We start from the raw sequence: 71,260 nt of genomic DNA, 5'->3' as shown, positions 1-71,260 counted from the left end.
ATAGTGGCTCCTTCCTCAGATCACATCTCCAGCTGACTGTAAAGTGACACCTCCCTGCATACATGCATACGTGTGCTGTGCTCATTCCGTGAGCTAGAAATAGACTTTGCGTTAAGCCATTATGATTTACAGTTAATGTGTTTCCGCAGCACAGCCTAGAGTCAGCCTGACTAAAATAGATAGAATGGTAAAGGGACAGATGGACGTGAGAGTCAACACACTTCAGGTGAAGGGAAAGTAGCGTGAGAACACATCTGGATTCTGGGTCACAAGCCACAGTGCAGACATTGCCAGGGCTTCTGGTCTCATGTCTGATGCACAAAGGGCTTGGTCCTTGGCTGCTCATTTGTTGAACCTGTTCTGAGCTCAACCACGCAGAGGGGGATGTGGAGAAGGAACAACATAGAGCCCCCGCCCTTGAGATCCCCACATCCCAGATGGAGAGCAGACAAACGTCCTGGAAAGAGAACAAGGCCGAGGGCATATCCAGACAGTCTGGCAACAGGTGCAAGGAAAATCAGCACTCAGAGGTGAGCTGGCCTGGAGACGGCAGGCTGCAATGGGGCACCTACCTCATACAGGCCTGGGGAGCTGGGCAGAGCAGAGGATTCCCAGGGACCTGTTATGCCCAAGTAATGGGTTTCTAGCCTCGGAGAGAGGATTCTTTCCATTTTATAAAGTTACTCTGGCTTTTCCGACTGCAGCCTTTTATGGAGTCTTTGCACCCAGCGCTTAGCTCTTCACTGGGGTGACATCTCCCTCCGTTGTTGTTCATCTCTATTTGTACGTGTCTCCCGGAGGCAGCCTTCCCGGGGCTCGGGTCTTCTTTCTGCCCCCTCCCAGAGTCCCCTGGAGTGGGCACACCGTGGCAGTGGCACACCACATGGTTCTCGGTCTGCCCTCCCTCCCCTACAGGTAAGCTCCCTGGGCCAAGGTCCCTGCGCCCACACAGAAGGTCCCGCAGGAGGGAGGGAGGAGGAAGTGAGGAAGACAATCTAACAGAGGAGGAGCTAATGGACTGACTGGACTTGCCGGGCCTCTTGGCCGAATCCTGCTCTGCCTTCTGGAGCATCCGCGTCTCTTGCCAGGTGACCCTCACGCACTCTGCTCTCCTAGCGCCGCGTGCAGGATGCAGTGCAGGTTTGTGCTGGCTCCATGTGTTTGCACTTAGGATCACAGAGTTTATTCAATTAGGAAACAGACCCTCTATCTGGCCCACAAAACAAAGCGAGGAGAGGGAGGAGGCCCAGGGCAGCCTACCTCACTCTAGTCTTAAAGAAACCCCAGCTCCCAGGACAGCTGCACCCCCCAGCCTCGTCCTGCACACCCGTGACAGTCTGACCTCGAGCAGTGAGTTTCCCACCAGGTCCCTGTTGCTGCAGGAATAGCCCATGTGGGTCTGTGTGGACACGTCTGCAGCTCACCTTGAACGGTAGGGGAGTGTTTATTTAATCCTTACAACAGGCCGGGTAGTAGGAAGAGCTACTGTCTGCGTTAGGTGCCCGCAGAGGCTGAGTCCCAGGGAGGCCGCGCCTCTTGCTTAGGGTCACGCAGCTGCGGGGGGCGGGGGGGGAGCCTGGCCTTAACCCTGCTGCCAAACTCCGTGGCCCACCCCCCCCCCATCACCAGCGGGTCCTCAAGCCCCAACAGGCTGATTTCTAAAGAAATTCCAGCACATTCCTGCCATTTTTAATCCGCCCACTGTGGATTAAATTCCTGCATATTTAATCCCAGGGACTGTATGGGCTGTGAGTTTATTTAATGAAAACTATTATTGGAAAAGATTCGTCACGATAATTTGTTCTTCAAACAGTGAGGAGGAGGCTGCAGTCGCATGATGCTGTTGCGAATCAGGGGTGCTCTGGAAGAGGGAGTGCCCGTGAGGGGAGGACCCTGAGAATTTGCTAAGGGGCACAGCAGTTTGGAGGCTGCTTTGGGCCTTGGGGTGTAGGAGGGGTGCTGGGGGTGGGTGTCAGACCTGGAGGGGTTCCAAGACCACCCGGGCGGAGGGCCGGGGGAGCTGGGCTGGAACTCCGAGTCCCACCCTGCTCGGAGAGGATAAGCCCAACCCAGGGTCTCTCTCCGGAGCCCGTGGCCGAGGGACAGCAAGGGCGAGCCCCCGACACCCTGGTCAGGCCATGACTTCTGGCACCGCTGCGGGACGGACGGCAGCCCTGCTGGCCTGGAGCTGGCCCAGCACAGGTGCCGTAGGTGCCCCCTGCTAGTATGGGCCTCTCTGTATTGGATGACAGCAGCCCCTTCTACTAGGGGGGGTCCCACTGAGGCCATCCAAACAAGGAGCCCACCTTGCCCAGGGGTGGCCTGTGACCTCAACAGGCCCACCAGCCCCTTTAGGTCCCGGTCTCCACCCTGGAGCACACAGACCACAGGATGGAAGAAAGGGCCAGGTGCCATTCACGCTGGTGGCCGTGCTCCCAGGCCTCCCGACACCACGGCTCCTGCATTCTGGTTCTCTGGGGTCCCTGTCCCTGTCAGGCCACGCCCCCAGGAACGCGCTTGCTGCTGCACCAGTCACAGCGCTGTCTGCTGCTTGCCACTCAAGGACCCCAGCCAAGCAGCGTCTACACGGCTGATCGCTGGAACTGTGGATGAATGACATTTGGGAGTGGTTCATGATGTGTGTGGGGGACACCAGGTGCCCTTGGCCAGTCTCGGGCTCCATGGGCCTCGGGGCCTCCCCTCAGTGTGCTGTAAGCCCGTGACACTCCAGGACGAAGTCTCTGCTCTGAACGTCCTTGCCAGGCAAACTTTAAGGTGCATTTCTTCAAGTCTGAGATGGGCACAGAGCCCAGCTTGAGGGGTTAGACCCAAAGCAAGTGAGATGCATCTGCACCCCCGATGCATGGGACACAAGATCTGAGCCCTGAAGAGGAGTTTTTGAGGTGCAGCAGCAGCAACATGGAAAGAAGCAACTTTGTTTTCTCGAGGCCTTCCTCTCTGCCTCTGGTGACATGAACCAAGAACGTTTCATGTCAGTACTTGCAGGTCCTTACACACCCCAACACCTGCTAGGTCTCCTTGTAATAAGGAGAATGCAGGGCCTGGCTTGGAGCCCTGGGCAGCAACGCTATCAACCATAATTCAGCGTTGAACCATCATTCAACCATAAATTCAGTTTTTTATTCAACCATAAATAAATCTTAGTATATATATTTGTTTATTTGAGAGAGAAAGAATGCAAGTGGAAGGAGGGGCAGAGGCAGAGGGGGAATGAGAGAAGCAGACTCTCTGCTGAGCACGGAGCCTGACTTGGGGCCCCATCTCACAACCCCAAGATCATGACCTGAGCTCAAATCAAGAGTTGAACGCTTCACTGTGAGCCATTCAGGCGCTCCCTATGTATTTTTTAAGCAGACTTTATTTCTTAGAGCAGTTTTAGGTTCACAGCAAAATGGAGTGGAAGGTAGGGTTGAGCAGATTTCCCACGTACCTGCCGCCTACACACACACAGCCTCCCTGTTACCAGCTTCCCCACCGCCAGGTCCCCTTGTTAGGATTGTCGAACCTATACTGAATCGTCATCACCACCCGAAGGCCGTAGTTCGCATTAGGGTCACTGTAGGCGTCGTACATTCTATGGGCTTGGACACGTCTATAATGACCTGTATCCACAATTACAGTATCATACAGAGTAGTGCCACGGCCCTAAAAATCCTCTGTGCCCCACCTGTTCATCTCTCCCTCCCTCTAATTTCTGGTAACTGCTGATCTTTTTACTGTGTCCATAGCTTTGCCTCTTCTGGAGGCCACGTAGTCATCATACACACAGTCTTACAATACGTAGACCTTTCAGACTGGCGTCTTTCAGTCCTTTCACATAGTAATATGCATCTCAGATTCCTTGCATGTCGTTCCACGGTTTGATAGCTCGTTTCTTTTCAGCCCCAAATACCATCCCATTGTCTGGAGGGACCACAGTTTAGCCATCACCCGCTGGAGGACACCTTGGTTGCTTCCAAGCTTTGGCAACTATGAATAAAGCCGCTATAAGCATCCCGGGCAGGTTTTGTGTGAACATAAGTGTTCGACTCCTTTGGATAAATCCCAAGGCGAGTGGTTGCTGGATCATATGGTAAGAGTATGTTTAGTTTCAAAAGAAACTGCCAAACTGTCTTCCGAAGCGGCTGGGCCATTTTGCATTCCCACCAGCAGTGAATGAGCTCCTGCTGCTCCGCATCCCAGCCGGCATCTGGCGTTGACGGTGCTCCAGATTCTGGCCCTTGTCACAGGTGTGCGGTGCTGTGTCATTGTCATAGAGTTGGGTCATGTTTCTTGATCCGCTCTGATAAGCTCTCCCTTATAACTGGCATAGTTAGACCACTGATATTTAAAGCGATTATTGCTAGAGTTGGAGTAATGTCTACCGTATTTGTCACTTTTCTATTTGTCCCCCTTGTTCATTGTGCCTGGTTTTGTCTCCCACTCTTTCTGCCTTTTGTGCCTTTAACTGAACATGTTGGATGATTCCATTTCCCTCTCTTCCTAACCTATCAGTTATACTTCTCTGTTTTACCTTTTTTTAGTAGCCGCCCTACAATTTGCAGGATGCGTTTACACCTAACACAAGTTCACTTTCCGTGGGTAGTGCAATACCTCATAGCTACGGAATCACCTCACCCATGGGGAGATGGATGTGCGTAGACACGTAATTGAACATAGCTGCTGTTGTTATTTTTGAAGACACTATTATCCATTAGATCCATTAAGAATAAGAAAAATGAAGGTTTTTATTTTGTTTTCACGTGTTCCTTCTTCAATGCTCTTCCTTTCTTTCTGCACATCCGAGCTTCTGACCTACGTTATTTCCCTTCTCTCCAAAGAACTTCTTCTAACATCTCATGCAAGGCAGGTCTACTGGCAACCAATCCCTTCAATTTTCATTTGACCTTCACTTTTGAAAGGTATTTTCACAGGGTACAGAATTCTACGTTGGGGTGTTTTTTTTTTTTTTTCTTTTCTCAACACTTCAAATGCTCCACTCTGCAGTTTGTGTAGTTTTTGAGAAGACGTAATTCCATTCTTTGCTTCTCTATAAGCATTGTGTTTTTCCCCTTTAGCTTCTTTTTACTTTATCTTTGATTTTCTGTAATCTGAAAATGATATGCCTACACATTGTTTGGAGTTTTTTTTTTTTTTTTTAAGGCAGCTTATTGTGTTCCGTATTCTTTCAGCTTCCTGGATCTGTGGTTCCCTCTCTGACATGAATTGAGGGGAAACTCTGAGTCATTATTGTTTCAGATAGTGCTTCTGTTCCTTTCTCTTCTCTTTCTGGAATTCCCATTCTGTGTACGTTATATCTTTTGCAATTGTCTCTTATTCTTGGGTATTCTGTTTTATGATTTTTTTTTTTTTGCTTTGCTTTACTTTTAATTTTGGTGTTTCTGTGGAGATGTCCTCTACCTCAGAGATTCTTTCCTTACCTGTGTCCACTCTACATACAAGCTCATCAAAGGCATCCATCATTTCTGTTTCAGTGTTTTTTATGTCTAACACTTCTTTGTGGTTCTTTCTTAGGATTTCCGTCTCTGCTTGCGTTGCCCATCTGTTCTTGCGTACTGTCTGCTTTATCCTTTAGCGCTCTTAGCATGTTAACCATAGTTGTTTTAAATTCCTAGTTTCATAATTCCAACATCCCTGCCGTGTCTGAGTTTTGTTCTGATATTTTCTGTCTTTTCTAATCGTGGGGATTTTTTTTTTTTTTTTTTGCCTTCAAATATGTCTTACGATCTTTTCTTGATAACCAGACGTGATGTAATGGATGAAAGGCACTGCAGCGAACAGGCCTTTAGCAATGCTGCAGTCAGGTGTGGGGAAGGGAAGTGCTCTGTAGTCCCCAGGTGGTCTCAGCCGCCAGGTGAGCCTGTGCCTCTGGACCCTGAGCTTCGCAAATGTTTCTCAGGTGTTTTCTCTCCCTTTCGAAGGAACAGGATGCCTACTGTGGCCTGGAGTTGGGTGTCTCCCTTCCCACAGGTCAGTTAGGCTCTGATGAAACCCCAGCAGGTGAGGCTCTGGTCCATGAGTTTCTCCCAAGGGCGGACCTTGTCAAGAACAGAATGCTTTGATGTATTTCAGAATGGTTCCCCTTCCTCCTCTGTCAGAAACAAGGGGCTATTTCTGATATTTGCTCTGAAAATCTGGTTAAGCTCCTGGTGGTAAAATTCACAAAAGCATCAGTGCCTTGATGACTGGGTCGTTTTTATCTCTCGGACTTTTCCACACTGAGCCTCCAGAAATTTCTCAAAGTTCATGTTTCCCTACACTGGCTCCGGCGGCTGCACAGGGGTGCTTGTGGGTTTCTGCTTGGGTGAGCTGTGTTTCTCTGTGTTTGCCTGTCAGTGTCTCCAATTTTGGGGGCAGGAGTTTGCCCTGTAACTTCACTTCTCTGATGGATCTGAGAAGGGCTATTGATTTTCCAGTTTGTTCGGTGTTTTACTTGTTAGGATAGAGTGCCGTCTTCCAGCTGCTTATGTGCCAGACCAGAAACGACAGGTCTCTACATTTTTTTACATCATATTTTTTATGATTTCCTCCCATTCATAGCAAGTGTTACTAGTTTTCCATTTAGAAGAGATTTGGGAGGTATACTCTTCAAGTACATTTATTTTAGGGGAAAAAATTAGTTGGGTTTTTTTTTAAATGTGTTGCACAAACATGGCAAAGATCTTAAAGGTGGTATTTGAACCAGAGAATCTAGGGAGGCCAGAGGTAACGGATGTAGCACAGCAGGACCACAGTGAGTGTGCTATTATAATTATTAGGCCAGTTCACCGTCCCAGGGTGAGCAGAGGCCGGCTGTGCTGACCAACCTCCAGCACCACCGTTTGGAAGAGAGATCGGCTCTGAGGGCAGTGGGGATAATTGCACAGGGGACCCCATGCTTCTGTGCCTGGTGACTAACTGCTCTCCCTGAAGCTTGCAAACAACCCTGCTGCTGGTCGTAATCAAACCCCTCGACTTGGGTCTTCCCTCCAGCCATGAAAAGTGCCCCTTCTGGCTCCAACAGATGCTCCTTGTGGTGACCATGAGAAAATTAATGGACTAATTCATCCTCGCTCCTCTGATGAACAATACTTCAGCCCTGTCAATACCCACAAGCTCCCCACTGGCTGATAAGATGCCCACCCACCCTCAGGAGACACCGGGAGGCACACAGCACCCTCTGCCTGTGCTTGTTCAGTGGAGCCCTGGGGCACCAGACCCAGAGACAGGGCAGCAGGCCGCGCTAATTCTCAGCCCCATCTCCACGGTGGCACTTCTCATGGGACAGGCTCACCCCCGCCGGGGAAGCCCTGGGCAGCCCTCAGCCACGTGGGCCACGAGCAGGAGCTGGAGACAGCATTCACGACACACCTAGATTGGGGAATCCACACGGGCTGGTCCTCGAGACACCTGAATACAAGGCGGTTTCATTTACATAAAAACAAAACTGAGGCAGAAGCCGATGGAGTCCAGTGTGGCTTGGACTGAACTCAAGGATATGGGCCTCCTGACCCGAGGTCGACGGCGCTGCCCAACAGTCTCCTAAGAAAGCTGTGTGCCTGGGAGTCCTGAAAGGGGCTGCTGAGTATAATTTTTAAATGCCCGGGAGCATCTCAGTCATATGAGGATGCCATCGAAGCAGTGAATGGACAGGATTGGTGAGGACAAATGTGGGTTCCAGGCAAGGAAGTGAGAGACGTGGGCACTCCACTGGGAGAGAGGGAAGCATGGCAAGACGAGAAGGAAGGGAGTTGGACGGGGAGGACGGAGAGGACAGGGAAGACAGGGAGGAGAAAGAGAGAGAAACAATGACCTAGGCCGCTTCCGATTGGAGGTGGCAACCACCAAAACGAACTGGATGAACAAGAATTACAGGAGTCTTGTCTAGTGAAATGGGAGAATCAAAAGGTGTGTGGGCTTCAGGCAAAGCTAGATGCGGGAGTCTGAGCAGCGTGATGGGCACCCGCCGCCCCGGGTCCCGGGGCCAGCCTCGTCCCACCCACCCCACGGTCCCATCACTCTGCAGTGTGGGAGCCCGGGAAGGGGAGGCACCGCATCCCTATGGACCCTCTCAGAGACTCCCACTGGCTCACTTGGATCACGAGCCCTCCCCTGGCCCAAGCCTGAGGTTGGAGAACCGAGGGGTACTCTGGCCAGTTTGGGGCCAATCCGACCAACAGCTCCACCAGAAACACAGACAGACGACGAGGAAAGTCCAGAAAATGAACAATAGGGCTTGGAAGTATTTTTGTCACCAAGTTCACCCTCATCTCAATCCCACCAGGCGGGCATTTATCCCCGTGTACTGATGAGCAAGTTACAGCAACACCCAACCTCTCCACCATCAGGCATGCAGACACGGCAGCCCCTACATGGACAGTGGTGGGTGGGCTCCTGAAGCCCCGCCCCCCAGCCCACCACCCAGGAATCGGTCCCCTGCAGGAGCCCCCGTGACACCCCAGTGCCTGCCTGGCCTGGTGGGTCAGGAGAGACCCGGGCTCAGATGCAGCCCTTGGACTCTTTACGGGGACTTCGTGCCCAGGCAGCTGCCCTCCCCGTCTCCACTCACATGCAGAAATCCCTTCTGAGCCCTACCAAGTGGGGTGTCCTGTGCCCGGCGCTGGGGACATGCAGTGAGTGGAGGCAGTCCCAGTCCTCGGGGAAAGCCAGGCAGTGCAGAAAGTTGGAAACACACATTTGTGAACTATTCCAGAGAGGCCAATCTGGGAAGGCCTCAGCGGTGAGGAGGCCGCCATATATTTAGCAAAGCCAGACTTTCTGAATAGCTAAGGTCTTACCTCTTTAAGAATAAAATAAGGCAGGGAGGAGAGGAGGTGCTCTTCATCACGGCCTTAGCCTTCTGGGGAGGGGGGAATACCTCTTCACAGCATTGCATACACTCCACGATGACCTGAGCAACGTCTGCTGCTCACGGGTCATCATGATCAACGTGAGTGACATAATGAATCAAATGGCTTCACAGTTGACCTGGCAGCTCAGGAGCAAGCACTGCAAATCCTGAAAGTTCTCACCATGTAGGTGAGATCTTATAGGTGGATTGAAAAGTCTAGTGGATTCTGCAGGGATCTCAACAGGGGGTGATTCTAGCCCCCAGGGGACATTGGGCAATGTCAACAGACATCTTGGTTGTTACATTGAGGGACTAGGGGGCTGCTACTGGCATCTAGCAGGGGGAGGCCGGGGCTGCTGCTAACACCCTGCAGTGCACAGCACAGCCCCCACAACAGGAAATTATTCTGTATGCCTTCACTGTCATATGCCAACAGTATCTCAATAAAACCAGAAAAAAATGTAAGATAAAGATGTCAGATGGTAAAGTTTTCGTGGAGATGTTGAATGTGCAGTTGGGTAATAAGTAATAATCGGTGAGATAAACCAGCTTCGTAGCTTTGCACTTGCACATAGTGTGCAGTAAGAGTGGTCATTGAACAATTTAGGACGATTTTATTTGTCTGGACAAAACAATGAATCACATGTAAAATCAAAATAGGCCATTTCGTGGCTCGGTGGTTGAGCGTCTGTCTCTTGCTGAGGGCGTGATCCTGGATTCCTGGGATCGAGTCCCAAATTGGGCTCCTCACATGGAGCCTACTTCTCCCTCTGCCTGTGTCTCTGCCTCTCTTTCTGTGTCTCTCACGAATAAATAAACAAAATCTTTTTTAAAAAAAATAGGCCATTTTTCCTTAAAAAAAAAAAAAAAAAAAAAAGAATTACTCTCCTCCAAATGTCAATAGAGCCAAGACTGGAAAACCCTGGGCAGATGGCACTTGGTTTGTGGACAGTGCAAACTGGTAATCCACATAGACCACTGCAGGCGCAGGGCACAGAAGGGGCTGTTAGATGTATTCAGTGTATGTGGTGCTGTCATCACCGTCATTATCATGACACCATCCTCATCACAACCTCCATCACCACCATGACCTCCTTCATCACCACGACCTCCATCACCACCATGACCTCCATCACCACCGTGACCTCCATCACCACCACGACCTCCTTCATCACCACGACCTCCATCACCACCGTGACCTCCATCATCACCGTGACCTCCATCACCACCAAGACCTCCTTCATCACCATGACCTCTGTCATCACCATGACCTCCATCACCACCAAGACCTCCTTCATCACCATGACCTCTGTCATCACCGTGACCTCCATCACCACCAAGACCTCCATCATCACCAGGACCTCTGTCATCACCATGACCTCCATCACCACCATGACCTCCATCATCACCAGGACCTCTATCATCACCAGGACCTCCATCCTCACCAGGACCTCCATTATCACCACAAACTCCATCATCACCACGACCTCCATCATCACTACTTCTAGGTCCATCATCATAGTTGTTTACAAGTTTTACTTTTAAGGACACTTTCAACTTTCAAATCCTATGATTTCCTATTTCCTATCTCTGTGTCCCCTCGGGCATTCTGACCTGCTAGTTGACCTGGGTCAGACCTCTATTGTCACAGCATCTCTGACTCCTAAGATCTTCAGAAGCTGGAGATTCCCACCTGTAAAATGGGCACCCAAATATCTGTGCTTTCATGATGTCCTTTCATGATGGGGGCAGGGCTGTGTGCACAACAAGTGTTTTGCTCCGAATTGCTTTTACCTTCACAGTGAAAAACCAGGATACACATTCAAATAATTGAATCCCCATGTTCCTCTGTGGTCATTAGTTTCGCCAACCTTCAGCTGCAGTCCTCCCCTGTGATGCTCCAGCCCCCAGAGGCACCCCGTCCTTTCAGCGCCCCGGCAAAATAACCCACACCTGCACATCACACATTTCCCTGGTGCATTCAGTTCTCTCCAGAATATCTCTGAGGATTCTAAAAAACAAGGAAAGGGAGGCAGGGAGGAGGGCTCATATTTTCCAACAGTGGTCTGTCCCCTTGTCCTGCTTCTCTCCATGACCCCTACTATCTTGTCTTTGCTGTGGCTGGAGTCCATGCATGACTCCATTTTGCCCCAAACATGAACATGGCCTCTTTCCTTCTTCCCCAGTCCACCACTGGACTAAGGTTCAATGTGTCTAAAACAGCACGATGGTTTTAGAGTGGGAGGGGAATGATGAAAGCACTTTACAGCCCAGAGCTGAAAACAAAACCAGGCATCAGACGATGTCCACACGGTGCATCAGCTCCCACCCAGCGCGGGAGCCCCCACCAGCTCTGCCACCCACACCCACGCAGGGGCCCACCCTCCTAGAGCCCCCACCCTGCTTCCCTGGAGCCTCATGGCCTGCTTTAGACCTCTTATCCCTGGGGCCTACCCAAAAGAATTGAATTCAGGAGCCACTGCTCGGAGGCCTGGCGAGTGTAAATTGCAGTGAGGACCATGTTCATCCCAGAGAGCGGGAACCATTTCGCAGCGGAACACGGAGGACTCGCATTTATCTCATTACACAGACTAATGTGACTTTCTTTGCCGAGATGTCCCCACTGCAGGCAACGCCCTGTACTTTGCCTGTCATGACAAATAGGCCCAACAAAGGGTTCTTGTAGACAGAACACCCATTACATCAGGCGGGGAACTTTCCGTGCACTCTCTGATGCAACCTGATGCGTGGGTTCTGTGCCCTTCTGGGCGGGACGCTCTCAGAGCAGACGGCCGTGGCTGCCCACGTCCAGGTTGGGAGCGGTTCAGATGACCTCGGGCTGGCCTTTCTTCTGGGAGGCTGCCCAAGAAGCTGCTAATCCCCTTGATCTTGGTCACAAATCCGTCATCCGCCAACCAGATTGTCCCTGGCAGATGTTCAAAATGTGCTAAATTTTAAAACCACTTTCCCTTTCGCGTCAACCTCGCGGGGTGGAGAGGGCCTCTTCAGAAATCAGCAGGGGTAGTTTGTTCCCCTTCTCTTCTGCTCTTCAAATCCGACTTTGAAGTCTGTCCCTCAAGTAGACACATGTGATGTGTCTGGGTGGTTGTCCTAACACTCGCCGTGGCCTCAAAATTAAGCAGATCGCCGCTGCAGGCAGAGGAAGCTCAAAAGCCAATACTCAGGATGAAGCGCAGGGAGCCTGGGCCCGCTCGCGGGGTGGAGGAGCGCGGGCTTCCCAGGGCGGAGGTCACATCCTCACCTCCCTGCAAAGGCCATGTCCAGGGGGCACAGGCCTTGCACTGGAGGGCGAAGAAGAGAAAGAGAGTGAGACGCTGCTTCCATCTGGGCTCTGGATGGAAGAACCAGTCGCTGAGGGGGTTTCATGAATTTAGTCACAAAAATATAAAATGGTTTTGTTTTCCAGCAGCTGCTACTGTGCTGCCCAAACCCTTTTGCAGGAGGAACAGATCAATCGTTTGCTTTTCAGTCACTTCCAGCAATTCCGGAAACTTCACTTTGCTTCTGAAAACTCCTTCCTCCTCCTTTTTTTTTTTTTTTTTAAGATTTTATTTATTTATTTTAGAGAGGTCAGGAGATGGCAGGAGCAAGGGGAGCAGCAGAGGTAGAGGGAGAAGAAGCAGGCTCCCCGCTGAGCAGGGACAGGAGACTCAATCCCAGGACCCTGAGATCATGATCTGAGACGAAGACAGACCCTCAATCCCTGAGCCACGCAGTCGCTCACATCCTCCTTTTAAACATTCTCTTTCCTTAAGCAAATCCAAGCTCCCCACCCTCCCAGGCGCGGGGTGGCAGGGTGCTGGGACCCCTGCTAAGTGCATTTTCCAGGGACTGCTGCTCCTCCCTGCCTGCCTAGACCAGGGGTGCAGCCCACTTGACCAGGGTAGACCAGCGGCTCCCCGCTCTCAACAGGCTCGGATGACCGGGTGGAATGGATGAAATACTGACCACTGGGCCCCAGTCCCGGAATCCCTGCCTCAGGGGATCTGGGGATGGGGCCTGAGAATTGGCATTCATAACAGTTTCCCAGGTGATGCCGATGCTGCTTGTTGGTCCAGGGACCACAGACAACAAGCTAGGTCCATAGTTTTCAGGTAGCTCAGTGGTTTTTAGACTTTAGAACATATAAGAATCACCAGGGAGGACTTCTGAGTAGTGAAGATTCTAGAGAATAGCCATCCAAGGAAAATATAATGTGAGCCCTGTGGTTTTACTGAATTCATTTATCAGTTCTAGCGGGTATTTTGGTGGCGTCCTTAGGGTGTTCTCCATGTAGTATCCTGTCATCTGCAATTAGTGAAAGTTTTACTTCTTCCTTACCAACCTGGGTGCCTTTTATTTCTTTCTCTTGTCTGATTGCCTTGGCTTGGGCTTCCAGTACGGTGTCGGATAAACGTGGTGAGAGTGAGAGTCTTTGTCTTGTTCCTGATCTTAGGGGGAAAGCTTGAAGTTCTTCCCCACTGGGCATGATGGTGGCCGTGCGTTTTTCATACACAATCTTTATTGTTCCCCATAAACCTACTTTGCTGAGGGTTTTCATCATGAATGCATGCTGTACTTTGTCAAGTGCTTCTTCTGCATCTGTTAAGATGATCATATGGCCTTTATCTATAATTTTAAATTTTCCAGTAACTGCACAAGGATAATAGCCACATTTTAAAAAGTAAAGGGAAATAGGGAAATTAATTTTTTAAAGTTGACTTTATCCCGATATATCCAACAATATGTCCCACATATATCATTCCAACATGAGGCCAGGATACAAACGACTAATGAAATCCTTTGCTTTCTTTTGCTGATACCAAGTCTTCAAAATCAACTGTGTACATTACACTGCAACACAGCCAGTGCAGCTCCTCACATTTCAGGGGCTCAGCGCCCATCTAGTGGGAGCTAGCGGCTCCCATCCTGTAGTTCTGGAGCCTTCCCCTTGAAAATTCAGACGTTCCCTCCCTGCCCCCTCCTGCCTTGAGCCACTTCCCTCCTGAAGTATGTCCCTACTTCCTCTAGTCCAGGGCTGGCTACACATTGGAATCAATTGAGAGGCTTTAAAACATCCCAAGACTGGGATTCCCCCCACTGTGTTCTAATTCCCAGGGTCTGTGTGCAGCATGGGCGAGAAGCTGGGAGATTCAAATCTCTCTGGGTGCTCCAATGTCTGGCTCCAACCCTCCGGCCGCTCCCGGTCCCCTGCAGGAGTGCTCTCACCGAAAGACCACAGCTCAGCACCTGCTCTGGAACCCGCATCGGCCCCCACCACCTGGGATCTGCTTAGGAATTCAGAATCTCAGAACCGCGCCCGCACCTGCTGAATTAGAACCTGCGATTTAATGGGATCACCAGGGGGTCCTAAGGATAGTGAAGTTTGAGAAGCAGTCTCTGAAGGGAAGCAACTTCTTACACCTCTTCTGTTCCCTCTGGCCTGGGGTAGACCCAGCGCAGCTCCTCGAGAAGGAAGTGGAGGCTGTGCAGGGCTACCTCACTAGAGGCCGTGCGGCTCCTTGCAGTGACTATTACACCTGCTGCCCTGTGCTGGGGGAGCTCCCCAACCCCTCCACTGAGCCACAGTTCCCACAGCCAAAAAATGAGGGATATCGGCATGGTCAGAAAGGTAAGTGTCTGCAAAAGCATTTTGTTTGGTTAACAGTTTTCAAATCTTGGATTTGTTCCTAATACGTAAAAAAAAGGGAATTTGACCTAAAATCCCCCAAATTCTAGTTTCTCCTAAGAAATGAGGAGATCTGGCTTTTCTGTGCCGTGCAAGGGGCTGGCATGAGGAGCCGTGGGTTGGAGAGGAAGTGCGCCCAGGACGTTGGCCGAGACCATCCCCAGCAGCACCAGCAGGCTGAGAAGGACGCAGCCAAGAAAAGCGCAGGGTGGCCAGGACCTGGGGTCCCCGGTAGTGTGTGGGAGACATGGGCTGAGCCGGGAATCTGCCCTTCCAGCCAGAAACGTGGCATGTGCCATCCACGCTTGGCAGCTGGACTCTGATGCAGCAGGTGCGAACTGCCCGCATTCTGAGAATACAGGGTAGGGCGCCCTGGGAGCTGGGGAACGTCACCTGCTCTTCAGAACCTAAATGAACACAGTCCATCTGAAGACAGTTTGCAATAAAACAGTCTTTACAGCTATCGAGGGTTTGCAGTGATCCTGCCAACCCCCGTGCTTGATTTAAAATCCTTCCATCCAGAATTATTAGTCAAGGGCAGTTTATCAAAGTAGAGATGGATGGCGTAGGCAGATTTTGCTGCTGGCATTCAGGAAAACGTGTTATCCCCTCTGCTGTTCAGCAAAAGTTCTTTAATCACGGTTGATTGAAGGTTACCAGCCTTGAATTATTAGTTAATGGCATCGCTGCAAAGGAGTGATGCATTGGGCAAGAAAACTTTGCAAACGAACGCAGATCCTGAGCCGCTGGGTATTTCATCCAAAGCTGAAATGCGCTTTATTTCTGTCTTCACAGTGCAAACAAAATCCAGAGCCGAGGCTAACATTTAGCCGCGGTCCCAGCTCTCTCTGCGCACTCGAGGTGTTGAAAGCCTGAACCCAAGGCCCAGCAGGGTCCCCAGTGTTGCGGCGCACCTGTGCCTGCAGGCCCCCGCGTAACCGGCCTTGCCAGCGGAGCAGCCTCTGCTGGGGTGGAAGGAAGCCTGCTTTCGGGGGCCCTGCCCTCGGACCCCATCCCAAAACACCAGCCCAGCCCGGGCAGCACCACTCACCGCCCCCCGGGATCCCGGCTGCCACTTCCTGGGTTCCTTCGCTTGAGAGCAAATCCTGTTGGTTCCAAAGGAAAAGACTGCTGGTCTCCTCACCTGCTACACTGGGGGACTGGGAGTCTGGTTCCGCCCAGATCCTCTGAGAGGCCAGGCCAGGGGAGGCAGGATCACCGTGGAGCTCCTCAGCCCTCCCCCCGCCTCATGGACCCTCCTGCCACGGGCGCTTCCCTGGCCTGTGGCGCAGCCAGCCTCAACCCCCCCCCCCCCCCACTCCTGGTCGCTGCTCAGCGCAGCAGCACCTCCTGGGGTCAAAGCCCTGTCATCACCACCTCCCTTCTGTAGCAAGGACCACAGCCGTGGGGCAGCCCAGGAGGGGGTCTGATTAATCTCACCTTTTCCTCAGGTTGTTCAGTTCCACCAGAACAGCGATCATGTTCCGGTTCCCCTTGACATCTCGGGGACCTGGGTTGGGATGTTAGGGGGTAACTAACAGCCACCGGTGATTAGAATCAGCTCAGGGAGAGAGAGGCTGGGGGAGGTGGGCAGGTGGGAGCCATGTGTCACCTTTATGTCATGAGGACAGAGGCTGCCAGCCTGCTCTGTGCACCATGCAGCCTGCAGGCTAGACCCTGGGCTGCCCACCCGGGGCAAAGTGTCCCCCTGAGGCCCAGCACAGGGCTGGCACAGAGCAAGAGGTGAGCAGACAGACAGATGGATGGATGGACAGACAGGTGGGTAGAGGGGTAGGTGGGTGGATGAACAGGTAGATAGAGAAATGGACAGATAGGTGGGAAAATGGCTGGGGGGATGGATGGATGGATGGATGGATGGATGGATGGATGGATGGATGGATAGATGGATGGACAGACAGGTGGGTGGATAAGTAGATATGTGGGTGGGTGGGTGGGTGGATGGACAGGTGGACAGGTGCATGAGTGAGAGTGTGGCTGGATGGGTAGGTCAGTGAGTGAGTGTATTGACAGGTGAGTGGATAGATGGATAGATAGACGGATGGACAAGTGAGCGAGTGAGTAGCCTAGGAAAGGACAGAAGGAAAAGGTGTGGTACTCGGTAGACACAGCACAAAGTCGAGGAGTGGGGACAGCCCCTTCCTACGCTGGGAATTACGAGCAGTGAGACAGTGACCTTCAAATAAGTTCTGAGGAAGCAGCTAGGGAGGGATCACTCAGGGCCCTATAGGTCAAGTCTGAAACTCTGGGCCGATGAAACCTAAATCATACTGTCACTTCTCTACCTAAAATCTCCAGGTAGTTTTCCATGTGCCCAGAGAAATCAGCCTCCACCGGCCTCTCCTCCCCCTCTGCCCTTCCATCTGTTCCCTGAGCCAGTGTAGGCCTTTCAGCCGAGCCTCACTGCTGCCTCTCTGCCCAGGGGACCCCTGCCCCCGCTGGCTCCCACGGACCCCTCAGCCCCACGCAGCAGCACCTCATCCTGCACAGAGAGCTCCTACACACAAGTGGCTCATGCCTCTGTGCGTGTCGCTGTCCCTGGCCTTGGACCTTGGCCCCTGAGCACAAGAATGTTCTGCTCTCGCCAGGGAGCCAGACGGAGCCCCGCATCCAGGACACTTGTCATTGCTGGGTCAACACATAGGAAGCCCAGAGACAAGAGCGTACCACCGGCCATTAGAGAGCTACGACCAAGTGTCTGCCATGAGGAGAGGGTGCGTACTGAGGGGCTGGGGGATAAGAGCCCACGGGTGACCTGGGAGGAGGAGAGGGCTTCATGCACAAAGACCACTGGGTGGCCACGGAGGTCCACAGTTCCACAGGGTGGCCACGGAGACCGATGGTTCCATGGGGTGGCCACGGAGGCCCACAGTACAATGGGGTGGCCACGGAGGCCAATGTCCGCAGGAGGATGGGTGACAGGACTCCAGAAGGAAGGAACAGCACAAACAGAGGCCTGGAGGGGTCCAGGGAGGTGTTTGGGGTAATGACCCCTCACTGGGAGCTGCTGGAGTTTCCGGCTGGAGGGAGAGACCTGGGTCAGGATCGAAGGCCACGGAATGGAAATCCACAGGCCCTGGGCAGCCACTGAAGGTTTTCGATCTGGAGAGAGTGTGATGGGGACGTTCGTACCCGATGGACCCGAGGTCCTGGAAGCAGGGAGATATTTCCGGGAGGAACATGGCAGAGGGGATAGGCTCCGTGATGCTGACACTCGTCACACGTGGCAGCTCAACATCTGCAGACTGAGGGAGGAAGTGGCAGCGACGGTGACCGCGGCTCAGCGGCGGCCTGTCTTCGTCGTCCGGCGCTCTAATGAAACGCTGCAGACGGGGTGGCCCTGGAGGCGGGAGGGTAAGGCCAGGGCCTGCTTCCCTGGCCAGCCTCTCCGTGTGTCCTCCATGTCCCCCCTGTGGGGAAGGGGCCACAGTCCCACCCAGATGGCTCCACCCCCGTAACCTCGAGCCTCTCCAGGGCCCTGCCCACAACTACCACATCAGGAATTAGGATTGATTTCACATCTGAATTTGGGGGAAACACATTCGGCCTATAGCATGGACATCAGCCACGTGCACGTGAACCCCAAGGCCAGTCGGGGGATGTCTTCTGAGGCCAAGTTCAGGTTGCCCAAGAGCAGGAAGCTGGACGGGTTTCTCTTGGTCCCTTCCAGGCCTCACTCAGAAATCCATGTCCTCCTAAAGCCATAAAGGAGAAGACTGATCTATTTGGCTACATGATGCTCTCAATTACCACGTGGAAAAAGATACCAACACATGACACATTGGGAAAGTACTTGTAACACTACGAGTGACAGAGATAATACCCTCACATATAAAAAGTTCTTACAAATAAATAAAAAGGACTTCCAACTCATTAGAAAAATGGGCAAAGAGAAAAAACCAGGAAGTTCATAGGAAAATCAATGGCTCATAAACATTCTCATGTGCACAACTCATTTCTATTTATAATGAAACACATGGGAATTAAAAATACAAACTTTTTTTCAAATTTTACTTAGACTAGTAAAGATTAAAAATTAATGATAAACACTATTGGTGGGAGTGTTGGAGGACAATCTGCCAATAGGTATTAAAATCTAAAGTGTACATCCCGTGGACCTAGGAATTTCACTTTGAGGATTTTACCTGAGTGATATATTTGTACATGTGTATAAAGAAATGTAAGAGTGCTCTCTGCCGTCTAGTTTGTTGTAGCAGAAGGCTGGAAATCACCTGAATATTCTCAGCAGGGAAGTGCTTCTATAAATTACAATGTGATCGTCTGAAAGGATGGTATGAAACCTCTAAAAAGTTAGTAAAAACTAAAAAGTTAGCCCCATGCATGTGCCGGGGCGCCTGGGGGCTCAGGTCGTGATTCCAGGGTCCTGAGATCGAGTTGCGCGTCGTTGGGCCGCGCCCGAGAAGCGGCCTTCCGACAGGCCCCCGGGACGCTGCGGCTGCTGGCCCAGGCCCCGCTCTGAGAAGCGCTGCAGAGGTCGGTGAGGGAGGCTTCTGCTCGGGGACACAGGTCACCAGGAGCCCCGGACGGCACCCCGCGGGGATCAGAAGGGCGGCTTCTATTTCAGCCACAGGATCCCGGCCAAATCCTGCCCCAAAAATAACTGAACCCGGGATCATGTCGCAGCCCGGTTAGCTGGTGCCCTGAGCGAGGGCCCCCGCCTGCTCGGCCCTGGGCATGTGGATCCGGGGAGGCCAGTGCGGTGCCCCAGGGGCCCAGGGCCGGTGCCCGCCGTCCCCCGACCAGCGGGGTCAGCCCAGCCACCTGGCTGCCGTGGCCTGAGCTCGTGTCCTGGTGAGCGGAGCGGGGGCCCGGGTGGCCCTGCAGGGGCACTGGCTTCGGGGGTCCCTCCGGGAGGCCTGGACGAGCCGGGCCACACCTGCTTGGGCGCAGTCGGAGGAGCCACCCTGGAGCCTCCTGTCCCAGGCCCACCTGCCCATCCTGCCCTCGCCACCTGCTGTCGCTGCAGGAGACGGGCCTCCAGACCGCACCGGTCAGGGGACGGTCGTGTCTGCGCTGTCTCCGGGCCTCCTTGCTGGTGGCTCTGGCCCTGGGCAGCCCCGCCGCCAGGCCCCCGCCCCAGAAGCGGTGACTCCTGCCCACACGGGGCCCCCCAGAGGCCCAGTGGAGACCCCGAGGCCGCCCCTGGTGCCCCACCCGGCCCGGCCCTTCAGAAGGGGGGGCCAGGGGGTGCCCGGCTCAGGGAGTTTCGCCTGGGCCACAGCCGCAGACCTGTCCGGAGCCCCGATGTCCCCGTGTCCCCGGGGCTGGCTGACCTTTGCTGCCGGGCGGCCGGCCCGGAGCGCATGTCACCGTCGGCTCTCCCCCAGGGCTGCCTCTGGAAAGCAATCTTCTAAGTGTAATTTTCTGGGCCCACAACCAAGGTATTTTTAGCCACCGTCTGTGGCGGCCGCAGCTCTGAGCCTGTGAGCAGGGACTTCAGGGGCAGGGCCAGAGAACATTCTTGAACCATGAACACCCGCTCTGGGCTGAGCCGGTTCCCACGGCTAATTTAGAGCTGGCGTGGCTTCCCTCGTGACCCTTCCCCCAGAAAGCACAGCCCTGGCCGAGCAGGAGAGGGCGGGGACAGAAGGCCGCCCTGCAGGGGTGACACTTGCAGCCCCGGTCGAGGGGCAGCAGGGACGCCCTCGTCCCTCGGGAACGGCGCGGCCATAGGACACGGGGCCGTTCACACGCAGACAGACCAAGTGTAGAGCTCTCGCCTGCAACGGACAGACACATGCTGGGCCCAGGGTTCCCGCATCTCCAGCGCCCCCTCCCCGCTCCCTGCACCCCCCATCGTGCCCTGTGACATCACTGACACGGATGCGCTTTCCCGGCCTGTGCAGCCCCTTCAGGGGCATCATGAGCTCGACATACCCCTCACTCTTTTTCTAGAATCCCAAAGGAAGTTCTATTAAAACATGCAGAAGAGGGAGGCCCGGGGTGCTCAGCGGCTGAGCATCTGCCTTGGGCCCAGGTTGTGACCCCGGGGTCCTGGGATTGAGTCCCGCATTGGGCTCCCTGCAGGGAGCCTGCCTCTCCCTCTGCCTGTGTCCCTGCCTCTCTCTCTCTGTCTCTCATGAATAAATAAATTAAATCTTAAAAAAAAAAAAAATGTGCAGAAGAAAGAAGGAGAGAAAGAAGAAACTTCTGCATGCTTTTGATAAGCAGTGATGAAACCAGCTCGGGAGGCCTCACCTGTGTGGTGTGTCCCCCACACAGGTGCCTGCTGTCCCCGGCAGGTCCCAGCTGGCAGAGGGGCCACTCAGCACATGCCCTTCCTTCTGGCACGTTCTCTCCCTCCCTCCCTCTCTCCCTCTCTCACGGTTTGTCCTCCTGGAAGACTGACTTGACCTCCAGGGGGACCTCTCCCAGGCCCAAACCTCTGAGCCTCCAAGAGAAAGCACACGCCCCCCACTTCATGCCCCACAGCCCTGGGGTGGCACCACCGTTGTGACTGCCTGCCTGTTGTCCTCTGTCGGAGCCTGGAAAAGACCCCTGTTGGCAAAGGGGTATTAGGAATGTGAGCTGTGGACCCTCTTCCCAGCTGTGACCTTGTGCAGGTCACTGGTACCCTTTCCCCAGGCTCCATCCTCCTCCTCTATGGACTGGGGGTGATAATAGGAGGCCAGGGTCAGAAATGTGGCAAAGTACTTAACACGGCCTGGCCCCCCGGAAGTGCCCAGTGAATGCTCGGTGTGCACGTCAGCGGATGCAGTCTGTACACGACTCAGTTTACACAACAGCACACGGCTTGCTTAAGAGCCACCGGAAATCCTAGTAAAAGTGCAGGTCTCAGGCCCAGCACCCGTGTTCCCGCAGGCTCCCCAGGTGCTGGTTCAGGAAGCATCCCAAGGGGCAGTGCTCTGCCGCCGAACGACGGCCGCCGACGGCCCCCGATGGCCCCAGGTCCAGCCACGTCCCCATCCTCACGCCTTATGCACCCCTGCTTGACCACAGAGCCAGCTTCTCTCTGAAACCAGGGCCCTAGGAGGGCGCAGTCGGCTCTTCGGGACCGTGAAAGTCATGTGCAGACACCAGGTCCTCCCCTCAGGACGCTGAAAAAGTGTTGAGTGGACAGCAGAAATCCACCTGGGGCCGTGGATCTGGTGTCTACATGCCCGCCTGCCCCCGCCAGCCTCCCATGCAAACAGATCGCAGCCAGGGGGGCAACAGAACCCGGAGCCAGGGCGTCCTCCCCGTCCCTTCCCTGCGCAGGAGCCGCAGGGACCTGCCGTCGTCTGCACGAGACACAGGCCTTGACCGGGTGCAGGACTCTGTGGGCGCTTCCCGACTAACAGAGACGAGTTTTGGGGCGAATTTCTCCAACCTCCACTGTCCATTGCAAAGCTCAGACCTTCACGGTGGCGTTTTAATAATTATGAGTATTGAATTACAGTATCGTTATCAGTATTATTTTTGTCATTCTTATTCTCAGGCTGTTTTGCTCTGGAGGAACAACTCGGTCTCGTTCCATATTAAAAACTGACTTCTGCAAACAGGCAGGTCCGCCAGAAGCAGGCGGCCGCTGCTGGGGCCTCGATGGACAAGTCACGTGAGAGGTTAAGCCAATATCTTCCGGAGCAGGGGCGTAGAAGCTTCGAAAGTCAAACCCGGAACGTGGGAAGACAAAGGCGGTGGCGGCCAGCGGCCCCCCGACCCCGAGGAACACCCAGACGCCCAGAGCCTCTCCCGGGCCCCTCCCGCCCTCTCCGCCCGTCCTTCCAACAACCTTGCAGGCCCCATAAAGCGGCTCAACAAATAGGACAGAATTATGTCAACTACCGGAAACTACGAACAGAATCTCTCCAACGTTACGCTCCCTTCATCTAAAGAACCTGAAGAAGTTTTTCCAAGTAATTTAATTCCATTAATCCTCAGTATTGCATCTCAGATGTTCGGATGCACAATCGAATCTTCCTTAAGGACGAGAAATGTGTCACATGCACACGGACGCTCGCACCTTCGTGGCCTCAAGAGCCTCCTGAGAAGGGGGGAGCCTGGGTGGGAGGCTGGCTTCCCCCCCCTTTGGCCCGTGCGGCTCCGGGCATCAGCGCTTCCCTGGAGACGCTCCGCAGCCCACCCGCTCAGCTGTGGGTCCCCCAGGGGTCCCCGAAGCTGCACTCCCGCTCCCCACGACGGCTTGCTGCGAGGACTTGGCTCCCAGAGAAAATTATCTCCCGGAAGGGAATGATTTCACCCGTGCTGGTTTCTAGAAACCGGAATCGAGCACACGGGGAGACGTGTTGCGGCAGGAGCTGCCCGAGGGGAGGCGCGGCTGCCCCCTAAGCTGTGTCATGAGGACCCCGTGTCCATCCGCACCTGCTGCACCTGCCGCGCGGCTCCACGTCTGCCCTCGGGGGCCCTACGGAGGGGCCTCGGCCGCCCCGGCGCTGACCGCCCTCCACCTCCCGATGGCGCCGTTTCGGGGAACGGCTGGGCCCGCGCCCCGCTGGCTCGGTGGGGGGCACGCTCACCTCCGGACCAGGCACGGCGGCCACAGGCAGGGCTGAGAGCCCAGGCCGTGGAGCTCCCCCGACCCCGGAGCCCAGGCAACTTTCCCCGGACGGGGCGGCGGGCTGCTGGGGGCAGGTGGACACGCGGACCCCTGCGTGGTGGGGTCTAGTTCACTGCAACGGCTCAGGGAAACCCAGGTTCTCGAACCCTCCATTCTGCCCCTAGAGGCTGAGGCCCTGCGCGGGGAGCCCCGGCCCGGGGGTAAGAGAGCCTCGCCCAGCCAGGAGCTGTGCCCTCACGTGCCCCCGGGCGCCCAGGGCCTGGTGCTGGGCTCCGCCAACACCCAAGTTCTCACGTCTCCCTCCCGCCAAACACGGTGTTGAGTGTCGGGTTCATTTCGCCGGGTGGAAATCGTTCCATCTACTGTGTCTACACCCCGGCTTGGTTGGATCGGGGGGCAAGCAGCTCCTGTCTGACCATCTCTGCTGTTTTCAGCCTCCTGTGAGCTCAAGAGCCTCGAGAACGGGATGTGTCAACCCCGAGTAAGGCGGGTGCAAGCCCTGGCCCGGGTGACAGTCCACATCCACTCGCCCGCTCCTGGCCCATCCGAGAGAGCAAGTTTGTTTTCTTCTGTGGGAAACTGCGATGGATCATCAGCGTCTGGGCCTCTGAGTGGCGTCGCCAAGGGGGTCTGTGCGGGTGGGTGGCAGGGTTTCTCCACCCGGCACGACTGGCACTCGTGGCCCATGGTGGGGCCACCCTGGGGGACATCCACCCACTCTGTGTCCTGTTGTGAGAACCCGAAGTGCCCGGTGGCGTCACCCCAAGTCCCCGGAACCCCCGATCCTACCGAATAGCCCCTGGTGCTCTCAGCCCAGGTCGAGCCAAACAGTCCCCCACCGGCTTGCCCGCGAAGAGCGCGTCCAGACCGTCGAGGGGGCGCCTCGACGCTTATTCTCGTGGCAACCAAACCATCCTTGCTTGTCTCTCAGCCGGGTCACAGTCTAGTTAGAGCGGAGCCGAGGGCGTCTGGAATCGGGAACCGTGGCCTCCGCCACGTGGTTGCTGGAAGCCGGGATCTGCTCACTGCCCTTTCCCCGGGGTCGGGGCGGGGAGGGGGGTCCTTTCTGGGCTCTGGATGCCTCCACCTGCAGAACGCAACTGCCCCCAGCAGTTTCCTCCTAGTTAAAGCAGAGAGCCCAGGTCCCGGCCGTCCAGGTGCGTGTGCTCCTTGGGCCGGGAGCCCCGGGACCTGACCGTGAGCGTCACGCGGCGACGAGGGCAGAATGAAGCCGGTGGCCTTGAAACGGGCGCCTCGGGGACTCTGCGCACCAGGCAAGCACCGTCAGCCCACCCGGCACGGCCGCCCTGTGACGCCCGCTGCTCAGACAGCCGGCAGGTCAGCTCGAGCTGCCAAGGACCCAGGGTCAGCTCCGCCGGGCCCCCTTCACACCTGCTCCCTGCTTGAGCAGAGCCACGGAGGCCTGTCGCTCACCTGCTCACACGGCAAGGGGCCGGAGTGACCCTTGGCAGTTTCCAGAAATCAAATCCAACGTCAAAAGGGGTTGGGGTAACCCGAGGGAAGGATGTTTTAGAGGGCCTGCCACAGGACAGTGACATTTTTCAAAAGAATTTTAGAAAGGTATTAAGTGAACATGTGGCACATTATAAACACTAAACGTTCATTGTGCAAAGATTTGTTGGAACGTAATGGGGGAAAAACAGTGTGTTCAGTGAATGGACTGAACTAACCGAGGTCGTGCCCTAGAGCATGACCAGCCGTAGGCCAGTGGTTCCCCTGTGCACGGGCGGGTGTGCTAGGTCATACAGTGCAGATCGCTTGGTGCTCAGTGTGGCCGTAAGTGACAGACGACACAGCCCCCTCACCCCCACCCAGGAAACGCTGGCCTGTGTGCGTTTTCCTCTTGTCCACGTGTGCTCATCCGAGCTCTTGCAGGTCCCGGCTCCTCCCAGCACACGCTGCACAGCAGGAAGCGTCCAAAGCATCCATCCCTGTGTCCACCCGAACCTCCACCTTCACATTCACACCCCAGCACATGGTCACCTGGTCACCTCTCGTTCAGGTTGGGGCTGGGAAGCTGTGCTCTTGCTAAAACACAGGGACTTTATTTCTTAGGAGGAAGGAAAGGGACGGGGTGGGGTGGCTGGTATTCCGGGCCGCCGTCGACCTTTTAGCCGCCCGCGCACCCGTGCTCGCCCTTCCGACCACACTCACTGCAGAGCCCCAGCCAGTTCCCAGGTCTGGCTCCAAATCCGGGGTGTCGGGGTAAAGGCGCAGGCCTCTCTGCCGGCTGGTTCGACAGCCTGCAAACGAACCTGCTCCTGGTTCCCAATCCACCCAACATGAGTAAGAACCAGATGCCTGCAACCGAACCCCCCTTTGGACTGAGGAACACGGTCATCACCGGTCCACCCACCTGAGCAAACCCAGGCAGGAGGAGGAGCAAAGACCCTTCCGTGGACCCCCACCGGGGTCCTCGTCACTCTCGCCTCTGCCGCCGCCACCCCCCACCCCCCCGACGTGGGTGTCAGGGGGCAGCCTCTGCCTGGGGCCTGCCCCATTGTCACAGTTTGCTTCTGGGGCTTCAGGTCGGTGGTTCCTAGGGTTGCTCTGGGGTCAGACAACTGCGGGCTCTTCCAGACGGGGCTGTGGTTTCTTCAGCAAAACATTATTCACACACGTGTAGACTTCTGAGCTCTGTTTCCATTCAGCCCCGCGTGTCAAGGCAGTGTCCACGCCCGAGGGTCCGGCCTTCGCTCGTCGGCCTCCACGCCGGGCCGGCCCGCCCCCGTGTCCCGGCACAGCGTCCAGCCCGCCTGGGGCCGCCGCAGCAAAGGGCTCCTGCAGGAGGCCTCACAAACCCGCAGGACTGGCCGCTAGTTTTATTTTCCGCTAAGTGTGTGCTTGGCAGGAAAGCATCCCAGTTACTGTTGTCACCTGAGAGACACAGCCGTTGCTTTCTCAACCCTGCCAGGCTCCGAGTTCCCGAGCTACCGGTCAACCCGGATCACCAGGGCCACGTCCACGGTGCACAAATGCTGACAGCGGCAGGAAGCGGCCGCCACACCGCCACGTTACGGCCTCCCCTGTCACTACCCCCTCAACCCTAGGTCGGAACACGGGCTGCTCGTCAAAACAGGCGGGGCCGGCTGTCACGGAGTGCTTCCCGTCTCCACCACCACCGTCGCAGGACTCCAGCCCACACGATCCGGGTCCCTGCCACCTGACCGCAGCCCCTAAGCCAGCGCCAGGTGTTTCAGTTCTGCCCCTTGCAGCTCGCGGCTCTTGCTCCTTCATTTTGTGCCAGCGAAGATTAGATCTGCCCGTGAGTGACGGAGTCAGAAAAGCCAGAGGAGACCAGTGGCTGAAACAAGATGTTTGATTCTCCTTCCTTTTGCCCCGGACGGGGCAAGGTGGTCCATCGATGGGTCGAGCGGGGCTCACAGCAGCGGAGGCCCCACGCGTCCCCTATGCTGTTGATGTACCACGGATCGGCTCTACTGGCTCAAGGTCCAGGATGGCTGCCTCGGCGCCAGCCATCATATCCCCATCCCGCCACAAGAGGAAGAGGGGAAGAGATAGACCCATCTCCACTCACCAAGGACGCTTCCCCCAACTTGCCTTCTGTTGGCCAGAACGTAGTCCCATGGGCAGCCCTGGCTCAAGGGAGGGTGGAGAGGTCATTCTCATTCCGGATGGCAGAAAATTCAAGATTCTTTTGTTGAAGAAGTCAGAGTAACAGATATTGGGGCAATTAGCAGTCTCTGCTAATGTGTCAGATTTCAGGGCCAGCGTCTCTCTTTCTCCCCAGCTCCAGAATCCTCTATCCTCGTCCTCCGGCCTCTGACACGCACATTTCCAAGAACACAACTACCAGACAAGGTGTGCTGTCTTCCGCCCACGCACCTTCCTTGAGGAGGGGGCTGTTGCTACGCCTGCTTCCCGGGGACGTAAAGTGAGGGTTCTCAGGCTAGTGCATCCCTTGAGCAAGGTTAACTGAGAGAGCTTCTGTGTTCAGTAAATCATAAAAGTGAGCAAAACAAACACCTCCGATGAAAACCCCATAAAATCAATGAGATTGTTAATGCAAATGGGAGACCAAAATTGATGAAATGCAAAATAAGTATTTAACTTCCCGGACGGCAGCTATCTTTGGACTGCTAAGTAATTCAGAGGCTAATGCTCTTAATAAAATCACATTTTCCCTGAAAATATTTACTGTTTCTGTTTTATTGCTTTCTTCATTGCCATTAATAAGACTTGATTTAGTTCACGAATATATGTGAATTCTGTAGGCAACATTTTCACCAAAACCTCCTGAGGCTGACATTTCTAACGGAAACTTTTTTTTTAAGATTTTATTTATTTATTCATGAGAGACACACAGAGAGAGAGAGAGAGAGAGAGAGAGGCAGAGACACAAGCAGAGGGAAAAGCAGGCTCCATGCAGAGAGCCTGACGGAAAACTTTTTTTTTAAGATTTTATTTGTTTATTTATTTATTTATTTATTTATTTATTTATTTATTTATTTGAGAGAGAGACAGATGTATCGAGGGAGCATGAGCAGGGAGGAGAGGGAGAAGCAGGCTCCCCACTGAGCAGGGAGCCTGATGCGGGACTCGGTCCCAGGACCCCGAGATCACGACCTGAGCCAAAGGCTGACACTTCACTGATGGAGCCACGCAGGCGTCCCTCTAATGGAAAAAATTTTAAAGAATTGTACATAGACTTGAGAACAGACTTGTGGGGAGAGCATTGATGAATATTCCCTTTGGGTGTCGTTGGGGAAAGTAATGTTATATAATATAGACCAACATCCTAGAGGGAAAGGCCGTATGCCAGGTGTGTTCATAGCCATGCCAACGGGGCCATTTTCTCTCCTGGACATCATACCCCCAAAGCCTGAGATGAAAGGAAAATGGTCAAGATCTGGGGTAAAAGAAAAAATATATATATACATACATATATATATATATATATATGCTTCAAAATACACCAAGGGAATAGCAAAATTAAAATTAATAAATGTCTAATTAAGTATCTACAAAATACGATACTTTGTTCTCCTTGTTAATCGTTAAATTCAGCATTCATGAATTTTTCATCAGTATTTTATTACTTTTGAAAACAATTAGTTGCAGAGCATCTCATAACGCGAGAATTCACAAATATGCACAACTGCCAAGATTTCATGACCAGTAGTAAACAAAACAAGCTGCCCGTAGCCAAAAGCAAACTTGTTTAAAACCTTTCAAAATGTATGTGGCAACGTGTTTGTTTTTAACCCAGGGTCTGGATACAGCTCCGTATATTTGATGTGATATGGAGTGAAGAAAAGAAGAAAAGAAGGAGGAGGAAGAGGAGGAGAGGCCGCCTTCAACAAGGAGTTGGCATGCTTTTTTCTGTAGGAGCCAGGAAGTAATTCTGTTTGGCTCCGTGGACCGTGCGGCTCTGCTGCGACAGCACGAAAGCGGCCGTCGATGACACGGAGACGGTGGCAGGGCATAGCCGTGTGCCAATAAAGCTTTATTCGCAAGAGCAGATGGAGGGCCGTGGTTCCCTGACCGTTGCCTCAGATCCAGGAAGGCCTAATGACCCCCCACCCACCCCTGTCAACAATTCAGTCTCAACACCTATAGTTTCCTAAAAAAATTACTTTTATCCCAAATTACCCAGAAAATGGCCTGGACTGTCTGAATCATTGCAGCCGCGGGGCCGCTGGGGTACACAGGTCAGGCCAACGTCCCGCCGCTTTGGAGATGGTCTCTCTTCCTTGTCCGGTACCCAGTGAGGTGACCGCGCACGAACACTTGATGCTTCTCTAAATACCTGTGCGGCTCCTTCAGAAAGAAGGGGAAGCCGTGATCCTGAGTCTGCTTAACCCACCTGACGTCACAGTCGCCGCCCCGACGGCGCACTCGTGTTTCTCCCGATTCGGCCCGGGGCGCGGCGAGAGGGCGCTCCCCGAGGATCACATCCATCTATTATACAAATATATTTTTAGGACGTGGCCGTAGACTTTTAGATATCCACTGTGCTTACTAAAGCGTCCTGATGGCATTTACAATTTTGCTTAGCTGTTTCCTAAGTGACTCAGACAAGCAAATTCTCTTGTTTTTATCGGTTTTTATTACTATTACCATCGTTCTCACTATATCACTGTTATGTGCTGCTGCTTGTGCGGCGTTCCTCCCGCTGCTTTCTTCTGTATCGGTTAAGATTAGATTTGCCCACGGGTAGCGGAAAATCCAAAAGAGCAGTGGCTTCAACAACACATATTGAAACTTGCTGCACGTGAGTGGGTTCAGTGGGTTAAGCGTCTGCCTTAGGCTCAGGTCCTGCTGCGGGGTCCTGGGATCGAGTCCCACGTGGGGCCCCTGCCCTGCGGGGAGCCTGCTTCTCCCTCTACCTGCCGCTCCCCCTCTTTTTTCTCCCTCTCTTCCTCTCTCTCTAAAATAAAATAAAATACATAAAATAATATAATAAAATAAAATAAATAAATAAAATAACTAAAATAAAATAAATAAATAAAATAAAATAAAATAAATTAAATAAATAAATAAAATAAAATAAACAAAATAAAATAAAATAAAATAAATAAAATAAAATAAAATAAAATAAAATAAAATAAAACCCTCTCTCATTTTGAGTCCAGAATAAGGTGGTCCAGGAATCAGACCCGTGAGGCTTCATGGTGTCAGGAACCCGCACCCCTTTTGTCCTGTGCCATGCATCTTTCACTCAGACAAGAAGACAATTTATACGGTGTATGTCCTGCTATTTGAATTTTTAAAAAGAATTTTAAAAGAACTCAATCTCCCCGCCCCCAATACACACACACTTAAACCAGCAGTAAGGGGATAATAATGCAAGCGACCTTGTGCCCATTCCTTCTTTTGCGGTGCGTACTGCTTTTAAAGGGTTACACGTGATCCTTTGTCTTATGATAACATATTTATTCAAAAAGTAAAAAGGTACCAACATTTATTTCTTGACAACCACTAAAAATATCGATCACAAATATTACAAAAGGCATTTCCCTGTTTATCTTCTTACTTACATTGAAGCAGAATCATAACTACAGAAAGGCAAATATTCACAAAAAAAAATACATTTTCATTTTTCCGCAGTATTACCGGTTGTTACCAAATTGCTGGGGAATCTACAAATTTCCATTTCATTTCCCCTCAGAGTGGGGCTGCTAATAGAAGGAATTACACAATTAAATGACGATTTCTCTAAAAACTCTGACAAATCACATTTATTAAAAATAAAAATAAAAATAAAAAAATAATAAGCATGACCTGTCGTTTTGCTTTGGTTCCAAGACATCTGCTCTGAAAATACCAGAGCGTTTAGTCCAGGCTCGTGGTTACCCCCACGTGAGGGCAAGGAGTGATGTAAGGAGGAGGAGGAGGGTCGAGAAGACGGTCCTTGAGCAGTGATCGCCCTCCGTGCATTAGTCCACTTCTCCAAAATGTGCTTTTTCAGGAAGGAACACCTGACTTCGGGTGTATTTCTTCCAGCAGCGCTGTCTCCGAAGCCCAGGGGTCAGGCTCCGAGCCGCCAAGAGAACTGAGGCTTTCTGCTCCCTCACCCTCGCCCTCCTCTGCGTAGATGCGAGGTGGGTCACCGCGGTCCCCTGCGAGTGCGTCCACACCACAGAGCTTCTGCAGGAGAGGAGGGCAAGAGAAGGTCAGTGCCGGGTCCAACTCCTCCAGGCTCCGCTGGAGGGACCCCTGGGTGCAGTGCTAGTGGCAGGCTGTCCCCTGTCCCCGGCCATCCCAGAGGTCTCCCGGACTCGGAAATGGGGAGAGCGCCGCCCTGGGGGGCCGTGGGGGTCCCGGGGTAAGCGCCCCAGCTCCCTACCACCTGCGCCCCCCTCCCTGGGCTCGACCCCGCATCCACGCCCTGGCACCTCCACTCCTGCCACTCGCACCTGCTGCCCCTTCCCCTGCACAGTCGCCTCCACTGGGTGGACTCAGCCACCCTTGGGGGCCAAGTCCTATCTTGCCAAGACTTTCCTGGTTTTGGCCTGAGAGACTCAGGCAACGTGTGTAGGGTGGACGCACCAGCTTAAAGGGCTTTCACCTGCTTCCCTTCAAACTTGCCAGGAGGGTGCCCTCTGACCCCGCGCCTCGCACCAGCCAAGGTGCGGCCGGTTTGGGCCAGAACCTTCTAGGAAGCAAAGGGCCCAGAGCGCCAGGAGGCAGGAGGGCAAATGCCTGACGGAGGACAAGGAGGGGCCCCAAGGCCACCGACCCGTGTCCCCGAGCTCCCAGCCAGCGGTCCCCCGCTTCCTCTGGCTCTGCGTGCCCGCCGGTGTGTAGCGGCGCCCACAGGAGGGTCCCCACCTGCCTCTGCTCCCCCGGGAATGGGATTGGGCCATGGGGAGCAGGGAAGCCTTGCCAGCTCACACGCTTGTGCACACACGCACACACACGTGCTCCGGCCGCGGCCTTCCGAGCCCCCGCACATCCCTCCCCGCGGCCCGATGGGTAATTAACGACGGGCCTGGTGTGCGTGAGCGACACACAACCTGCCGTGGAGTCTGTGCCGCGCACTCGCAGCTTCAAAACTCCCGAGGCTGACGACAGAGCAGCGGCTGCCGCACCCTGAGTCAGCGACCGTCAGGCCCCGTAAGATCAATGACTCATCATAAGCCCCCGCTACGCTAGAAGGCTCGTGGGAAAGACGCGGGCCTTGCATCTGTGTCTCCCCTCTGATAGCACCGAGCCCGGAGCTGCGGGCTTGCACCCAGCAAACCTTCCCGCCCGGCGGCCGCAGGAGGACAGGCCTCGGCCAGAGGGTAGGGATCCCTGTCCCTGTCCACACAGTCCACTTGGGTCAGCCGTGTGTGGACTCGGGTGCTGGGGACCATCACCATGTGCTGTGTCCATGCGGCTACTTGATCCGACCGCGCCCAGCATCACCCCTGGTGTGCACTGGGGGGTCCCAGGGCCCCTTTATAGGAGGCTCGGGACGGGGCGGCGTGCCTTCTCCACATCGGTCAGAGATCGGGTGGTCCCTCAAGGAGAAGGGGTCCACCCTGGGCCCACCGTGCCCAGCCTCGGATCTGCGTCCTTGTAGCTCGACCCCCTTGGGCAACGTCCCTGAGCACACGTTTCCTGCTCTGTCGTCTGCGGGTCGGGGACATGGACCTATTCTCACGGGGGCTGCACCAGCTCAGGATGGGCACCTCCTCCGCGTCTTCCTGGTGAAGCGACTGGCAGCAGCCACGACTCTGCAGGACACGTGGCTCCTTCCAGAAGGAGCCTGGACTGCCTGACTTGGCTTTGCTACTTGCAGAAAGTGTCCGTGGCTTTGTCTGTCCTGCAGGGCTGGGGGGGACTGAGCCCCCCCGTGGCCTGGGCGCCTCATGGAGGCATGGAGCCCTGCGCTGGGGACTGACGGGGACCAGAGGGCACAGATGGGGAGGCCCCGGCTCCTCCGGCCATGAGCCTGCGGCCCCACCGGGCATGGTTTCTAAGAGACAGGGGACGGGCCACCAGGAGCATCACCGGGCTTCAGGGAACAGGGTCCCGGGGCCTCAGAGGCAGGAGCAGAGCCCACAGCTGGCGCACGCGGGCCCAGGGCAGCCCAGCCCACCTGACTCAGGGTCTCCACCATCATCCCCGCCCTCGCGTCCAGGCATCGTCTGGGCACCACGGTGTCCGGGGAAGCCTGCAAGGCAAACAAGCGGAATCCTCACACCCCTGAGGAGCCCCCTTCCGCCCCCCGCCCCAATGGTGTCTGCAGCGGCTTGGAGAGGCCCGCTCCCGGGTGGGGGGCCACCCCAGGGAGGAGGCCGGCCAAGGACACTGCGCACATGTGTCCTGTGTGTGTCGGGAGGCCGGGGAGGCCCGGCGGGTGTCAACGCCAGGCCTTTCAGTGCCGTGGCTTCTGGGGGTGAAGGGAGCCGGGAGGAAGCAGCCAGCAGGCCTTAGGACGCTGCACGAGCTCCGCCCGGTAAGTGGCTGCTCCAGGGGCGCCTCCACCCGCTGCTCCCCGCTGCGCGAGCCCTTCGCCCCTTCACTCAGCAAGTGTGTGCACATCCGAGCCTGCGGCCAGCGAGGCTCGGGGCACGCGGTGAGGGAGCACCCGCGGCATCCAGCGGGGTGGGGGGGCGCCCGGAAGCCCACGGATCGCACACGGAGTCGTGGAAGTCAGGGCGGCACCGGGGCCGGGCCAGCCAGGCTCCGCGGGCACAAATGCAAGGTGGCCTCCAGGCTCGCGCAGGTACAGGGCCAGCACGCCAGGGGGGAGCGCGACCAGCGTGACGGGCGGGGGTGGAAGGGCGACCCCACCTAGCCGGGGTCACGGAGGCCTCTCAGGAGGAGGAGGAACAGGAGAAGGCAACGCAAGGGCCACAGGCGAGGAGGGCTTTCCAGGTGGCAGGGCCAGCAGACGCCCGCGGCCTGGCAGGGGCACATGGTGACCAGAGCCCGGAGTCAGAGGCCAGCAGAGGCCAGAGCAGCCCACAGGACCCTGGTCCACAAGGCTGCAGACTTCATCCCAAGGTCACCAGGAAGCCTTTGGGAAGATTCAAATGGGACAGCACCACAATACGATTTGTGTTTTAAAACATGGAAGTGAAAAATAAATAAAACACAGAAGTGAGTTCTGATCATCCCTGGGTACGGGGCACTTGTTGCACCCCAGAGGACGGGTGAAAATGATGAAGTCTGGGGCCATTTTATGCATAAATACATAACTTCACAGGCCCATGTATAGTATGAACTTACATGTTCATATATGATACACACACATCTGTGCGCACATCTGTGTGGCCGCCGCATGACGCCAAGTGACCTGCACTAAATAGCAAGCAAGTGTGGCCTCCACCTGCAGCGCTGAGGGCCTGCTGCTGCCCGGCCCCCGGCGTGGGGAGCTATGCTTGCAGACGCTATACTCGGTTTGGCTCCTGCGGCCTCTCAGAGGGAGCTCCTGGGGGTGCACGTCCTTCCTGCCACCTGGGCCCTTCCCCAGATGCTCCCTGGTCACACGCTGGTCCTCCTCAGAAGGAGGACGTCCTTCTCTGGGGAGGCTCAGGGCCATTGCGCCTGGAGCCAGCTGCAGGCCCCCAATGGGGACAGCATGTACCCCCGTACCCCCCCCCAACTACCAGCACAGCTTCCCCGCCTCTTTGCACGGAGGCACTAGCTTCAGACCCTGTCCCCAGGGCCCCTGCGTCCTCAGAGACTCTCCAGTAGGAGTGCTTGAATTTCATTTTAACTACTTGCAAACTATTTTAACATATTTAATGTTATTTTTATGATATAACAGAAAATAGTTGACATCTTGTGGAGTCCCCCCGAACATGTTAACAAAAGCAAAAACTTCATAATTTGCTTTTATGAAGCTTGAAGGAAGCTTTTCATCTCCTGTTTGCTTAATCAAAGGAAATCCTAATACTATGAATTGAGCTACATAAAAACATAATATTTGAACCTGCTCGTTGGTATAAATCCAAGTTTTCTTTCTATTTTAACAACCAATTTATATCAATGTGTGGCAATGAATTAGGTGCTAAGATAATGTGATTTTGCCAACTTCATCCACAACATCCACCTTCTATGTTTTTTTTGTGTGTGTCCAGCAGATCCACTGTTTCTACCGACTTCTTTGGTGTGTGTTATAAATGTCACTGGACATTTATTCACTCAAAATGAATGCTGATAAGAAGCTACTCTTATCTGCCTTACTTGTAACGGCATTCTTCCCAGGATCTCCTTTGAGCAGAAGAATGTGGCTGCTGAAAAGGTTTAGGAACAAAATGGACCAGAGGCCCCCTTAGCTCAAAACTTCCATAAGCCTGTGAAGGAGACAGAAGGACATTTAGGCTTTGGCCAAGTTCTTAGCGAGTGAGCAGCAAAAGGAATTTGCCAGCGACTAAAAACTGAAGGCTTCCAAGTCTAGGTGTGTTATCTAATTCCTTCTAATTCATTCTTCCACACTCGTGCCTCCTTTTAGTTTATTTGGATGTTGGGCGTATTTTTTTCAAATTTCTAATTTTCAGGACTTTCCCTGGAGGTTAGCCCGGGAGCAGCCCGGGCTAGGTAAGGTAACCCTTTCCACAGTAATAGCTTCATCTGTACTTACGAGAGTAGAATATTTGCTTTTTACTCCTCGTGGCTCAAAAAGCATGCCACAACCCTTGAATTTAAAAGGGTGAAATAATATAAATAAGTAAAACAAAAGTAACAAAGATGGAATGTTACTGATTTCATATAAATTACCCAAGGATACATATATGTGACTAGAAAATCTTGCAATCATATTGCTTTCAAATTTTTTTAAAGATTTATTATTTATTTATTTATTTATTTATTTATTTATTTATTTATTTATGAGAGACACAGAGAGAAAGAGATTTAGAGACACAGGCAGAGGGATAAGCAGGCTCCATGCAGGGAGCCCGAGAGGTACTCAATCCCAGATGCCGGGATCACGACCTGAGCCAAAGGCAGCCACCCAACCACTGAGCCACCCAGACGTCCCTTGCTTTCGAATTTTACACTGAAGGTATAATAATTCTAGTGATAGCAGCATAACTATTCATAGCACAAATCCATGGGCGAGCTTTATGGCTGCTTTGTGGGGAAGGAGTATGAAAATAGGAGATTTTGAAGTCTCACCTTTGGTCCATGAGAGCCCAGTAAGGCCCACTTTGTGCCTCAACATTTTTGAATGAGGTAACTTCCTCCCTAGGACTCAGAACCGGCTATGTAATTTGCAGGTCCCAGGGCAAAATTAAAAATGTAGGAGCACTTGTCCAAATATTAAGACTTTCAAGATGGTGACCAGAGAGCTTTAAACCAAGCACAGGGCCCTTTTGAGCACAGGGCCCCGTGACTGACTGACCAGTCCGTCCTTGCCCGTGAAGCCAGCCCTGCCAAGGCCAGAGGGACACATTTGTGAATGCACGAGCCTTTTCAAGGGTGGGTTCGTTGCATCATCTTTGTGCAAAAAAAGAATAGCACATTTTTATCTTCGCTCAAACGCAGCCTGAGGAAAGGTAATGAAATTATACAGATCTTGACTTCTTTTTTAGAAGCTTTCCATCACAAAAATTGTGGCTTTTTGAACCTTGAATATCTCTTTTAGTAATTGCCAAAAAAGCACATTTTTTTTTGTTGAAATAATACCTACTTACAGTAGAGAAGTCCAAATAAGGTCTCTATTTGAGACCTGTATTAAAAATGTTATGCCAAAGTCAGATTTCTGGTTTTGATGAAGTGTTATGGTCATGTTATCCTTGGGGGGAGCTGTGTGAAGAGTACATAGGAACTCCCTGACCTATTTTTGCAACTTATGAGCCAAATTATTTCAGCAAAATCATGTAATTTTATTTTTTTAAAGATTTTATTTTACTTTTTAAAGTAAGATCCAGGGACACCTGGGGAGGTGGGGGCTCAGTGGCTGAGTGTCTGCCTTCAGCTCAGGGCGTGATCCCAGGGTCCTGGGATCGAGTCCCACATCGGGGTCCCCACAGGGAGCCTGCTTCTCCCTCTGCCTCTGTCTCTGCCTCTTTCTGTGTCTCATGAATAAATAAATAAAGCCTTAAAAAAATAGATCCATGCCCATCATGACCCTGAGATCCAGAGTCACATGCTCTACCAACTGAGCCAGCCAGCCACCCTGCTTCCCCAGCAGAAAAATCATTTTAAAAAGCAAAGCAATAGTTCTAGAATTTGTACACAGAGTGTATGAAGACTTGATGCAGGAGGATGTCGGGGCTCAGTTGGCAGGAGGCCTGAAATCTGGTTGGGGCCAAAGCCAATCTTGTAATCCTGTAACCTTACGGATTATCTCGGGCACCCTTAGATGGACATGAGGAAAGGTATTTATTTGTGGGTGTTCTAAAAAGAGCACTGAGTGTTATTCTGTATGTTGGCAAATTGAACACCAATAAAAAATAAATTTATTATAAAAAAATAAAATAAAATAAAATAAAAAGCATCATATTTGATCAGGACTCTCAGATAATGACTCTTAACCAACAGTAACCTTAGCTAAATGGGAAGGTTTTCATTGACTGCATTCGTTCTCCAAGTACCACAGAATCTTCTAGAAGACCCACCTCTCAAGGGAACCAACTGTCAATCACTAGGGGGCTTACCGCAGGCAGGGAACTTCCGTAATGCACTGGAGTCCTCGTGATAAAGTATTCTTGGTCCAGCGCCCTCGCCGCCGGTGGTAGCGTGTCACACGGATTCTAGGGGGAAATGCTGATTTACTCGGAAGATAATGCGTGTGTGTCCTTCCACGCCCTTCCCTTGCCCTGCACCCGCATGCACACAGAAGCTGGCCTTACGACGAGGAGAGGGGGAACGGGAGTGGAAGAGGAAAGGTGGAGAGATGCGAGAGAAGACTCTGGAAAGGCCACACGTGGCCGGCCGAGACTCCGGTGGGGACCCCAACATTCTACCCGTAACATCGAGTACGTGCGCACAGAAGACCTTGCCAGTGACGCAGACAAATGAAACTGCCTAGATTTAGGGATGAGGCTGTCGGCAATTTCTGCTTTGGGTCTCTATGATTTTATTAGGTCCTTCAACAAGGAAACAAAACTTCAAACAGAATAAAGTAGGCAATGGATCTTAACAATGGTTAAAGACAGTCCATGCTTTGCAGCAGATTTTAAAATACCAGGTTGCCCAATAAATCATGTGATGACTTAACTTAGGGAAGGTGTGTGAATGGCAGGCAGCCCAGTGAACCAGTCACCGTCGGTGCAGTGACTTTCTGCAGGCCACCGTGAAGGGAACCCGCAGACACATGGAGAAATAGGAGCCAGGGACCCCTCGGCCTCCTCCCCTGTAGATGGATAAACATGATCACCCTCCCCCAGGGGTTCAGGTGAAGTGTCCGTGGGTTTGTGCTTGCCGGGTGCACCCCCCGGGGCGCGGGCAGGGAATTGGAGCTGGGTTTGTGCTTATGGGGAGCCATGCGTCTGGCCTCTGGAAGCTAACAGACCGGTCAGGGAGGAGGTGCCCACTGCCGGCCCAGCCCACACGGCATCGGTGTGCAGGACAGGAAAGAGCGCCCTCCCCCCCCGGGAGCACGGATGGGTGGACGGAATGCCCACTGGACCCGGCCAGGCACCTGCTCCATAATTTATGGCAGCCCTGAATTAACTCGCTTTTTCCCAAGTGGGATCACCTACCGTGTAGAGAAGGGAGGTTTAACCAGTTTGGGAACGTGAGCTTAAATGACATTGAATTGCATGGTGAGAAAATCACTCCCCTTCCGACTCCTCATCCCACTCCTGATGGTGTGGGGCGGGGGGTGTCTCCGTCTGGGGCCAGCATGGCTCTCCTAGCCCTGCCTTCCTCAGACACCCTGTGCCTTTGGCAGGGAGCGTTCTCCACCCAGAATGAGTACAGGCTCCATTTCTATTATGTCTATTCTCCACTTCTCTGCTCCTCATACCAGTAAAACTGGTTTTTGTTTGTTTGTTCGTTTGTTTGTTTGAAACATAGAATGTCCTGTTTAAATAAAGGTACTTTATTTGGACAGAAGTCCATCTAGAGAAAGAAATATGGTCCAAAGTACACAAGCGTAAGTGGCATGTGCATGCGGCAAAAGGTCTTGAAGGTGGCATTGGCCAGGCTGAAGTCTGGGCATGGGGGGCCCTGATGCTGCTGACTTGCTAGGGTGCATGGAGTCATGGGGCTTAGCAGGTGAGGCTGGGCTCAGGGAGGCGTGGTGTGGGCTGGCACAAGAACCTCGGGGGTGTGGGTGGGTGTTCCCTGCCACAAGGGCCCGCCACAAAGCCACGTCTCCGTCTAAACCCAAGCAGCAGAGAGGCCACGCTTACCTGAGCACCCAGCTGGGCACCAACCTCGGCTGCGTTGAGCAACAGGACTGACACCTGATCCGGCCTTCCCTGTGGGACACATGGAAAGAAGTATGACGGGCTTGAAATTACAGACGGCAGACATGAAAGCAGAGAGCAAGGAATGACATCCCCACCATGTATCGACACCAACCCCCAAACCTCCAGGGCCTGGAAAATACACCCATCCCATAAATCCAGAGGACACCTTTGGAATTTCTGGCCGGGAGGTGGAGTTTCTTGTTGTTCTGTGTCTCGTGGAAGTGATGGTAAAAAAAAGAAAGTCTCCTGTTTCAACGGGGTCTCAAAACCTAAGGCCCTGCTCTTCCAGGGCTGGTGGCGATGCTCTCGCAGTCCCCGGGGTTGGAAGGTGCTGTGTGCACGGTCTCGTTCATTTCTCGGTCAACACCTGTCCACCGAGGGCCCAAATGTTGCTGGGGCTAGATTTCTCTTCCCGGGCGCAGGGGCATCCACGCGATCTTGCAGATCATCTTGATCAGGGGGTGTCCGGTGCCCGAACACGACAGGGTGGTGGAATCAGCAGCGGCGTCTTGGATGAAGCGAGTCCTCCCAAGACCACGGAGTGTCCCTGGATGTGCGTATGTGCGTGGAAGTGTCATGTCAGATGGATGGCCGAGGAGGAGTGTGTAAGCCTTGAAATGGGCTCACTTACCAATAGTTCCAAAGACGTAATTAGCAATTACTGTTAATAATAGTAATATCAGGGACGCCTGAGTGGCTCAATGGTTGAGCATCTGCCTTCGGCTCAGGGCATGATCCTGGAGACCCAGGATCGAGTCCCACATCAGGCTCCCTGCATGGAGGCTGCGTCTCCCTCTGCCTGTATCTCTGCCTCTCTCTCTCTCTCTCTCTCTCTCTCTCTCTCTCTCTCTCTATCTCTATCTCTCTGTGTGTGTCTCTCATGAATAAATAAATAAAATATTTAAAAAAATAATAGTAATATCAGCAGCCACTTGCACTGCGTGCAGGCCAATGCCCTGGCCTACGCTAAAGACTTCACATGTTATTTGATTAAATTGTCCAGTAAACCTGAGAGGGAACATGGCTAACGTCTCTTTATATATGAAAGCCAAGGATTAAGTAGCTTCTGTGTCTGATGAGCCACAGTTTTGGAATGCAAACCCAGATTTGTTGGATTCTGGGCCTCAGAGCCCTAAAAATACGAGGGTAGAAGTGGGGGCATGTCCTGAGCTGTGACTAGAAGACATGGGGAAAACATCTTGGGCCAAGAAGGGGACAGAGGCCCCTTATCCTGGATGGGCCCCTCTCCTCCGTCTTGCAGCTGGCCCTGGACTGGTGCCATCCTGCCACCAGATGCCCCCAGCCTGCCTGCCCCAGCTCCACGGTGACCAAGCTTCCCTCCCACACACTCTGCTTCTCTAGCTGCTTCCTCCTCAAGAGACAACCACAGAGCCACTGGCCGACATGAATGCCACCGGGCACCATCCGCACCTCTTCCACCGTGGCTATGCCCACAGACAGTGCCTGGGGAGGCGACGTCCCCATTGGTGTCCTCCAAGCCCAGCTGCCTCAGCCCTGACCCCGCCGGAGCCTGAGCTCAGCCCCCGGGTGCATTTTCCTGGGTGACTGAGCCTCCGAGCAGAGTGGAGCCGCCCAAGGCCAGGGATTGGTCTGCCCCACGGAGCACTGCTGTTGGTCAGGATGGTTTCCTGCTCAGAATCACACGAACTAATCAAAACAGCACAGTGGGAGGATTTTTCTGGGGGGTTCAGCTCTCTGGAGAGTTTGGTCTATACCTCCTGCCTTCTGGGTCCCACAGCAGGAAGGGCCCAAAGCGCTCTGCATGGGCACAAGGGCACGCACACCCGTACCATTGCCCGGGGCTGTCCCTTCCACCTCCCATCATGCCAGAAGGAAAAGAAATGTGAGAAGAACCCAAGGGGTCTTCGTCGACCCTGCTTGTCCCACCACAATCACTTTTTAGCATAGCTCCCTATTTACTCCAGCATGATGCCAAAGTTGCTTGGATTGTCTTTTCTCAAAAGCATCTCACTTGGTGCAACATGTCTCGTCCTTCTGGAGAAAATCGTGGGTGGAGATCTAAGCCAACAGTGGGGGGGGGGGGCAACCCAGACCCTCTTGTGCAGGACAGACGGTGCTCCCTTTGGACAGATTTCTGTGGCTTTCTGTTTCTAGATCCAGCACCCTTAGTTCCAGGTGAAGAGCTCCCAGGGCCTTCATCTCGTTGCCTTCATCTCCCCGGCTGCTGGGAGGACACACGGCAAGGTCGGCGTTGGCTGCAGCAGGTTTGAAAATCCATCAGTTGCCTGCTGATTGCCTGGTGCCTGAGGGGGCGGGGGGAGATGCTTCACAGGCACCTCGGCTCTGATCCACAGCCCATCGGTAAGGCTGATTTTTATCGTCCCTGGCTCACAGGTGAGGATGCGGGGTTGAATGACATGCTCAGTGAGGTGGAGCTGGGGAGACGCAGAGCCCGGTTCTTGGCCCTGCCAGGCCAGTGAGCTCTGTGCCCAGCCCCAGCCAGGCAAGGCTAGAGGGACAGGTTGTGCCTCACCACTACCCCAGGTGTTTCGATAGCAAGCCTGACACACTTTCCATCGAGGGGGAGCCCACCTGGTGAACACCACCCCCCTCTAAGCGAGGCTTCCCCATCCCAGCACTGCAGGGTACTTTGGCCCAGCCCCTCCTTTGTGGTGGGGCCATCCTGTGCACGGTAGGCGGTCAGCAGCTACCCTGGCCTCTCCGTACCCACTGGAAGCCAAAAGCATGTCTCCCTCCCCAACCAAGTTGTGACCATCAAAATTGTCTCCAGGCATTGCCAAATGTCCCCCGGGGCAGGGGGTGGAAGGCAAAACTGCCCCTAGTTGAGAATTCCTGACCTAAAACAATAATTCGATGTAGTTGAGCTAGACAGTGTTTACAGGATAATCTTTTTCCCACTTGCTACTCAAATGTGAGTGAATGTAAAGAAATGATGGGGGGGGGGGGGCGAGCTCCATGAATGGAAAAATATGCCCGTGGATGACGGACTTCACTGTTAGGAAACACGAAGCATTACTCTCCACTACCTGGGTTGAAATGGCTTTGCTCTCATCATTATATGGGATCAGGGTCTGCTGGCCTTCCTCACACACGACAGGGCGTCTGGGCTTGGCTTCAGACACAAAATAGCATCGCAGCAGGAACAGCAGAGTGGCTACAACGAGACAGAGCAGGGGATTGAGTTGGACAGCCCGTCTTCATCAGAGGTCTCAACAGGATCTTGTTCTGATAACTGGTAACTCAGCCATGAGTGGACATGGTCGAACTGTGTCTCGGTCGTCTCTGTAGCTGCAGAATCAGCACGGCTTAGGCACACGTAGGTGCTAGATAACTTTTGGTTATGTCGATTAATACCCTGCGACCAATAATATTGTATGGTTTATTTGAAAATCTAGCCTTCTTATTTGCGTCTTCCAGGCCCAGGAGCTTAGATACCTGCCCACGGCTGCTCCTAGCGCTCCTGCGAACCACAGCACTCATCTATGGGGTCGTTGCTATAAACTGCTGCCTACTGAATAGGAGAAGCTGCTTTCACCCAACAGGCAGCATGTCTGACCAGGTTGGGAATGTGTGATCTGAGCCTGGGGTCATCCTCAAGGCATCCCACTGATTCCTGCCATCTTCTGCTCCCCGCCACAGAGGACTCTACACCGCTGGCTAGCGGCCTGGGGAGGGGAGCCGCATCGCCAGGACAGCCTGCAGGCTACCGACCTGCCAGGATCATGAACGCTGCACAGGGAGGGACCAGGGCACCCACGAGGAGCCCGGGTCCTGCGACCGCGACCAATGGCTCGGCACACGTGACTCCACCGAGACAGGCACAGATCCTCACGTGGACAATCTGCTTCTGGGAAAGGCCCTGTTTGTCTCCGATGAAAAGTGGCACTGAGTAATTACCCGGAGGGAGGCTTCTCGACATTAAAAGTTCAACTGACCGACCTGCAAAGGAAACAAGCGTTACGTGATTGTCTTGCTCATTTGCTCATCAACTCAACAGATGTTTACTAAGTCCCTCCCATGTGCCATGGCTCTGTACAAAAGTTAGCCAACTCTGAAGGCAGAGGAGACAGTCTCCAAGGCCACCCTCACGTCTGCCTGACACCAGCTGCAGGTCCAGGTTCTCAAGACCATGTTCAAGGTTGAAAATCCTCTAGAAGGACCCACAGAACTCACTGAAGGGTGTATACTCATTGTTATGGTTCGTCAAGCAATAGGGTATGGATTAAAATCAGCCAAGGGAAGACACACATAGGGCAGAGTCCAGAGAAGCACCCAGTGCAGGGCTCCCAGGCCTCCCATGGAGTCAGGACAGTATCTCTTCCTGCATCAGTAGGTGACGATATGCTTGGAGTGCTGACAGGCAGGGAAGCTCCCCTGAGCCTTGCCCCAGGATCTTTCTCAAGACTCCGTCATGTTGACCTGGTTGGCCACCCAATGGCTGACTTTGGTCCCCAGCGCTGCCAGAGATCAACAGAGGCCCACATGACCCAAAGCCTGCACCCTAAATCAAGTCCCTATCTGATTGGCATGAGACCTGAGGTAAACAAAGACACTCCTTTCAGGAAAGACATCCCAAGGGCCTAGAGATCACTTCCCAGAAGCCAAGGGCAAAGGCCAAAAAGCTCTTCGGGGAGCAAAGTTCAATGGTTTACTACACACTCTGGGTCTGGAAACTGTAAACATGAGCCCACAGTTTCATCTAAATAAAACATGCTACATTCTATGGATGCAGATAGAAGCTCAGTGGAGAATGTTGGCAGGGGATGCAGTGGCTTCTCCCGGTAAGAGCACCCCCATCTTCCTTCAGGAGAGCCCACAGCTCCTGGGCAATCAGCTCATGCAGACCAGGAGATGCAACACCCAGACCCCAACAAGACCCTTCATGGACTCAGAACCAGCCAATCAGCGCATCTGCCCTCCCAACTCCCACTTGCAATAATCAGTGGGGCCCCTGACCCAGGCTGCACCATGATACAAATCTTCTTGCCAGGTGCTAGGTTGAGTCCTGGGGACCCCCAGCAGCCACCCTGCCACCCCGGAGAAGAGCCCCCCTGAAAATGAAGGAGCCTAGGGAAGGGCAGAGGATGTGCACATCCTCCAGGGAGGCCCCTTGAGCTGCTAGACCCAGCTCTGCTAGGACACAGGCTTTGCTGGCATCTTTCTCTGTTATGAAAGCCAGTAAAATCCCTTTTTTTTTTTTTTTTTTTGGCCTGGGTCAGAGTCAGGTTATTTTCCATCCTTTGTCCCAGGCCAAGACAAATACTCACCCTGGTTTTTCCCCAATTTCCACGCGTCTCCATCACTTCCCCACGAATTGTCCAATTCAAATGTAAAGGGGTCTGCGTAGGGCTCCAGGTCACTGTCCTCTGCCCAGAGGAGGAGGCTCTGGTTTGCTGCAGACTCACAGAGCTCCAGGAATCGAGAATGGGGATGCAGAGCGGGGGCGTTGTCGTTGACGTCCGACAGGAAAAGCATCAGGGTCCCTGTCCCTGTCTTTGGGGGGAGGCCTGGAAGTGGGGGTGTTCCGGGAAGGGTTGCTTGTTAAGTAAAGAGCCTGCTCGATGCATGCAAACCCCTGGAGAATGAGCATTCCCCTAGGTGCTTGCTCTGTTTTCCTGCTTTTCTGAAAATTCAGAATATCGGGACACCTGGGTGGCTCAGGGGTTACACGTCTGCCTTCGGTTCAGGGCATGATCCCAGGGTCCTGGGATCAAGTCCCATGTCAGGCTCCCCACAGGGAGCCTGCTTCTCCTTCTGCCTGTGTCTCGGCCTCTCTCTCTGTGTGCCTCTCATGAATAAATAAAATCTTTTTTTTTTAAGAGGAAAAAGAAAATTCAGAATATCTGGGAAAGGTATGTTAACAAAATCCTTGCCACCTCAATCATCTGTAGAACAGGGGAGAATATGGAATCATTCGTTTTTCCCGGCATGAATCATGTCAGGTGTAAATAAGGGAGTGGGACAGGAGTGACACGGGTGTGACATGGTGATAGAAACACCCTGCCTCTTGGCTGTGTCCACATCGGTACTCTGGTTGTCACCTTGCATCACAGTCTCGCAAAGGGGACCCTGGCAGTGGGTACTGTGGACCTCACTACGTTGTTTCTTCAGGTGCCCGGAAGATGGACCCCCCATCCTTGCTCTCTCCCCACTTAGGACTGATTAGGAACACAGGTGTAACATCTTCCTAACCGACCTCCTGCTAGTTCATCACACCGATGGGACATACACCTACATTTCCCTTAAAACCTGGGCTTCGACTCACAGATTTCCTTGAACGCAATTCTTAAAGTTATTTGAGAGTTGTTATTTATTCCACTTTGTGTTTTGGCAGGTTTCAAAGTCCAACCTCAGGAGATCACAGAGAAAAGCGCTGTAACGTGCTCAGAGCACTGCCTGCCCTGGTTTATGACAAGTTTGTCCTGCGCGGTCACATTTACCCGAGCTGATAAGCCATTCCAAGTTCAGGGAAACCGTGCTAAATATTTATCACACACCACCAGCTTTGAGGAAGAGCTAAAGAGTTGCTTTATGGACAGACATTGGGTCTCATGGCAGCTTCCTCAGAGGCCTAATCATCTCTTCTGAGTGAGTCCCACCCCTCCTCCCATGTCCCTGGTCTGCCATTTCAAAAATTTTTGTGAAAAAATAGTTGCCAGTATGGATGCATAGTGCAAACAAGGTTTATTTTATATGTTTTTCCCAGTTGCACTGAAAGAGTCTCACTGGTATGATTTTCCCCCAGGAAGCAAGGAAACACACTTCCCGCCTCAGTTTTGGGTGAACACTTACCGTCGTCAACAGCATGTGCGATGATCGTGTAAAAGCTGTCATTTACATAAGGGGATTCTCGGTCAATTTGCTGCCTGGTGGTAACTGTCCCTGAGAGTTCATCTACGGTGACCCAATTTGCCGGATCATAAGCCAGTTTATATCTTGTAGGAGGAAACACATGCAATTTTTAGAATTAAGAAGTCACATCGAAAGGCAAATCAAAATATGTCATAAGCAGACACAGGTCCTATCTCAAGTAATATGGAAAACCAGACGTGGAATCACACAGAATTTGTTTTTTTGTGACTGGCATATTTCACTTAGCATAATGTCTGCAGGTTGATCCATGTTGCAGCATATTGAAGAACGTCCTTGCTTTTTTAAGGCCGAATAACATTCTGCTGCACGTATACACCACATTTTGCTTCTCCGCTCCTCCCTCAATGGACACTTGGGTTGCTTTGGCATTTTAGCTATCATGAATAATGCAGCTTTGAACGAGGGCATACAAATATCTCTCTGAGATCCTGCTTTCAATTCTTCGGGTATCTACCCAGCAGGGAAACTATGGATCATATGGTGTTCCACTTCGAATTTTCTTTGAGGAACCACCATACTGTTTTGCACACCAGCTGCACCAACTTATATTCCCACCAAACATGCACAAAGGTTCCCATCTCTCCCTTGCCAACACTTGTTTTCTGGTTTTTTGATAGTTGCCATCCTAATGGGTGGGAGGTGTAGTTTTGATCTGCATTTCCCTGATGATTAGTGATGTTGCGGATCCTTCATGTGCCGATTGGCCATTTGCATATCTTTTCTGGAGAAATGTCTCTTCAAGTCCTGTATCCACTTTTAGATCAGGTTGTTTGTGTTTTTCTGATCTTGAATCTTAGGGGTTCTCTATATATTCTGGAATTAATTCCTAATCAGATATAGGACTTACAAATATTTTCTCCCATCCTGTGGGTCACCTTTGTGCTCTGTGAATAATAGTGTGTTCTCATGCACACAATGTTTTGATTTTCATGAGGTCCAATTTGGCTATTTTTTTCCTTTGTTATCCGTGTCTTTGGTGTCACATCTAAGAGCTCATTGCCAAATCCAGTGTCACGATGCTTTTGTCCTATGCTTTCTTCTGAGATTTGTTGTCTTTGTTCTTACGTTTAGGTCCTGACCCATTTTGAGTTAATTTTGGGGTATAGTGTCAGCTGACCTGTCTGCACATTTGGATCTTCAAGTGAGTCTCTGGTAGAGGGTGTCCGATTGGACTGTGTGTTTTATTCTTTCTGCCAGTCTCTGCCTTTTGCTTGAAGAGTTTAATCCATTTACATGTGAAGTAATTCTGACAGTAAGTCTTTCCTCACCTTTCTCATTGCTTGTTAGGTTTTCTGTCTCCTTATTGGCATTTCCATTTTGTTCGCACACCGTTTCGGGGCTTCCTCCACAACATTCTTTAGGTCTTTGAATATTGTGAAGACCATTTTTTGAAAGCCTTCTTCCAACGATCTGCCATCAGGTATTTCTCAGGGACAATTTCTGTTGATCTATTGTTTTCTCTTTGAATGGGCCTTGCTTTCTTATTTCCTTGTGCACCTTGTGAATTTTTTTTCTTGAACACGAAGCATTTCGATCTAACTGCATGGGAACTCTGGAGAGGAAATTCTCTCCCTTCTCAGGGCTTTCTATTTCTCCTTATTGTTTTTGTTTATTTTATTTTTGCTCTTTGTGAAATGTCCTAGTCTTTAACATCTGGCTCTCGAAATAGAAAAAAGCCAACAACAAAGTTGGGGAAATGAAGGCACCTGCCCATCCAATTACCTGAAGCCACTTTAGCTGGTAGGGGAAGGGGTCTGCAACCCCAAGGGAGTGGGGGCAAAGCCGATGTCTGCCTTCCTATTTGTCTGCACCCCTGGGAGTGAAAGCAGCAATCAGTGAGCAGAGCACAGATCTCTGATATTTGGGGGACAGAGGTTTTGTTTTGTTTTGTTTTGTTTGCTTCTGTATGTTTAGCCATTCCAGGAACAGGTATAGAGTTGCCCACCACTGCTAGGGGTAGGGATGGGGTGCTACTATTGTGCAGAGAGCTATAATTAACCCAAATTAACTGTAGTTGAGCATCCAAGGCTTTCTCTGGGAGCTGCAAACCTTAGACAGAATCCAGAGTTCCAAAATAGGTGCATGAGACAGACTCTTCCAGGGCAATTGTTCTGGTGGGGAGACAGATTCCTGGGGCTTCCCACTCTGCCACCTTCCTAAGGATTGTGGCAACTTTATTTTGAAAAGCAAAACACCGAGCAAACCAAGTGTACGCCCACAGGTGAATGGACGAGCACAATGTGGTCTATGCAGATAGTGGAATACGGATGAAACTGGAGGATGTTGTGGTCGGCAAAATAAGCCAATCACCGAAAGACAAATACTGTATGATTCCACTTCTATGAAGTACCTAGATAGTCAAAATCACCGAGACAGGAAATAGTAGGGTGGTTGCCAGTGTCTCGGGGGAAAGGAACTGGGAGGGTGGGGAGGTTCTTGTTTCATGAGGACAGAGTTTCAGTTTTATAAGATTAAAAAGTTTGGAGATGGATCGTGTGGACGGTTGCCCAACAACGTGAATCTACTTAATGCCATTTAATGCCACTGTACACTTAAAAATGGTTACAATGGTAGTGAAAGGGAATAGAAGGGAAGGGAGAAGAAATGGGTAGGAAATATCAGAAAGGGACACAGAACATGAAGACTCCTAACTCTGGGAAACGAACTAGGGGTGGTGGAAGGGGAGGAGGGCGGGGGGTGGGGGTGAATGGGTGACGGGCACTGAGGGGGGCACTTGACGGGATGAGCACTGGGTGTTATTCTGTATATTGGCAAATTGAAAACCAATAAAAAATAAATTTATTATTAAAAAAAAGACAGTAACAGAAAAAAATGGTTAAAATGGTAAACTTCCTGCTAGATATATTTTACCATGATTTAAAAAAATAAGTAGTAAATAAAAACCACTTCTGTCGCTCAGAAGCCAGAGGGCTGCGGGTTTACAACCCTCTCTCTTTTGGTAAAAAGAGAGATAGAAACCCATAACAAATTATTTTAATACAGGAAAAACGGTACAAAAGCGAAGTGTGCTAAATGCAAGGGAAAATGAGCAAGCACACTCCCCCTGGCGGGTCCGAGAAAGCTGTAGAAGGACGAAAGCACTGAACGTGGGCCCGCAGGCCTTCTCCTGGTGGCTTCTGGCATTTTCATAACCGAGCTGGAGTCCATCTCAGCAGCCCGCCAAGGGGCAGGTGTCCAACAGGCAGGCCCGCGGGTCCGTGTCCGGTTCTGTTTAAACGACCCCCACCCCCCGCCCCGCACCTCCCTTCTCACCTTATCCGGCCAACGGCTCCGTCTGGATCTGTCGCATTGAAAGCTCCCAGCTGAATTCCGGGCCTGGCACCGTCGGCCTCACTGACCACAAAGCTCCGAGGGTGAAAGGCTGGCGGGTCATTGCTGTCCGTCACCTGCACACTCACGGTGGCCCTGGTCCCTGCCCCCCGGGGCCCGCGGAGCTGGCCCCCCTCACAGGGGAAGAGTGGCTCCTCATTGTCCACGGCGATGACAAGGCTTTGCACGGGGTGAGTTTCATAATCCAAGGGCTGCGAGTCCCAGAGAGAGGATTGCGTGAGCACCTGCTGCTCCTCCGGCCGGAGAACGCTCAGCGCGTGATCACGCACCCAGAGCTTGTGGCTTTTGCACTTCATTTATTATTTACTATGTCTTTGGTAATGATCAAAAGACAGTTGCCATCCCATTTTCAAATCATTTATGGAGTTCTGTTTCTTTTTTTCCCCCTCCCTCCCAGTTGAAAAGAGCTACCATCCATCAGAGAGTAATGAAAAATGCAACAAAACCCATAACCTAATGAAACATTAATGTGGCAGCTCTGCTGAAAAAAAAAAAAAAAAAAAAAACCAAGGGAGCTTAAGGAAATACAGAAATTAATGATCATAGTTACTCAGGGTGCAAAGTGGTCAGTGACTTAAAAGGATTGAAAAGCTAAGGAATATTTGAGATATTCAATCCCAGGCCTGCGGCGAGTACACCAGAGCCTTGCTGTTCATAGTGTGGTTGGGGCCTGTGGGCATCACCGGTGGTCTGTTCCTCTGACGGGCAGGAGCTCAGGGCCCCACCCCAGACCTACCAACCCAGGCCTGTCTTTGAACCTGACCCCCGGGTGACCTGCCTGCACTGAGAAAGGGCTCGGTCACTCCAGGGTCTGGCCTGAGACCAATTAAGACTAAAAACAATGGAGTCAGACTGCCTCAGTCAGAACCCCTCCTCCAGCTGTGTGACTTCATGACAATGACCCAACATCTCTGGGCTTTGTTTCCTTATTAGTAAAAGGAGAAAATAATACTTTTCTGCAGGGCCAGCTCCTCATTAGGCATAGCCAGCGAAGTGCCAGACGCCCACGATGCTTTTAGGGGTCAGTGCACACATTCTAATGTCTTTAAAACTCAGAAGGAAAAAAAAAATGAACTCTCAGAGAAAATATCTTAAAGTTTTTTATCACATCAGAAAAAAATAAACATTTTAGGGCCTATATAAATCTATTTTGTCTCAAACAAAAAATAAATGTTGAAGAACTTGGCACCATTTCAAAAATAACTTTTAGTAGTGATATTATTTTGGTGGGAGGAGCCACGAAGGCAAAAGGGCCAAGGGCCACAGCAGCTGGGGTCATGACACTGCCTGCCCTCTTCCCTGGGCACCACTGGGACACACAATACGCCACACCTCATGTGCTTGGTGCACAGTGGGCATCAGGAATCTTGCAGAAAGGGGTCCCAACACCTGTAGCCACCCAGCAGGTGCACATTCCCTGATGGCTTTACCTTGATCACACTTAAAATCCCTTCATTGGTCTCTGGGTCAGTCAAGATGTGAAAATGTCCCTCTTCATTGCCACTCAGTATGTTAAATTTTACTCTCCAAGCTGACGTAAATGGCAAATCACCATCGTGGACTAGAAGACGCAACACACCCTCACTTGTGCGGCCTTCAGAAATCTGAATCCTATACTGGAAGAAGCAACCATCATGTCCACATCATGGAGATAAAGATGCACCATTGAAAAAGAAAGCAAGAAGGAAAATGTAAGTCCTTAGCACAGGAACGTGCCCATGTTATCTCTCTTGCTATAGAACTTGACCTCAAGCGAGCAGAAGCCAGGGTGCCTGGCTCAGCACCCTGTGACTTGTGTCTACAGCTGCATACCTTTGAAAATCCAACTCAATGCACTATTTTTCTAAGAATCTTTAAAATAATAATGCACATCCCAGTTTATGCTCCTAAAAAAAAACTAGCTCTTCTCCTAAAATAGAACTCTTATGATGACTTAGATTAAAACAATCATTTTTCTAATGCATTTTTCTAACTTTGGCTTATTACTCAATAGTTTTGATAACAAGATAATTTCTCTTTGTGGAGTACATGAAGACAGAGCTTATTTTCCCCACCCTTACTCTTAAGAACAGAGCATTTTGCTAAGCCAGAGAAGATTTTCAAAATAATATTCAAACACAATAAATATTATGTTACAGTTATTCTGTACTGTTTGGTGAGGTGTTTTCATTTGAAAACATTTCAGCTTTTCTCTATACAATTTTTTTAAAGATTTTTTTTAATGTAGGTTCCATGCCCAATGTGAGGCTTGAACTCATAACCCTGAGATCAAGACCTGAGCTGAGATTATGAGTCAGATGCTTAGCCAACTGAGCCACCCAGGCACCCTTTGTCTATACAAATTTAGATTTTTTTAAAATGATACTTTTTAAAAATAATTGTTTGTAGCATTTATTAATATTCAACGAAGGCTCCAATGTGCCAGATTCTATCTTAGTTGCTATGAACAGGATCAGCAAAACTCCATCCTTGGGGAGCATATGATGAAGTGTGTGTGTGTGTGTGTGTGTGTGTGTGTGTGTGTGTGTGTTGGGTTGGGATGAGAAGGAGGGAGTGGGTACTGTGTTAGGGATTTAACTAGGTCATCAGGAAAGGTCTTGTTGAGAGAGATCAGGAGAAAGAAGCAAAATGGATATTTTTCTTTAAAAAACTGCATGTCAGAAAGGGAGACAGAACATGAGAGACTCCTAACTCTGGGAAACAAACAAGGGGTGGTGGAAAGGGAGGTGGGCAGGGGGTGGGGGTGACTGGGTGATGGGCACTGAGCGGGGCACTTGATGGGATAAGCACTGGGTGTTATGCTATATGTTGGCAAATTGAACTCCAATTTAAAAAATATGTTAAAAAATGCATATGAAGGAGCAAAAATATACAAAACAGGAAACAAATCCTGAGTGTTGTTAGTAATCTTGCATATCTCAAGTGGTGTGGCATTTCCAGATGATCTGGAAACAGCGGGTTTTGGTGCTTTCTTTAAGCCCAGGGAACGGTAGCATGTGAAATCCCATGTGGAACCCTGATATACATAACCAGGTGGGCTGAGAAAGCCACAGCCAGAGCCCACCTGCTCATCTTCCCTACTCTAGAGCTCCAATGTTGTGTGAAGAGCTCAGGTCTAGATTCTCCCCTGGGGCTGAACCTGCCCCTCAGGGGACATTGGGCAATGTCTGACATTTTTGCTTGTCACAACTGGGAGGTGCCCGGGCATCTAGTGGGCAGAGGTCAGAGATGATGTTAAACACCCTCCAGTGCACTGGGCAGTCTCCACTGACCCTACAACAAATCTCTCAGTCCCCATTAATAATGTGGGATTGAGGGACACTTGGGTGGCTCAGTGGTTGAGCATCTACCTTCAGCTCAGGTCGTGACCCTGGGGTCCTGGGATTGAGTCCTGTATCGGGCTCCTCTGCTTCTCCCTCTGCCCATGTCTCTGCCTCTCTCTCTGTGTCTTTCATGAAAAAATAAATAAGGTCATTTTAAAAAATAGTGTGGAAGTGAGAAACTTCGATGTAGAATGAGCATGGATTCTCTATCCTCCCAATGCCTCAGTGTCCTTGTCTGTAAAACGAGGAAATCATGTGCTAGTCCCAACAATTGAAAATGAAAGCATGCATGTAAGGTTCTGAGCACAGTTTCTGACACAAAACAGTTAAGAAACGTAAGCTGCCAAGTCTATTATTAAATGATTCTGTATCAGTATGGTTGATGTCTTCATCTAGTTTACGTTATTTTGGAGAATAACATGTAACGTGGGTGCCTGCTGAGAACTCCCTCAGCAGAACCAAGCCCAGGACTCAGGGCCATTTACGTGGGGACTTGGCATTTGAGATAGTGCAGGTGTCTTACGTTGTCCTGGATAAATGTGGGCATGTGGTTGTTGCCTTCTTGCACATTAACATGAACGGTAGCCGTGGATGTCAAGGATGGTTCTCCAAAATCCCTCGCTCCAATTAGTAGTGTAAACTGTTGAGCGGTCTGTGTGGGAAGGAAAAGAACAGTCACTCCCTTCAAATACAGCAAAGAGAAGTATTAATAAAGTAATAATCCATTATAGCAATTTCAATACCAAGGCTAGCCACGGAGGGTTTTCCACTACAACCATAAATCCTAAGTCTGGAGCTCAGAGATAGAGAATACATTTCATTTTTTTAAATAATAAAATCCACATTACCTCATAATCTAAGCATCCTGAGAGTCGTATTTCTCCGCTAATATGGTCAATCTGGAAGCCACTTTCTTTCAGTAATGGCGTTTGAGAAATAAGGAAATAAAAGACCTGAGAATTTGGAGTATTTTCTTCATCCAAATCCACTGTTACCATCTGGAAAATAGGTTGACCTGGAAAGAATTGTTTTAACGGTTAATATTGAACAAAAGCAGCCTATCAAACCAGCAGAATGACGAGTGAGTCTTTGCTAAATGGCATTGAGGCATACACCAGAATAGATTAAATATTTAAATATAAAATCAAACTGTAGACATACTATAAAAAACAAAGAGGAATATTTAAATAGTCACAAGAACTTTCTAATCATGATTGCAAATGCTAAAGACATAAAAGACATGATAGATCAGACTGATTTATGAATGTGTGCCAAAAAGAACTATAAACAAAATTTAAAAAGAAGCAATAAACCAGGAAAACACACTTCAAGTATACGTGGCAGGCATAAACATTTTTAATACAGGATAAAAAGGTGAAAATCAAGAAGAAAAATGACAACCACACGAACAGAAATGGACAAGAAACCTACCAACATGGGCAGCACTTCATAATCAAGGATGAGCCCCCTGCCAGGCCCCCTCAGACATCGTAGGTGAGTAAAGTGGAGCACTTAGATTGTGTATGTGGTCAGAACTTCTCTAAATTTATGCCAAGTAAATAATGTTTCAGTGGGACACAGATTTAGCTCAAATATGTTCACTGAAGCATATTTTGTGAAGATAACAAAAAGTAGGAACAACTCATAAATGTCTAACAATAGGAGATTAGTTTAAAAAAAAAAACACCTTAAAGTACGTCCATGAAATAAAATACTACACAATAGGATGCTGTAGGGGAACACTGTTAGGTTACGAAGAGTAAAACTGCACTTTTAGAAAAGATAGCTCATAAATATACACATATGAGAAAGCACACCCGTGCGTTTGTGAATATCTAATATAGACCCATATGCATTTTGCACTATGATAAAGATAAAAAATGTATGCACATATATTAATGTGCATTTGTAGTTATATATAAAAATCTGGGAATATGTACCCATAGATACATATATGGTGTGTGTACACGCACGGACATATAAAATGCAAAGACAAATATTGAAAGACTATAAAACATTAATGGTACTTATCTCTAATTGGAAGTATTAAATATGCTTTCTATTTCCGTTTTTTTTTTTTTTTTCGGTCTTAATGCCTTGGAATTTCCCAAATTTTCTAAAGACTATTTTGTGAAATAAATGAAGCTGTTTTGTTATTAAAATAGATGCATCTTCTAATGAGAGTGGTTTGGATTTAAAGACTCACAGAATCTGTAGCTCAGAAACTTTAGATGGCATCTCGTTGCCATTTTACAGGTGACAAATTTACAGATATTCGGGCACGCACCGCTCAGCTCTGCCTTTCCCCTTCAGTGCATCTGAGTTATTTTAGATTGCTCTTTACATGTCAGCTCTTCCAACAGACACAATTCACACCTCATATTATTGCCAATACAAAATGAGGCTTTCAGACCTGGCATTTTGCTTGAATCCAGGATCTGTGATCTTCAGGGTATGAACAGTAAAATCTCCCCCTAAAGACAAGTAGGATCGAGTACCGCATTGAAATTAAAACAAGAAAACTGTTCTGGACGAGAGAGGAGAGGAAGCCCTGCTGCCCCCACTGCACACACCTGCAGGGTGGGTCTCCTGCACAGTGATGTTAAATTCCTTCTTAGGAAACTGGGGTGCATGATCGTTTGTATCGCGGATCCTGATGTTGAAAATCAAGGAATTATCCACGATTTCTCTGGTTAAGCGATCCACGACATTGAAATGCACCTAGGAAGCAGAGGGAACCGTGTTAATGTTGCAGGATCATTTATCTGATAGCACGAATCAGATCATCGTCAATCTCATGCTGTCCTTTGCCCCGTGACCCCAGGGACCGAGCTCCTCGCTGGCATGGGTGAGCCGCTCAGTAAACCTCTGGGGACCAGCCAATGGCCTGACTTGAGAAGTACATCACTAGTTATGACCAGGTTCTAATCTCAGTTTTTCCACCTGGGTAAATGCAGGCAAGTTGCTCAGGAGCCTTGGTTGCTCTACGTGGTCAGGGCTGTCATGAGAAATGCAAGTGCTAATCAATACTGCGAAACACTGCGGAGAGCAGACATTTGAAAGTTTTGGGGAAAGAGAACATTTAAAGTAACCAGCACAGCTGTTGACATGTCGTGGGTCCTTAGATGGTTACTGCTGTCACTTCTGTGCTTGAATGAGGAGGATCTGCTCATCTCAAACATGCAATGGGAAGTCTTTCCTCACAAAAGATCTCAAAGCAATACTTGAGGCTTCTAGCTTTAGTTTCTTAAGAACCTTTTTAAAAAAGGAGCAAATAGGGGCACCTGGGGGAACAGTCAGTTAACATCAGACTCTTGGTTTCGTCTCAGCTCACAATCTCAGGGTCGGGTCCAGTCCCACATGGGGCTTCCCCATCAGCAGAGTCTGCTTGAGGTTCTCTCCCTTGGCCCCTCTCCCCACTCACATTCACATGTCCCTCTCTCTCTCAAATAAATAAATCTTTTAAAAGGAGCAAATTAAATTCAAACAGAAAAAAGGAAACAAGAAGGAAACAGTAAAGATAAACACATATATCCATAAAGTTCAAAATAGCAAAACAAAGTCAAAAAAAATCGAGAGCTGGTTTAACTTCCCATATAAAATTTGGGATCAGCTTGAGATCTATAAAACGTTCCACTAGTCTTTTGATTAGTCTTGCGCTGAATTTATAGGTAAATTTGGAAAGAATTAGCCCCTTAATATTCAATCTTTCAATCCACAAACAGTCTGTCTTTTCATTCATTTAGATCTTCCTTGGTATCTTTCATCAGCATTTCATAGCTTTGAGTGAACAGGGCCTGCACAGTTTTCAGGTTTATGCCTAAGCACTTCACTTGTTTTGGTGATATTATAAATGATACTGTTTTTAAAATATTGATTTCCAAGTATTCATCACTGGTAGATAAAAATACAACTGATTTTTATATATTAACTTTCCTGGAACTTTGCTAAAAAATTGATTTTCAAATGTTAAGGATAGGCAAAGGATTTGAACAGACACTATTTCTCCGGAGAAGATACACAGATAGCAGATAATTCCTCCTTCCTTTGGTGGTTTCTTACAGAACTAACCATCCTCTTACCATGCAAACCAGCAATCAGGTTCCTTGGTATTTATGCAAAAGAGTCGAATACTTATGACCACACAAAAACCTGCACACAGACGTCTAAAGTGGCTTTGTTCATAGTCGTGAAACATTGAAGCAACCAAGATGCCCTTCACTAGGTGAATGGATGAACCGTGGTCCATCCAGACAGTGGAATATTAGCCAGCATTAAAAAGACATGATCTTCAGTGCACATGGCTAAGCGAGAGGGTTCAACCCGAACAGGCTACATACACACTGTACAATTCCAACTATACGACATCCTGGAAGAGGCAAAAGTATGAAGAAAGCAAAAGGATCACAGTTGCCGAGGGCTCAGAAAGGAGGGGATGGATGGATAATGAGGAGCTCAGGGAAATTTAGGGCAGTGCAAATACTCTGTGTGATACTATAAGGGTAGATACCTGTCATATACATTTGCCCAAACCCATAAAACGTGCAGCACTGAAAGTGAGCCCTAATGCCAACTATGGGCTTTGTTAATAATAATGCATCCTATTGGCTCATCCAGGGTCATAAACGTTACTGCACCAGTGCAGGACATTCATGAGAGAGGATACTGCGTGGGGCAGGGGGTGGGGAGGGAGAGGGGTCAGGCATTCTGTACTGCTCATTCTCTTCTTCTGTAGACCCAAGACAGCTCTAAAAATCTATTCTTTTTAAAAAGTCTTTACTTACGCAATAATGAGTGGGCAACCATATGTGTTATTTATTTTTATTTTTCTAAATATGGAACGCTTCACAAATTTACATGCCATCCTTGAGCAGGGGCCGTGCTAATCTTCTCTGTATCATTCTAATTTTAGTCTATGTACTGCCAAAGTGAGCACAACATATATATATATATATGTTTTTAAAAAAAGATTTATCTATTTATTTGAGAGAGCATGCATGCCAGAGGGGGGAGTGGCAGGGACAGGGACAGAGGGAGAGAGAATCACAAGCTGACTTCCCACTGAGCTCAGAGCCCGACATGGGGCTCCCTCCCAGGACCCTGAGATCATGACCTGAGCTGAAACCAAGAATCAGATGCTTGACCCATGGAACCACCCGGCACCCACCTGCTGCTGAATTTCTGTAGCTCTAGGATAAACAGTGATTTTATTTGTTGAAAGCTGCAAAGATTGTGGGGAGTCAGTGGCGAAATAGAAGAAGTTCAGGGAAGGGAGCGGGCCAGGATGACGTGTGGAGGAGCTGCCAGGGCACACGCCCGCCCACTATGGGAGCAGTGGCTTCTCCAGGGCGGTCTGGTTGCAGGTGCAGGTGCAGAGCCGACTGCGGGATGCTGAGCGAGCACAGGGTTCCTTCCAGGAGAAGCGGTTTCAGTGAGGCCCAGGACTGGGCTCCTACACCGATCACCTCCTTCCTTCCTCGCAGCGAAGCCCCAGAGGGAGGCGGTCCTGGAGCCCCACTGGGCGCCACTGCACTGTCCCCGGCTGCACCCTCGGCACAGCCCAGCTTCAAGTGCAAGTAGGTGTAGACCTGACTACAGCACCGGCCTGTTCCTCAGCGCTCCCCTCCACAGCCACGCAGGGCCCGGAGCAAGTGGCTTCACCAGCCGGGGTCCCAGCACCTCGGCAGCCTCGGGCAGCAATCTCTCTGGCCCTGTCCCCAGAGCGCACAAGGTCCCTGCTGCACACCCTGCCTGGGCCTCTTGCCCGCGGACTTGGGGCATCCACCGTGGCGGTCCCACCGGGCGTCCCACAGCAGTGGCCTGGGCCCCAGGCTCTCCCGGTTCCGCTGTCTCCTCTCCCCTCAACACCACTGAGCTAGTCTGCTCCCGGGAATCCAACATACATTTTTACATTTCTGCACAAGCAAATCGGCCTTCTCACACACCATTTCCACATGCTCTTCCATAATTTATGACTGCGCTGGCAACTCTGCTCCCTAATCATGCGGACTTCTGGCTCCGACACAGCGCCAACTGTAGTCCTTCCACTTAAAAATAAGAACCACGTTTGTTTTATGTTTATTATGTTATATTCCATCTATTATCCTAAAAGCTACATCTGAGACCGTCAGTTCTGTAAGATGCCTGAGAGGCGTAAGTGCTGTTTATTCTTTGTCAAGATGCTAAGAATTTCCAGGGACTCAGAATCACAATGGAGAAGGGAAATGTCATGGATATTTTCTGCACTTGGAAAGGCTTTTCAGCCTTTTGTTATGGCCTTAAGATTTAGATCCCTGGGTGGCCCACCATAGTCCAGTGACATGGTGGAGGGGCACGTGACCCCTGACATGACACGCACAGGACGTGTGCTCCTAGTCACAGGCAAGCACATGCAAGTATCTTAAATGCCGAACACACAAGACAAAGTCACTTGTACGCCTAGGTTTCAAGTAGGCGAAGCTGAGTGCGTTGGCATATAGACCCACAGATGATTATTTCAAGGAATACAAAAGAAAAAATTTCCTGAGTGTATTTGTAACCTATGAAATTGAGCAGATTTTGATATAAACAGATGAGATTCCTACATAGAAAAAATCAGGCTTTTCCCCTTCCCAGCTATGTCTTACATCCTCAGGCGCTTCTTGGCTGCTGTCCCTACATTCTTGTAGGTTTATGGAATTACCAAGAAATCAGCGCCACCCACCCCCCCAAACCTCCCAAACACAAGTTTTTACATGTTTTGGCTAATTCTTGTGACTCCTTCACTACCCCCAAGAGCACAGCGGTGCTCCTGGGAATGTCTGTTGGCCAACACTTGGGCTGACTTCGCTTCTAATACATCCTGGCTTTGTGAACCGCCAAGACCCGGTAGCAAGCATCCTTCTGCAGAAGCAGATGGCTGAGCTGGAATGCCCGGCTCGTGCGGTGTTTCTGTAACACTTGCTTAACCTCCTTTTCATGGCTGGTCATCCTTCTCACCAGCCTGTGTCTGGTCTTCCTAGAGAGTATGTTAACCCCTGCATGTTTGTTTCCTATATCCGCTGTGATGACTGGGTGCCTTACAACCAAACGTGTTCTCTCATACTTCTGGAGACTAGAATCCCAGTTGGGGTCAGCAGGCTTGGTTCCCTCTGGAGACTCTAAGGGGAAATCTGTTTCAGGCCTCTCCCCTGGCTGCTGGGGGCTGCCAACAGTCCTGGTGTCCTCTGCCAGGATGGATGCATCATCCCAGTCTTTGTCTCCAGCCTTCTCCTCTCTGTCTTTCTCTGTGCGGCCCAAATTCCCCTCCCTTGACGAGGATGCCAGTAACCAGATTAGGGCCCACCCTAATCCAGTATGGCCTCGCCTTAATTTGATGACACCTGCAAAGACCCTGTATCCAAATAAGGTCATATAGACAGGTACCAGGGGTAGGGCTTGAACCTATCTTTTTGGAAGATACAAGTCAACCCACAACAGTCTGGAAGCAGAGACAACATTCTGCTGTGCTCACTCACTCATCCGCATAATCACCTGGAAACCTACCTACTATGTGCAGAGCCCTCTTCCTAACTCAGGAAATGGCAGTCAGTACGAAACTCCTCGCTCTTAGAACTTGCGTTCCAGTGGGGAGACTGACCACCCACAGGGAACCAAACACGTTTCAGGTATACAGTGCAGGCGAAGAAAGGTAATTAGAAGACAGTAAACCAGGGTCGTGAAACAGAGAGCCTCGGAGTGGGGCATGCCTCCAAACCCCACCCTGCGTCTTGTCTCATGGATGTTCACAGCCAACCAAGAAGCCAGCTAGCAAGCGATCGTAGAATTTGGTAGAAAAGCATGGCTGTGATAACGCCTGGGGGTTGGGATGGTGGGCTTGATCTCACCCAGCAAGTCCAAGCACAGGGTTTGGAAATCCTGTCGGAGTAGAACCTGTGGGGACGCCGCTCATGTTCTCACATTTTCTCTGCTTGTTCTAACTGTTCCCTGGGGCCTCCTGGCCCTTGACATGCCAAGCTTTCCCATTTGGGCCTCACATGTCAGAAAACACTCTTATGGATTTGGCTTAGGTATTATCAGCTTCCAGGAAAAAGTCTCATCTTAAACCTTGTGAAAACCAACCCTTGATACGTCAGTAAAGATGTCAAAAGCAAACAACAGCAACCAAAAAACAACAGCAACCAAAAAACAACAGCGAAACAAGGACCATAAGCACAATATATTTTGTCCAGTCCTTGCACGAGTCAGGCTCACCCTCTGGCCCTCCACACTCAGCACGTGGCCGCCGGGGGCGAGCGGCAGCACCCTGTCCTGGGAGCTTGCTGGAGATGCGGAGTCCTGGGCTCCACCCTGATGTTCTGAAGCAAAATCTGATTTTCACAAGATCCCTCGGTGATCTGTTTGCTCACTCAAGATTTAGTAGGGCTGCCCCAGGGCCCTACTACCTATGACCATTCTATATTCCTTTCGTTTGACAGACACTGCCAATTCACCCGATGGGGCAAGGGTTTCCATAAATATAGTGAAGACCAGCAGAGTTGTCTCTGCATGACTTTTGGAGTTTGGGGAGCATTCCTGACTATTTAAAAATTAGAGTTTTAGGGCAGCCCCAGTGGCTCAGTGGTTCAGCGCCGCCTTCAGCCCAGGGCATGATCCTAGAGACCCAGGATCGAGTCCCACATCGAGCTCCCTGAATGGAGCCTACTTCTCCCTCTGCCTGTGTCTCTGCCTCTCTCTCTCTCTCTCTGTGTCTCTTGTGAATAAATAAATAAAATCTTTTTTAAAAAATTAGAGTTTCAGAGCCCACCAATGAATGAGTTAAGGGCATATATTTTATTATGTATGTAAATATTTTAAGGTCATTGGAGAAAACGTATATAAATTACTTCTTTCAGATGTTCTTTCTCACCCTGAAGGAGCCAAAGTACAGCTGAGCAGGCCTGAGAACCAAGCTCAGTTTCCAGCAGAAGCCAAAACATAACAAAGGCTAACATCGTATGCATCCCCTGTAAGGTGAAGCTGGTAGCCTAATATACTACCAACATTTTTTTCACTTGTTTAAAACCTGATTTCTTTTTCTTTTTTAAAGATTTTATTTATTTATTCATGAGAAAGACAGAGAGAGAGGCAGAGACACAGGCAGAGGGAGAAGCAGGCTTCCCCCCGGGGTGGGGGGGTTCGATACGGGACTCAATCCCAGGACCCCAGGATTACAACCTGAATCGAAGGCAGACACTCAACTGCTGAGCCACCCAGGCATCCCTAGAACCTGGATTTCAAATTCATAGTAGACCACGGTGTTGGGGTTATGAGACCCTGAAGAACACATGGACACAAGAAGAAACCGCCACCAGGTTCATAATTGCTCATTCATCAATTAGGGTCTGCTTGTAGCTTCTGCCTACATATTCCAACCATGACTCATCAAAAACCAAATTAGCCCATTTTATAAACATTCTCTAGCCCTATCCCCAAATGCTTTCAGGTATCCTGATCATGCTTGGAATCCGGTCATTAGAAGGAATATCTGTAGCAGCTCACATACATCATCACAGAGTCCAGAAGTTTCTAAGAACATTATAAAATTAGCCTCTCTGCCCATGCACACTTTTAAGGCTTACCACAGCGTGTAATAGGCAGCCTCCTAGGACCTAGCATGTGGGCAGCTTAACTAATGCTTGCCGAATACAATATTCCTGCAACAGCTTTACAATAAACCCAAGCCTAGAAAATATCAAAATTTTGGTACCATAAAAGACGGCGTCGTCTCTCGATCAACAGGGCGGTGAACATACACTCTTCCATTCCTGTGATCTTCTATAGAAAACAAACCAATCTCTGGATATTTGTCCACACCAGGTCCACTGATCACATACATTAATGACATGTTATGGGACATATCATTGAACAGCTGAAAGGGAAAAAAAGAAAAGCGGGGGGGGGGGGGGCGGGGGGGGGAGGAAAAAAAGAATAAGAATAAACCACAAGGCACACAAAACAGCAAAAGGCTAGGATTCAAAGGCATTTTTAAAGCACTGTACCTGGCAATTGCTCACCTGAGGGTCTATCCGAAAGAAACAGAAAGACATGCAAAGATGCAGGAACAACGTTTGTCACAGTGAGCAGAGTGTGGGAAGGACGTACGTGTCCCTCCCCAGGGAGAGAATCCTAGTGCGGGACCCCGTTCCTGGGGCGTGGGTCCCCAGTCCTCAGCACTTGCAGGCCCTGCCCCAGAAAGGGGGCGGTGCCTCACTGTTAAACCACAAAGGCAACCTGAAGAGCAACATGCGTGGGGCGATCCCAGTCTGTCTACAGGGACTCATGTTGGTGAGACTACAGGGAAATGTCTGGAAGAGTATGTACCAATGTGTTCATACTGATGATCCCCGCAGGGAGAGGGGAGCAATACCCGTGCAGCTAACATTTGGAAAGGGCCTAGAATGAGCCAGCCTACTACATGCCCTACTTGCCTGAGCCTACTTAATCTTTAGAACAAGGCTGTAATGTAGGTACTGCACGGGCGGCGCCCTGCAAGGACAGGACTCTGGCAGGAAGGCTGTGGTGCGTCCGCGGTAGGAGCCCACCGGGGCCCCCCGACTCTTGGGAGCGGACAGTGGTAGCCACTGAGCCTTGAAAACTTTCTGTAGGTTTTTCTGTCTACAGCAGGCATCTACTATTTTTATGAACACTGCAAGAATACAGATTGTGTTCATTTCTCCTCCAGAAGTCATAGGATGTCAGAGCTGTAGGCACCTAGGCACTCAGTACCTAATTCACAGGCCAGGAGTGTCGTGGAAAGGAATGACGTAGGCCACGTGCAAAAACTCCCACATCGCAGCCCCGCCACGTGCCGGCTCGGGTGCCTCAGCTGGGAGGGAGACCTCAACCTCGGAGGGAGGGAGGGAGGCCACAGGGAGGCGTGGGGCCTGTGGAAAACCAAGCCCCATCCAGTTGTTGCCATGTGGGGAATGTCGGCTCCGTGGGGGCAGATCTTCCAACTTTCAGAAAACCTCAAGAAGCACAAGAATTTCTAATATGATCTTCCTATTGTTTCCATCTTTTTTTGTTGTGGTTAAATGCACACGCCATCAAATTTACCACCGTCATCATCTTTCAGTGTGCAGCCACGCAGTACGAAGCACACTCATGCTGTCGTGTGGCCGCCACCACCATCCGTGTCCAGAGCTCTTTTTCTCTTACCAAACTGACGCTCTGTCCCCATCAAGTGATAAGGCCCTGTGACCTCCTCCCCAACAGCCCCGCCAGCCACTGTTTTACATTCCATTTACTTATTTTTTAATCTCCCTATTTCCCCCACTTCCCAGTCTCTGGTAACTCCAATCTCCTTATTTTTAAATAATATGTTTTGGTTTTTTTTTAAAGACTTTGCATGGGCCAAATAAATCAGGCCAGCAGGCTGGAATGGAGGAGCCCATTGACACAGGTGACTGATGTTCTCAGCACACGTTCACATGAAGTGACCTGCCCGAAGGCCCCTAGTCACGCAGAGGTAGAGCGGGTTCTAGAGCCTAGTCCAGTGTTCCTCCTACCATAATGTTCCCCCACCCCCACCCGACCTGGCCTCCCTAGCACGTAGCCTTTTGAAAGGCTTGAGACTTAGTCCTCCTGCCGAAGGGGACATGCCTCATCAGAGACAGTGGCAGGGGCCTTCCTTACCTCACCAACAAGTTTGGGAAAGGGCCCTTGATCTTCCTCCTCCAATTCCAGAGTGGTAATAATCCATCTTCTCTTGGACCGCCGTAGGGGCCGGTGGCTCTCTCCCTGAAATTATATGACGACCATGAGGGTGACAATGGTAGCAATGTGGCAGGCACAAACTGGCACCTGATTTGCTTGATATCCCTTGTCCTCACAACAGCCTCTGATGCTTAGAAACTAAAAGTGCCTGATTTCTTAACAACTGTAGAGTTGTTTCTAGACCGTGGGGCATGGGCCACCCACTGATTTTACATGGATCGTGAGGTCATTTTAGCGGCTATGCAGACGTAACATTAAAGATCATTGCCTACTCTGCCAACACCGTCCCATGGCAGACACGCACACAGCTGCTGAATGAGTGAGAAAGTTACTCCCTCCTATTCCTCTTTCTGAAATACTTGATGAGAATGTCTCCATTCAGTGCTGATAGGTCTTTAATGCCTCTTTATCTTCTGTCCCTTCTAACAGGAAGAGACTCAGACTCAGAGATTTGTTAGGCGAGAGACCATAGATTGAGTTTAATCACATATTTATTACAAGCCAAGCTGCTTTCTAGCCACATTGATTTTTATCCACAAACATGTAAGCCTTTTCAAAAATTATAGTTAACTCTTGAACAATGTGGAGTTGGGGCACTGCCCCCCTGGGGCAGCCAAATATCCATGTATAACCTTTGACTCCCCCAAAACTTCACTATTAGCAGCCTCCTGTTGACCAGAAGCCTTATTGATAACATCAGCAGTCGGTTAACGCACACTAGGTATGTTGTGTGTATTATATGCCCTATTCTTACCATAAAGTCAGCTAGAGAAAAGACGATGTCATTAAGAAAATCATAAGGAAGAGAAAATACATTCTCGGCACTGTCCTGCAAGACATCTGCATATAAGTGGACCATGCACTTCAAACTCATGTTGTTCAAAGGTCAACTGTATTTAATTAGGAAATGAGTTGGGACGCCTGAGTGGTTCAGTGGTTGAGCGCCTGCCTACTTTGGCCTAGAGGGTGATCCTGGAGTCCTGGGATGGAGACCGCATCGGGCTCCCTGCATGGAGCCTGCTTCTCCCTCTGTCTGTGTCTCTGCCTCTGTGTGTGTCTCTCATGAATTAATAAATAAAATCTTTTTTAAAAAATTAGGAAGTGAGTTGATCACAAGAACAAGATGAAGGAAGTATCCGTAAGGCGGCATGAGCTCCTAGCGAAGCGCGGCCACATCCCTGGGCAGTCCAAAGCTCACACGCTGGGGATTGTTAACTTTAATATATCTTAACTCCATGAAGAAGAAAAGAGTGTGGAGAAAGCTCTGGGCTAGCACTGTGTGACTGATTTCTGATGTGCACAGATTGCTCATATCCTAGTAGACATAAAAGCAGCCACTGCAGTTCTCTGACAGTCCCTTAAGATTCCGAAAGGCCACACTTAGTTACTAATTTATTTTTTGAACATGGACCAAGAACTAAAAAACTTGAAATTACAAAAGAATCTCTGAGTCAAGTTTCATCTCACTTGGCTTATGAAGAGAGTGACTTCCAAACCCCACCTGTGTTTGGTCAGTAAGATCATCCTTCTCTTGTTGGAAGCTGTTGACACCGTTGACCTTAAAAATAAAAATGACGTGAATTAGTAGGGAAAATACTTGTCAGACTCAGGTAGAAAGTGCCTGAGGACACACACGTCTTCTAGAATGAGAGAAGAGGGGGGAAAAAAGAACTTTATTTGGTTTTGATAAATACAATTTCTTGTTCTTGACATCTCAGGTCATGCTTACTGCTTTTCCTCTGCAACTATAGGGGAACTAAGCAAAAGGAGTCTCGCAGCATACCGCCGATACCAGCAACGTGTAAAACCAGTGTGCTGCTGTGACGGTGAGTAGCACAGTGGGAGAGCAAACTGTCTATTCGGGATGAGCACGGATGCATTTATGTCCCGTGTAGAAGAGCACCAGATGCTAACTGGTGGAGAGATTCAAGTGGGCTTTGTTTTTCCTGGTTTTTTTTTTTCCTTTATTTTTTTCTTTATTTTTAGACTTTATAAAATCAAGAAAACCATAGAACTTGTTACTTTTCATTCATATGATTTACATCGAGAATTATTTATTGATAATTTACATCTCAACAAACTTGCTGCCATTCCCCCCACCCCGCCCAAGAAAAAAAGCCACACACCTAGAGTGAGGCTGTTGGAATAGAGACAGACTCTGCAGAGTATGTAGATTCAACACTGAATGAGTGTGTGTGTGTGTGTGTGTGTGTGTGTGTACGCCTACAGCTCTGGTCCACTCATTTCACTACCGTCGAGTATTTCACTACATGAACAAAGGACAGTTCATTTATCCATCCTCCTGGGGATGGTTATTTAGATTATTTCCTGGTGTTTGCTATCACTTAAGGGAAAATGCCGTGCCAATACACGTCCACACGCATAGAGGACGTTTCTGTGGAGCAGCAGGTTTCCAAGCGTGGCCCACTGGGGTCCCTGACGCTACCAGGACGCTACCAAGACGGCCAAATGCTTGCCGAGCCATACCAGAGCATCATTTGCCGATTTCACTGCATGACATTGGCACTGATGGGACAAATCACTGGGAAAGGCGGTGGCAGCAAGACCACCAGCATCCTGCATCTCCATGCTGTACCTGATACGCGTACCTTCATCACCACACACACTCAAGAAGAAGGAGGAAAGGAAAAGCCTGTTGCATTTAGGGATGAGGTAATGGATGAATTGACTTGACGCCTGAAGTCACTTGAGAACTCATGAAGCAGTAAAGGTCTTTAATATTACTGCCCTGCACCACTGGGATGCATGCATTTGTGGTATTCTGCGTGACCAGGTGAGAAGTATGCACAAAACCCCAGGCAACGCTCTGGACGGAGTAGAGTCCCGACGAAAGCACGTGGGTGATCAACAGGCTGGCAACAGCATTTTTCTTGGAAGATTGACTGACAAACTGTGTTGTTCAGGATTGGGCACTCGATAGACAGTTACTTTGATGGTAAACAAGTGAGCCTATCGCTTTGAGAGAAATGGTGAATGGTGTCATGTTGCCAGTAATAAAATGGAAGCTTTCAAGCAAAAATTTAGAATTTTGGAAAACTTGTGTCTGCTACAATGGGCTTGACAGCTTCCAATTTTTTCTGATGATATGTGGAGATATTAAGGAGTGTGATTTTCTGATTTTGCAGAATGAAATAATGTCAGCATTTGGAAGATATACATAACTCAATGAGACAAGAGTTTCCTTTTTATAAAAAAGATGTTATTTATTTATTTATGAGAGACACAGAGAGAGAGAGGCAGAGACACAGGCAGAGGGAGAAGCAGGCTCTATGCAGGGAGCCTGATGTGGGACTCGATCCCAGGACCCCGGGATCATGATCTAAGCCAGAGGCAGACGCTCAACCACTGAGCCACCCAGGCATCCCAAGACAAGAGTTTCCTAATGATTAATGCATGACATTCCAAAATCATGCCCAAGGAATGAGTATTTCATTCCTTATTGCATTTAGAGATGAGTCATCCAAGATGCTGAGGCCTCAGCACTGAGAAAGAGTCATCCAAGACAAAAGACAGACCAGTGGTTTTGATGTAACAGAGCAAGAAAAGCTTATTAAGATGTATTCAGATTCCACGTGGCAATCAATTGTTTAAAAATACTACTTGTCAAGTTTTGGTGTAATGTCAAAGAAGGATAACCACAAATCTGTCTAAGGCCAATCACACAGTCCTCCCTTTCCATATGCATATCAGTGTGAAGCCAGAATTTCTTCATGTCCTTTAACTAAACAACGTTTACAAGATTGAAAGAAGACTCAGAGAGGAGAATCCAGCTGTCTTCTTTTGGAACAAGAGATTTGCAAGAATATAAAACAGTGCCACTCTTCACACTAAATGGATTTTTTTTTTTAAAGTATCGTTATTTTTCATAAGAGCATGTGACATATACTCACATGTACTGGGTTTATTATGATCTTTAATGAACCAAGAAAAGCTTACGATGTCCCAGTCTTAATGTCTAATTAAGACATAACCCACATAAGGACTAGCTCTTCGGGCTCTCAGTAATATGACGAGCGTGAAGGCATCCTGAGAGCAAACCATCAGATGACTGCTACTCTAGGATTTCTGCCTCAGGCTCCGGGACAGGGTGAGTGATTGTGACCCCACCCTCGCCCTGGTGGCTTTGCACCATGAGGGTCCGTCCTTGCTGCCGGCCACACTGCTGCCCGATGGACTGCGTGTTAGCGGTTTTATAGAAAACAAACATTCTTTATACGTCCTTCCTCCGTGGCCAGCCTCCCTCCTTGTCGGGGGTGGACATCACCCACTCGTCTTGTTTCATTAACGTCAAAGACAATGATATTTGTTCCCTGCTACAGACTAGATTTCCATTTACTCAAAGGGAAAGAATGTTTAAAGTCTTGGCATTCCAAAATCTCAAACGTTGATTCATTCAGACACTGAATGCTTCTTGATTCGTGTTGACGGTTTTAAATTAAGGGCCTAACCAGGTATATGATCTTAAAAATGGAGAGAAAATCACAGTTCTTGCAAAAGAATGAAGAAATTCATTCCATTTCCAACACAGGTCTATTCCCAGGTGGGCAACAAGGAATAGGGAAAGGTTTGACCTCATCCCTGGCTTCAGTGTCCCCTTCTGTGAGTGAGGGCATGAGACAGGGTGTCTTTACGGGTCCTTTCCACATACAGGCTCTGTGCCTTCCACTCACTCTGGCAGCACTTGAATGGCTCAGCCAATAGCTGAGCTCACCTGAGAGCCATGAGCGCCTAGGTTTGTGCACCTGACACTGTGTGTTTCACGACCCCCCTCCACGCGCACCTCAGAAATTGTGCAATCTTGTCTGGCTGTTGCAGGCAGACCAGAAAAGAGTTATATTTGCCTAAATGACTTTGTAAGTGTGCTTCCTGTATTCCCCATCCTTGCCAATCGTAGGCAGTTCGTCCAAAGAGAATACCATTTAAAAGATGCACATCATGTTTCTATAATGTGAGGGAGAAAACTTTCTAGAGGCTGGTGTCTCTGGCTACAGTGTCCACCAAACGCTGTGTGGCAGGTGGGCATTTGATTGCAAGAGTCACGCACACATCACCTGACAGGCGGTACTAGGCATGGGGACGTGGAACCAGTAATATCCAGGCTGTGGAACCAGTAATGTCCAGGCTGGCCTGGTCAGGTAGCCATGGCATCGCTGGAGGGAAGTAACCTAGGTGCATGGGAAGCTTTGTGTCTGCAGAGGGTGCTAAAGAACTGAGGAGCCTGCATGGAAATAATTCTTTTTTTCATTGCAAATTTGCAAATTCTTTTTTTTTTCCATTGCAAATTTGCATTCGAGAATTTTTTTTAAAAGACATATAATTGGCGAACGCCGTTGTATTAGCTTCAGGTACGCAACATGAGGATTTTTTATTTGTACATATTGCGAAATGCTTGCCACAAGACGTCTACTTGGCATCTGCCAATGCACACAGTTAAAGCATTATTTTTCTTGTGATGAGAACTTTCAAGGTTTACTCTCTTAGCAACTTGCAAATATGCAGAACTGTCTGATGAACTGTAGCGTCCTGCTGTACCTTTCCGCTGTTTGAAGGCATCCAGTTTGTGACACTTTGCCACCGCGGCCCTCATTGCTTAGTCTTCTGCTCAAGTATATTCTCTCTACAGAAGCTCAGGCGATCTCTAAAAGTGCAGACCGCATAATGTCAGCGGGTCCCCAGGGCTCTTAGGACGTCCCTCCAAGTGCCCAGCTTCTCCTGACACACCATCCCTCACCTTCTGCAATCCACTCACTGTTGCTCCTAAATTGGGGCTCAGCAAGTTAATCACTGATGCTAACAGTTTTTTAAAGATAAGCCGATTTGCGATCTCCAGGGTTAAAAAAAAAAATCAACAATGATGACATAACAGACTTTGCTCACCAGCGATTTCTTCCTCTGGTCTTGGCAGTGGAGTATTCATGAGCCCTCAGGACCAGAAGTTCCCATAGGAGGAGAACAGAGCTCCCCTTATGTGACTTACTGTTGAATCGGGCTCCAAGAGCAAAACCCGCAGTAGAGCCCCAACTCTGTCACTTGCTCTGTGTCCCCCAGACAGCAGGGGTGTGGTGGGGTTCCAGAGAAAGAACAGAGGAGCTCAGAGGGGGGCCAGTGGGCACCTGTTTGGGGTGTCACACATGGTTGTAGGCCAACTCTGGAGCCCACGTAGGAGTGGAAGGAATGGGTTAATTCGTAGCCAATTCAGCAAGTGACCGGGCACCCGCTGGGTGGGAAGCTCTTGCCCTGTTAAGGTACAGGAACAGGATGGGGCTTGCTAAAAACACCTGGTTCCGGCACCTTCTTTCCTCTGCCTTGATCCACTGGAATGGGTATAAAGCTGCTTTCACCAAACATTGAGTTGCCACCCACAGTCCACTCCCTGCTGCCTGCCCCCACTCAACCCACCCTCAGACATGAGTCAGCTTGTCTGGGCTCTGTGCTAATACAATAGAGAAGAGGAAAACATACCTGTGTTTTCTGACCAGACCACTTAGGGGCAAGGGCAGGAGGAAGAGAAAGATGAGGACAGGGCTTGACGATTAAAACAGGCTATCAACAGGATTTGACAAAGTGGGAGATAAAATGAGAGTACTGTTTGACTAAGGACATTTAGAACTGGAAACGGCAAAAAGGGACCAAGAAAATTCTCCAAGCGCCGAGCAACTGGTGCCTAGCAAGACACTCACGTGGACAGCAGAGCTCCACTAGAGCTCAGGGGATTTCCACCCATCCCCCCATTTTGCTTACTGTTCCATCCCCCATGTCCCACTCGGAGCAAATATCCGATAAATAGTAGCAGCATGGGTGCCAGATGCATTGCCCACCATTTCACTGTGGCTAGAGAACCAGAAGGACACAGGCAGAGGGGCACACTGGCCAAGCCCATCTTCACTCTTATGACCACCAGGATAGGGAAGAGCAAATATCAGCTCCGTTTTCAGGTAAAGAAAATGAGGCTTAACGAGACCAAGGTAAAGCCATAAGGCCTACGCCACCTCATAGGTCAGCTAAGTCTGA

The 71,260-nt window shown here is 50.5% G+C and overlaps 1 protein-coding gene and 1 non-coding gene across 2 annotated transcripts; both read right to left on the bottom strand.

Annotated features, from left to right (window-relative positions):
• Positions 1–33,091: 33,091 nt before the first annotated feature.
• On the bottom strand, positions 33,092–69,836 carry CDH26 (cadherin 26). The gene is made up of 17 exons (XM_072799736.1): positions 69,782–69,836; positions 65,730–65,824; positions 64,148–64,252; positions 62,220–62,381; positions 55,066–55,213; positions 53,341–53,507; positions 53,016–53,144; positions 50,600–50,785; positions 49,092–49,360; positions 45,738–45,880; positions 44,213–44,452; positions 42,657–42,884; positions 41,972–42,099; positions 38,883–38,951; positions 37,182–37,277; positions 35,924–35,951; positions 33,092–33,366 (listed from the first exon to the last, which is right to left on the bottom strand). The coding sequence occupies exons 1-17, from the start codon at positions 69,834–69,836 to the stop codon at positions 33,092–33,094; spliced, it is 2,523 nt and encodes an 840-aa protein (XP_072655837.1).
• LOC140618890 (U6 spliceosomal RNA) lies at positions 57,322–57,428 on the bottom strand. Its single transcript, XR_012018888.1, has one exon. It is a non-coding gene; the product is annotated as a U6 spliceosomal RNA (small nuclear RNA).
• Positions 69,837–71,260: the final 1,424 nt, after the last annotated feature.

Source organism: Canis lupus, chromosome 26 (genome assembly GCF_048164855.1).
Source record: "Canis lupus baileyi chromosome 26, mCanLup2.hap1, whole genome shotgun sequence".
NCBI lineage: Eukaryota > Metazoa > Chordata > Mammalia > Carnivora > Canidae > Canis > Canis lupus.
Note: the sequence above shows the minus strand (reverse complement) of the source record. Positions and strands in the feature narration are given on the sequence as shown.

Coding starts and splice junctions, on each gene's coding strand:
- CDH26 (XM_072799736.1), bottom strand. CDS start 69,836: ATGAGGGCCGCGGTGGCAAAGTGTCACAAACTGGATGCCTTCAAACAG. Junction 44,453..45,737: donor CGCACATGCTGTTGACGACG/GTAAGTGTTCAC, acceptor CCCCACTTCCAG/GCCTCCCCCCAAAGACAGGG. Junction 42,885..44,212: donor GAAATTGGGGAAAAACCAGG/GTGAGTATTTGT, acceptor TTTCCTTTGCAG/GTCGGTCAGTTGAACTTTTA.